Below are 70888 nucleotides of genomic sequence, written 5' to 3'. Positions count from 1 at the left end.
TTGCTCAAGGTTAGCACTCTACCACTTGAGCCACAGCCCTACTCCGGCTTTTTCTGTGTATGTGGTACTCAGGAATCGAACCCAGGGCTTCATGCATGCTAGGCAAGCACTCTACCACCAAGCCACATTCCCAACCCTGAAGTCTATGCTTTTTATTTTTATTTGTTTATTTTTTTTTTTGGTCCGGTCATGGGGCCTGAACTCTGGGCCTGGGCACTGTCCCTCAGCTCTTCAGCTCAAGGCTAGTTCTCTACCACTTGAGCCACAGTGCCACTTCTGGCTTTTTTCTTTTTGCTTATGTGGTGCTGAGGAATCGAACCCAGGGTCTCATGCATGCAAGGCAAGCGCTCTACCACTGAGCCACCTTCCCAGCCCCAAGTCTGTGCTTTTTAAAAGTCTTACTCTGCCTGTGACCTGCCTTAAGCTGTTAAATATGAGTAGACAGATGTCTTAGCTGATCTTCAATATAGCATGAGTAAGAAATAAGCTGTACTTGTTTTATACTATGTAAATTTGGAAGTAGTTTGTTGCCATAGCAAAAAATCACTAAGCTCTTCTGTCTCCATTTACATGCCTGCCAGTTGTGGTTTAGATATGTCCCCAACCCCATATACTGAAGGCTTGTACTATATAGCTGGTGATACTCTTTTTTCTTTTTTTTTTTGGTTGGCCATGGGGCTTGAACTCTGGGCCTGGGTGCTGTCCCTCAGCTCTTCAGCTCAAGGCGAGCGCTCTACTGCTTGAGCCACAGCGCCACTTATGGTTTTCTAGTGGTTTATTGAGATTAGAGTCTCATGGACTTTCCTGCCCAGGCTGGCTTTGAACTGTAATCCTCAGATCTCAGCCTCCTGAGTAGCTAGGATTATAGAGGTGAGCCACTGGCACCCAGCTATTACTCTTGAGAGGGCATGAACCTCATGAGTAGATTCATCCATTGACAGTGTCATAATTTGATGACACTATTCTGTTGGGAAGTGGTGGAAACTAGGAGGTAAGGACCAGTTGGATGAAGTAAGTGGCAAGTAGGGATACATATCTGGGAGGGTAGAAGGGTGTGTTTTGTCCTAAACATCTTTGCTTGTTACCAAGTTGGCCTCAAGATGGGCCCCCTTGCTCTACCACACATGTGCCCAGAAGCAGTGGAACCAAGGGGACTGAAACCAGGGACCAAATAAGCTCTTCCTCTCTTCCATTGTTTCCTCAGCAAAGTACAAGTTATGGTAGTCTCTCCAAGCCTAAAGGAACATGTAATGTGCTTACTTTATGTGATAAAAGTAACAGTTGCACGTTTGGTAAAAGGTGGCATGTCTTTAGTGGACATTATAGAGAAAGGTGAGCCAAGCATCCCCCTGAGCACCTGTGCTAACTATGTATCCAGAGCCTTCACACTTCTCAGAAGTTACCTCTGTGGAACCATGTATCAATGGATACCGATGGTGTACTACATCATAGTCATCTTTACATTTTTAAAGCTGTCATGGGTTTTTCTAAAACAATTCATGGATTACATGTTTTGTAGGAAAGTATCATCTAGAGTAAAGAGCACAGGTTTGGAGTCAGAAACATCAGATTAATTTTTTGGTGGTGGTGGTGGTACCTAGGGTTTAAAGTCAGGGCTTTGCCTTTGCTTAGCTTGTTTTGCTCAGCTGTCGATCACTTAGCCATGCCTCCAGCTCTGCTTTTTTTAACTGATTATTTTGGAAGTAGAATCTCATAATTATTTTCAGCCCAAGCTGGCTTTGAACCTCGGTCCTCTGAGTAGTTAGGATTAGAGGTGTGATCTGCTACCACCTACTTTAGATTTTTCTTTCTTTCTTTCTTTCTTTTTTTGGTCCGGTCATGGGGCCTGAACTCTGGTCCTGGATGCTGTCCTTCAGCTCTTCAGCTCAAGGCTAGTGCCCTACCACATGAGCCACAGCGCCACTTCTGGTTTTTGGGTTTTTTTTCTTATGTGGTTCTAAGGAATGGAACCCAGGGTCTCATGCATGCAAGGCAAGTACTCTCCCACTGAGCCACCTTCCCAGCCCTTTCTTTTTCTTTTGTTTGTTGTAGAGCTTGAACTCAGGACCTGTGCACTGTCTCTGAGCTCTTTATTACTCAAGTCTAGCACTCTACCATTTTGAGCCACAACTCCACTTCCAGTATTCTGGTGGTTAATTAGAGATAAGAGTATCACAGACTTTCTTGTATGAGTTGGCTTGGAACCAGGATCCTCAGATCTCAGCCTCTTGAGTAGCTAGGATTACAAGTGTGAGCCACTGATGCCTGGCCAGATTAAATGTTTTATTTCATTGCTTTTCTGAGATGGATAAGTTTCAGATTCCATCATTTAAAAAAAATTAGAAGCCAGGTACTGGTAGCTCACGCCTATAATCCTAGTGTAATCCTAGCTACTCAGGAGGCTGAGATCTGAGGATCATGGTTCAAAGCCAGCCCAGGCAGGAAAGTCCGTGAGACTCTTACCTCCAGTAAACCACCAGAAAGCCAGAAGTGGTCTGTGGCTCCAGGGGTAGAGTGCTCGCCTTGAGCTGAAAAGCTGAGGGACAGAATCCAGGCCCAAAGTTCAAGCCCCAGGACTGACCCCCACCCACCCCCACCAAAAAAATTAGACAACTTGTAGTATAGGATGTAACTTACATAAAGTTCACAGCAAAAGAGACAAAGAATATTCTTTTTTTTTCATGTTTCTTCACTGAATAGCAAATCTATAAAATCCCTTTCTCCTGACCTCATTCATTTATTTATTTGGTGAGTCACTAGATAGATATTTATTGAACTTCTGTATATCACCAGTTGTCTCAACACTGGAAAGTACTATGCAAGTGTAATTTTTTTTTTTTTTTTGCCAGTCTGAGGCTTGAACTCAGGTCTGGGCACTGTCCTTAAGTTTCTTTTGCTCAAGGAAGGTTAATACTCTACCACTTGAGTCACAGTGCTTTTTCTGACTTTTTCTGTTTATGTGGTACTAAGAATTGAACCCAGGTCTTCATGCATGGTAGGCAAGTACTCTACCACTAAGCCACATTCCCAGCCCCCTTTCGGTTTTTTCTTGTATGTTACAGAGGACTATATTAGTTTTTTTTAATTGTGCCTATGGATATATTTGACTTATGGTTTTTATTTTAGGACTTGGAGAAAGTATTGCAAAATATTTGTCATAAAAATAACTGTCATTCCTCTGTACAGTATGTTCACAAATAAAATTAAATTAAATTTAAAAAAAAAAGAAAAAAAATAACTGTCATTGTATAGGTCCTTAGGATTTAGTGTCTGGCAAGTATAAAATTCTCCTTCAAAATATATATTTTGACTGTATCACACATTAAATTATTCTCTTTTGGAAAAATATATATATCACAGTTGACAATCGGATAAAAAGAAAGCACTAACATTTTTTTTTGTGTTTTTTTTTGTTTTTGTTTTTGGGTCCAGTCGTGGGGCCTGAACTCTGGGCCTGGGCGCTATCCCTCAGCTCTTTAGCTCAAGGCTAGCACTCTACCACCTGAACCACAGCGCCACTTCCGGCTTTTTTTCTTTTTGCTTATGTGGTGCTGAGGAATCGAACCCAAGGCCTCAGGCATGCAAGGCAAGCACTCTACCACTGAGCCACCTTCCCAGCCCAGCACTAACATTTTTTTTACAAACCAGAAAAACATAGCATTAATGAATGTGTAGAGATACAAGTTGCTATTTGTACTTCTAAAATTTCTAATATAGTTTAAACTTTGGTTTATCACTGAGACTCTCCATCTTTTTTTTTTTTTTTGCCGGTCATGGGCCTGAACTCTGGGCCTGGGCACTGTCCCTCAACTCTTCAGTTCAAGGCTAGTGCTCTACCACTTGAGCCACAGCACCACTTCTGGCTTTTTCTGCTTATGTGGTGCTGAGGAATCGAACCCAGGGCCTCATGCATGCAAGGCAAGCACTCTACCACTGAGCCACCTTCCCAGCCCAAGACTCTCCATCTTTTTCTTTATGATAGCAGATCTGGGACCTTATTTTTTTTTTCTAAATTAAACTCTATTCATGTTTTGTGTGTAGGATAAGAGTACTTTCTGTGGGGCTTTAATGATTTTTTAGTTTATGTTTGTAGGGTCTGCGAGGAGTTGTTCTGGTTGGTCTAGCTATTCTAGAAGAGTAGGATAAGATGGGAAGTACAGAACCAGATGGCTTTATTCTGTGTATGATAGATGTTAATTCATAATGCCTTGTTTTCAGCAGTAGGATTATGTTGTATCTTGCCATTGCCTTTTTTAGACTATTTAATAGACAGAACTAGAAATACTAGTTATATAAAGCTCTTCTAGCACAGACTAGAAAGTAGGTCATTGTGATGGGAGTATACTACACTGCCCACAGGTTGCTATAGTGATGACCTACTTTAAGAAACTATTTCTGTCGATTCATGTTGAAATCATCTTTTGGAAGTGGTATAAGGAAGCTTACTTAGTACAATTTTTTTCAATAGCAATAGGTAGTGATTTCTTTTTAAAAAAATCCTTAAAACATTTAAAGTGAAGAAATGTATTTTCTTACCTAATACCTCTTCACTTTGAAGTGGTGCATTCAGTATTGTAATTAAATAGCACAAGAACTATGTTTCTCTATAGACAATACACAATTAGATGCAGGTTTGTATTGTTTTAATGTGGTTCAGCCTATTTAAAAACTAATTTGTTGCATTGTTAACTGAACCTTCAAATGAGTGTAACTCAAGAAAATAGCTTACATTATAAACCAAATTGGTTCACTCACTTAAGTTCTAAGGCACTTGTGTTTGTAACACATAAAGGTTGAAATTGGAAAACAGAGTTTAAACTCCTGACAAACCTCTTTTCCCAGATGAAAGTAAAGGATGAGGGATTCAGTTTTTTAAATACACTTTTCAAGTAATATTTTTCTTTTTTTGGGGGGGGGGGTCGGTCCGGTCATGGGGCCTGAACTCTGGGCCTGGGTGCTGTCCCTCAGCTCAAGGCTAGTGCTCTACCACTTGAGCCACAGTGCCACTTCCGGCTTTTTTCTTTTTTTGCTTATGTGGTGCTGAGGAATCGAATCCAGGGCCTCATGCATGCAAGGCAAGCGCTCTACCACTGAGCCACCTTCCCAGCCCCTCAAGTAATATTTTTCATTTAGCACTAAGAAGAAATTGCACCTATCAAAGAGTTGATACTTTGAACTAGGCTTTAAGAAATGAGTGTGTGTGTGTGTGTGTGTGTGTGTGTGTGTGTGTGTGTGTGTGTGTGTGTGTGTGTTATTTATTTATTTATTTATTGGCCAGTCCTGGGCCTTGAACTCAGGGCCTGGGCACTGTCCCTGAACTTCTTTTTGCTCAAAGCTAGTGTCCTACCACTTGAGCCACAGTGCCACTTCTAGCCTTTTCTGTTTCTGTGATACTGAGGAATGGAACCCAGGGCTTCATGTGTGCTGGACAAGCACTCTACCACTAAGCCACATTCCCAGGCCTGATTCAGTCTTAATTGCACTTTACTTCTTTTTTTTTTTTTTTTTTGGTCAGCCGTGGGGCTTGAACTCTGGGCCTGGGCGCTGTCCCTCAGCTCTTCAGCTCAAGGCGAGCGCTCTACCACTTGAGCTACAGCGCCACTTCCTGCACTTTACTTCTTTATAAAAAAATATATATTCACATTAACATTGGCCTTGTCACTGGGAAAGGTCAAACTTTGATTCAGTTTCCTATTCAGCTGAAATTAGCATTTCAAAGTGATCCTGGGTAGGTGTAGGCATCTAATTCCTTTCCCTTTCCTTTCTGTTTTTCTTTTCTTTTTCCTTTCCTTTTCCTTTTCTCTTGACCCCTTCTCCTTTCCCCCTCCTCCTCCTTCCCCATATAGAAAACAAAATAAGAAATTTTGATTGGTTTTTCTCTCTGTAGATAGACTTAGATGTAGGTATAGGGTGTGTGTGTGTGTGTGTGTGTGTGTGTGTGTGTGTGTGTATGTGTGTGTGTGTGTGTGTGTGTGTGTGTGTGTGTGTGTGTGTGTGTGTGTGTCTATTTTCTCTATGGGGTGCCAGAGGCTGTGGATATCAGCAGAGTTAGAGGGACTGGAGTGGGGAGCTCTGACCTACTGAGCAGTCAATACATGGTGCCAGGGGGCATGCCTTGGAATCTTTCTTAGGAAGCCTTGGGCTCAAGGCTTTCTAGCTCCCAGGCCATGGAATTCACACCTACGGGCTTCCATTCTGCATGTTTCTAAACAGAATCACACGCCCATCATTCTTCTCTGGCAGGTGTCTTGAGTAGCCTCTGGTAAGTAAGTTGCCTTTGAGCTGCTGTTGGTGTCCAAACTACCAGCTCTCTGGTTGCAGGCATTTATGTTGCCCTTGCTGGCATTCTGTTCTGTCCAAGCTGCCAGCATAGCTCCATACCCCTTAAAATTTTCTAGAGGGCTCTGTTGGTCTGTCCTTATCAATCTTCTGTGGCCATCTCATACCCAGACTCTATGAAAAAGTGCTCCAAGACTTCTTACCCTGAAGTCCCCAACAGTAGCCACACTCAAGATGGTGTCTTACTATTGGCCTCTGAGACAAAGGGAAAGACAAAGCGCTTTTCTTCACTGTTAGTTTATATAGGAGTAGTTGCTGTTTTATAAATCCTTGTGCTGGGATTAAAGCTTGTGAGGTAAGTAGGCTTGTCTTGTGGCTAGAATTGGCCATGTTACCAAGACAGCTTCCCTTCCCTTTCCCAGGTTGCTGGAGATGGACTTGGAATTCTTCACTGCTTTTCTTCTGGTAACTTGGTTTCTCTGTGCTTTTCTATCTTCCTACTTCTTCTTTCATGGTTCCAGGATTCTCTTCCACAGTTTCTCTTTTGAAAATTTCTTCTCTTTTTGTGTTACCAAAGATCGTCTCCCTTCACAAAGCCAAAATGATAGATGCCTCTAATCTACCATCCTGCCCACATCTCTTCAACTGCCCACTGAATATAATGATTCTTGGGCTGTAAGAGAATGCATGCGAAGGGCATTCAAGATGTTTATCCCAATGCCTGATCTGCAGTAAGCCCTCGGCACATGTCAGCCACTGTTGTATAGGACATGAGAGCACACACCCAGGAAGCCATCCCTCTCTCCCTTCCTCCTCTGGCTCCTTCCTCCCCTTTCTGCCCTCTTCTTCCCTCCTTTCCTTCCTTTTACAGGGTCGATACATAGCTCAGGTTGGCCTCAAACAAAATCCCCCAGGGTCAATCCCCATAAGTGCTGCTCCATCCTAGCAGGCCTAGAAATGGTTCTTAAGGGAAAATAATGACATCTGTTTAATGTTTATCTGATAATTGCTAGGTATTCTAGTTGATTTTATGCTGTCTCCAACCCTTTTAACAATTATCCAAGAAAACCCTAGTAGTTATTTCATTCTGTTCTTAATTTTTTCAACACATTTTACAAGGCCTATGATGTAATTCATCTGCCAAATGTAGAAACCAAACCATAGGTTAAGAAAACTGATGTAGAATAAAACACAGTTACTTAATTTGAAATAAGTGTATATATTTGTATGACTGATAGCTATAATAAGATGTCCAGTTTGAAAGGTTTCTTTTTTTTTGAGTGAGATGCCCTATGCTCTTGACAGTTTAAGAGAAATTTCCTGTAAGACTTAAGACTTCCTGAGTTATGAACTTGAAGAGATAGGAATTGGCAAAGTTATTCTGAGTGGAGGAAAGAACATGGAATAAATCCAGGAGACTGAATGTGTAAGGAAAAGAGAAATCGTTTGATTTGGTGAGAAGGAAGGTACAATGAGGTAGAAAATGAGCCTGGAGCAAGAAAATAATTTTTTCCTTATTGTATAAAGAATGAGTCTAGAAGAACTTTGTGTGCCAATTGTGTGCTACAGTGGATTACAGTAGACAGTGATTGTTGGTAGGCAGATCTGTTTTTTTAAAGTTTTTTCTTTAAAATTTTTTATTATTATAAAAGTGATTACAGAGAGATTACAGTTATATAAATCAAGTAAAGAGTACATTTCTTTTTGGACAGTGTCTCCCCTTCCCTTGCTCTCTCCCAGTTTTTCCCTTCCATCCCCACCCACAAGTTGCCTAGTTCATTTTCAACATAGTGTCTAGTGAGTACCATTGCTGCATTTGTTCACCCTTTGCCCCTCCATCTCTGTGCCACCCCCTTTTGCCCTCCTAAAGACAGGTAAATGAACAAACTAGACAAAAAGAAAAGATAACTAAAACAACAGAGGGAAAAAAACCCCTTTTCTTTCCATTTCCAGGCAGATCTCTTTTAAAGTATTGCAGTAAATAATACAGTAAGAGCTAAAAACTGGAATTATTGTAGCAAGAACAGAATTTGGTACAAAAGAGGGGACTAAAAATAATATATACATAGTTTCATGTAGGCAAACACTATTCTAAGAGTTCCACATATATTAATATATTCAGTTCTCACAAAAAGATCTATGAGATGGGTTCTATTACTAATTTCAGTTTTACTGATGAGGAAATTAGATGGGACATCTCAGGATTAGAATGAAGGATAATATTTATTTCTAGATTTGTTATATTATAGAAACGAATGCAGGGAATACTGTGAAACCATAAAAATTTGTGCCCTACGATGATGTCTCTTTCTTTGAAAAGACATTCAACATTATTAAACAAGCTTAAAGTCATATCAAGCTTTCTTTGTATTTTTGTTAGCATCAATTAACTGTTCAGGGAATTTCATTTTAATGTGTTATATATGCATACAGTGGACTTGGATGGGACTCACCCATTCCCTTACTATCTCTCATCCCTCTCTTTCCAGACCGCTCTTAACAAGCTTCATTGCCCTATTTTGCACACTTTTAAGCTTTTTAATGAAGTTAAGTAACATACGCATTTCCCATCCTTAACCAAAACTCGAACTCTAAGAGTAGATATTGTTAATAGCTTGATAAGTATCATTCTAGTTATTTTCTTAGGCACATATAAACAAAAGTAGATAGATACAAGATTTAGAAGCCTTATAACAAAGGACAAGTGTTACTCTATTCTTTTTCACCTCTTATAAATACTTTCTACTTAAAATAATTTGAATACAAAGTGCCTAGTTACTTTGTAAAATACCTATATTTGAGTCCACTATATGCCCTGTAAGTTTTATATGAAATCAGAGTTATAAATTAAATACCTATGGAAGAAAGATATCATAAAACAAAAGAAAAAATGCCATCAGCAATGTCTGTGGAAGAAAAACACCATTCTTAAATATAGCCTCGGTTTGCTGTCTTATGAAGTACTAAAACAAAACAATTACTAAGTTGTGGAATGTTTGCCATTGTAACACTTTAGTCACTATCATTCTGTAAATTCTTTGGTTTGTAGACTGTATGTTAGAAAAAATAAAGAATTCTTATTTAGCCTGTGTGGAAAAAGAAAAAGGAAAGAACAGGCTAATTATTAGCCAATCCAAATTCAGTTGTTCATTTTATGAATTGATCATGTCTTTTTCCATCTTACTACCTATAAAACATATAATGGGGCACCAGTTGCTCATTCTATAATTCTGGCTACTAAGGAGGCTTAGATCAGAGGATCACAGTTCAAAGCCAGCCTGACCAGAAAAGTCCATGAGACTCTTATCTCCAATAAACTACTCAGAAAAGGCCGGAAGTGGTGCTGTGGCTCAAGTGATAGTGGGCTAGCTTTGAGCACAAAGAGGCTCAGGACAGTGCCCAGACACTGAATTCAAGCCCCAGGACTGGCAAAAAAAAAAAAAAAAAAAAAAAAAGGTTCAGGGACAACGCCCAGACCCCAATTCAAGCTCCAGGATGGGCAAAACAAACCCACATAGACATACTTCATTTGAAAGGTTTGACATGAAGAACTCTTGCTGCTTATTACTAACCAGCTCTAATAGAGAAGATGAGACTAATGGTGCAGTGGAGCTTTGGGGCCTTTCCAAGGCCTCTCCAAGGCCTTTTAATTTTGTACTGTTTCTATGTAAGGAAACTTGCTCATGCAACTTAATCTTTGATTGGTCTAAAAACTCTTTATTTCAAAAATCTCTTACTAAGCAAATATAAAAGTTGGATGGTTTCCACTAAACATCTTTCACCAAGCATAGTAAGTGGATAATTTTATAAAACTCCATGCTTATATGTCTCACTATGCATCTAAACAGCCCATTTGCTGAGGAACTCTTAAGAGACTTCCTAAGATGAAATGGAATGTCTCACACATAAAGGGGGACCTGTCAGAGCTGACTAAGTACACTTAGGTCACCAGTAACTACAGATGTAAGAACTCAAGACTTGGTAACATGCCGGGATCCGAATGGGCAGAGACCACAGTGACCACTTTCTGTAACAGTGTTGTCCATTGAACTTTATGCAATGATAGAAAATGTTCTACATCTGTGCTGGTAATGTAGCTACTAGCTTACGGTATGGCCATGGAGGATTTGTAAAGTGGCTAGTGTGACTGAGAAACGTGTGTGTGTGTGTGTGTGTGTTGGGGTGGGAGTGGGGGGCTGTTGTGGGACTTGAATTCAGGGCCTGGGTATTGTCCTTGAGCTTTTTACTCAGAGTGCCCTACCACTTTGAGCCACAGTGCCAATTCTGGTCTTCTGGTGGTTAATTGGAGATAAACGTCTCCCAGACTTTCCTGCTTGGGATGGCTTTGAACTATGTCCTCAGATCTCAGCCTCTTGAGTAGCTAGGATTACAGGCGTGAGCCACCCTGTGACTATTGGGGATTATCACATTGGACAGTTCATTTCTTGAACATATCTTTCCTTGCCTCTCAACGATTCCTCCTCACAACGAAGACATAAGCACTTTTCTCAATGAGCATATGTTATGTAGAAAAAAAGACATAGTTAACCTTAAGATTAAGAATATAAAAGAAGCAAAGTAGGGAGGAAATGAGATGTGTCCAGCTGAGAGAAACAGAATGTAGGTGAAAATTAACCTGAGTCAAACAATGAGGTCCAGCCTTCCAGGGTAGATGTCTTTTCTGGATTTATTCTGGGGAAATGCTCTATTTCTTCACAATAGAAGCTTCACAGTAAATAATAGCCTTCCCTTACTGCCCCAGAATGTCCCCATTGTCTGTCATCTGTGAGCCTTGTTAATGCTTCTTCATTGAAAAAGTCTGTAGCCTCACTGCTCCATGAAATCACTTAAAAAATTAATCTAGTGCCCACTACATATGGTCAAGAGTTAATACCACATACTTTACCATCTGTTTATTCCTTTTTCTTGAGCAAATTAGAAACTTGAAAATGGACATTATGATTTCTTACAGAGGATTGCTGTATTTTCTAATAAAATACCCATATTCTGAAATTATTCACTTGCTCAGAGCCATTAAATAGGCCACTTCCATGATTATTATTACTCATGTAATAGCTTTGATATCTCTTTGTATAATTTTTATGTTCACAAGTTAAAATTTGTATTATTTTTAATAAAAATGAGTGATTTACCATAGGATTTCATTAAAATAGTGGGGAACTTTTGGTATAATTCTAAAGAATTATAAGTATGATTGCTGGGGAGTAGGAATGAATATATGAATAAGCAGTAATAAGATGATGAGTTGCTATCTAACTCACAGGATGATCTGATTTTGCTGTGTTTTGTACCTTCTAACATTTATTTTTAAGAATTTTGATACTTTTTTTCCTCATAGGTTTTTGCTTCAGTGTCTTGAGGATCTTGATGCCAATCTACGAAAATTAAATTCTCGTCTATTTGTGATTCGTGGACAACCAGCTGATGTGTTTCCAAGGCTTTTCAAGGTAATTTGAAAAATATTTGCATAAAATAATCTTTGTCTTCTTGTCAGAGAAGATAACATACTTGGTAATAAATAGGAAGGCTCCCCCTTTTTTTTTTGTCTGTTGTGGGGCTTGAATTCAGGGCGTGGGTGTTGCCCCTGAGCTTTTTTGCTACAGGTTATCGCTCTAAAAGTTTAAGTCACAGCACCACTTCCATTTTTCTGGTGGTTAATTGGAGATAAAAGTCTCACGTACTTTTCCTGCCTTGGCTGGCTGTGAACTATGATCCTCAGTTCTCAGCCTCTTGAGCCACTGGTGCCCAGCAAGGCCTTTTTTTTAAACTAATTTATAGGGAATATAAGTATTTTTGAATGAAAATTTGTGGCTTTTTTTCTTTTTTTTTAAATTTATTTATTTATTTTTTTGGTCCAGTCGTGGGGCCTGAACTCTGGGCCTGGGCACTGTCCCTTAGCTCTTCAGCTCAAGGCTAGTGCTCTACCACTTGAGCCACAACGCCACTTCCGGCTTTTTTCTTTTTGCTTATGTGGTGCTGAGGAATCGAACCCAGGGCCTCAGGCATGCAAGGCAAGCACTCTACCACTGAGCCACCTTCCCAGCCCCGTGGCTTTTTTTCTTTAATGAAAAAGTTATACATTATAAAATCAGAAATTGGAAAAAGTTGACTGTGAAAAGTTAAATCTTTTTTCTACCATAAGTTTCTGGTTGCTTTCTTAGAAGTTTCAACTACTTGCCAGTTTCCTATGTATTGAAATGGAAATATTCTTTGTAGTCACAAGAATCATATATGTATTTATATGTATAAATATATATGTAAATATATACATATATAGTGTGTGTATATGTATGTGTTTATTTATGTGTTCCCCTTTTTTAACAAAACAAAAATGGTGTTCACTAGAAAGTTTATAATAGCAAGTTGGGTACCAGTGGCTCATACCTGTAATCATAGCTACTCAGGAGGCTGAGATCACACAATTCTAAGGGCCCAGCCCAGGCAGGAAACTCTATGAGACACTTGTTTCCAATTAACTTGTTTCCAAAAAGACTGAAATAGAGCTGTGGCTCAATTAGTACAGTGCTAGCCTTGAGCTATATATATATTTATATATATATATATATGCACACACACACATACACACACACACACACACACACACACACACACACACATATATGATAGTATTTATTTTCTGGAAGTCGCTGAATATATTTTCATATATATTCAATTACAATTATGTACTTAAATACAAATATGACATGTCATTTTCATATTGATAAATTGTGTATTCTTTCTTCTTTTTTGAAGTCTGAGTATCCTTGGAGATATAAGTTATGATAGAAAAATTACTGTATGACTAGAATGCATTATTGCCAGTTTGTGTCTTTCTCTTGTTTCAGGAATGGAACATTACCAAACTTTCAATTGAGTATGATTCTGAGCCTTTTGGAAAGGAACGAGATGCAGCTATTAAGAAGCTGGCTACTGAAGCTGGTGTAGAAGTCATTGTGCGAATTTCACATACATTATATGACCTAGACAAGTAAGATTTCGGATTTTTATTGTTTTATTTACCATTTTATCCATTTTTCTGTGTGTGTGTGTGTGTGTGTGCGTGCTACACTACTGGGGTTTGGACTCAAGGCCACTCACTTTTGCTTAGTTTTTTTTTTTTGTTTTGTTTTTTGCTGAAGACTGGTGCTTTATAACTTGAGCCACAAGTCCACTTCCTCCAGCTTTTTGGTGGTTAATTGGAGATAGAAGTATTCCACATTTGTCTATCTGGGCTGACTTCAAACAATGATCCTCAGATCTCAGCTTCCTGAGTAGCGAGGATTACAGGCATGAATCTTCAGTGCCTGGCTCCATCTTAACTATTAACACACTGGTATTAAGTACATAGACAGTAAGTCTTAAGTCATGGGACTTAAGTGTGTAAAATAAACATATATCATAGGATTGACATTTTATTTAGCTGGTATTTTTTGTTCACCTAATAACAAGTACCAAAATTATAGCCATGGTACATAAGATAAAAATCCTTAGTATCAGTTTCAAAACCAATACTACCCAGAGGTGGTTGAGCTACCGGCTCAGTTGATTGAATACTTGCTGAGATGCATAGGACCATGGGTTTCATCTGCTCCTACTCAGACTCCTTATCTTTCTAGGGTGTTAGTGTAGTATATAGAAGTTTTTTTCTACAGTTTTCATTTTGTTATTATCATGTAGTAGCAGTATAGAATCACTGTAATCAATAGAAATTTCTTTTTTTTTTTTTTTCTTTTCTTTTTTTGCCAGTCATGGGGCTTGGACTCAGAGCCTGGGCACTGTCCCTAACCTTCTTTTTGCTCAAGGCCACTGCTTTACCTCTGGAGCCACAGTGCCACTTCCAGCCTTTTCTGTTTATGTGGTACTGAGTCATCAAACCCAGGACTTGATGCATGCTAGGCAAACACTCTACCACTGATCCACATTCCCAGCCATCAGTAGAAATTTCTTATCACCCTATGTATTAATCAAAAATATGATTCCATTAAGAATATTAAGCAATTCATATATTAATGAATACATGAACACAATAGAAGATAGCAAGTAGTTGTAGAATTCTACTAAATGAAACTTAGTGGAGATCTGGGTCAAAGGCTAATAAGTTGCAGATATATGGAATAAAATCTAAAGTTAATCAAAGGATTATAGGTGAGAAAATGCCATTGAATTTGGGGTTTTGTTAATTAGATTTTTAACTGCTCTTATCACAAAAAAGTATCTGACATGAAAAACATGTCAGTTTTCTTTTATTATCTATGCAGTAATACTTGTAAACCTCAAATATATACAACAAAAACTTATTTTCTACTGACCACTTCTTAATGTACTTATCAGCCTGCTTTAGAGTTCTGACTGATGATGAGAGATTTCTTGAGTTAGGTCATAATAAATTTGTACATGTCCATGTATATTAATTTCTTGTTATTGTCTTGAGTTTAGCTGCTTAGTCACTTTTTCACTCATAAGATTTTAATATTTGCCTACTATAGTTTTGTCACCAAATGGATGTCTAGAAAATAGAATGATTTTTAGACTCACTAATCATTGTGAACATGTTTTTCTGATGATATGAGAAGCTAACATTCTGGCAATTTGAAATAATAAATTTTCTGATTTTATGCCTTTTCAAAGCTTATCAAAGTATATTGTCATTTTTACTAACTTCATTTTACTAACTCTTGTAATAGGATCATAGAACTCAATGGTGGACAACCACCTCTAACTTATAAAAGATTTCAGACTCTCATCAGCAAAATGGAACCACTAGAGATACCAGTAGAAACAATTACTTCAGAAGTGATAGAAAAGTGCACAACTCCTCTGTCTGATGACCATGATGAGAAGTATGGAGTCCCTTCCCTGGAGGAGCTAGGTGAGTGTAAACTGTAATAAACTGTAATTTCTAGCCTGGTACCAGTGGCTCACACCTGTAATCCTAGCTACTCAGGAGCCTGAGATATGAGGGTCACAGTTTGAAGCCAGCCTGGGAAGAAAAGTCTGTGAGACTTTTTTTGGGGGGGTTGGTCATAGAGCCTGAACTCTGGGCCTGGGTGCTGTCCCTCAGCTCTTCAGTTCAAGGCTAGCGCTCTACCACTTGAGCCACAGCACCACTTCTGGCCTTTTCTGCTGATGTGGTACTGAGAAATCGAGCCCAGGACCTCATGCATGCAAGGCAAGCATTCTACCACTGAGCCACCTTCCCAGCCCTGTGAGACTCTTATCTCCAGTAAACCAGAAAAAGCCAGAAGTGTCATTGTGGCTCAAGTGGTAGAGTGCTAGCCTTGAACACAAAGAGACTAAGGGACAGTGCCCAGGCCCTGAGTTCAAGCCCCAGGATTGGCCAAAAAAAAAAAGTAATTTCTACTTGTGCCACATAAAATATTTTCAGGAAGGAAGAAGGGAGGGTGGGAAGGAAAGAAGGGAGGGAGAGAGAGAAAAAAAGAAAGAGAAGGCAAGTGGGAGAAAGAGGGAGGAGGAAGGAGACTGAAACATTAGGAGATAAATCTGTATATTATTTATGTAGTCTATAAACATGTGATCTGTTATCACATTAAAATATATGTCCTGAATGAACTTGTGACTTTAAATGAGCATCATTATTCCACAATACTGTGAATTTCCGGAAATTAAGTAATCACTTAATCACAATCAAAAAAAAAAAAAAGAACCTTGGGGAAGGGAGGGAGGGAGGGGATGGTAGGGAGAAAACAATGGAGGGGGTAACAATGTTCAAGAGGAAGTGTACTCATTACCCCACTCATGTAACTGTAACCCTCTGTATAGTATCTTTACAATAAAAAATTTTTTAAAAAATGGTACATACATATGGTTACATATACATTTATTTCTATGGAAAATGTCATTGGAATTTTAATAGGAATTAAAGTGACTCTGTAGCATGAAAAAAAATAAATAAATAAAATAAAATATATGTCCTAGCTGGGTGCCAGTGGCTCATACAGATAATCCTAGCTATTCAGAAGCTGAAATCTGAAGATAATTAATTTGAAACTAGCCCTGGGAAGGTTAATTTCCAATTAACCACAAAAAGCCAGAAGTGGAGCTGTGGCTCCAATGAGTAATATGCTAGCTAGCCTTGAACAAATAAGCTCAAGGACAGTTCCCAGGCTCTGAGCTCAAGTCCTAGGACCAGCACCCCCCAAAAAAGGAAAGAAAGAAAAGATGTGTATCCTATAGCTAGGAACTATGTTATAGTCTTTTATAGGCCTTCAATTTTTTTTTCTGCTCTCGCAATTTTTTGGGGGGGGTAGTGGGGTGGGTCATGGTGCTTGAACTCTGGGCCTGGGCGCTGTCCCTACGCTCTTCAGCTCAAGACTAATGCTCTACCACTTGAGCCACAGCACCACTTTCAGTTTTCTAGTGGTTTATTAGAGATAAGAGTCTCACAGACTTTCCTGCCTGCGCTGGCTTTGAACCGTGATCCTCAGAACTCAGCCTCCTGAGTTGCTAGGATTACAGACATGAGCCATGGGTGCCCGGCTCTCACAGTTTTTTTTTACAAAACAATTTGTGCTTCCCTGTTACTGTTGTAAAATGAAAGTTATTTTACTTTTAGCATAATTTTCCTTCTTGTTTTCTTAGGTTTTGATACAGATGGTTTATCCTCTGCAGTTTGGCCAGGAGGAGAAACTGAGGCACTTACACGTTTGGAGAGGCATTTGGAAAGAAAAGTATGATAATATAGATTACATAGCCATATTCATACTTCCAAAGTGGCATTATGGAATTTTAAATACTATTTCCTTCCCTCCCTTTCTCACCTCCCTTCACATGCGCGCGTGCGAGCGCGTGCGCGAGCACACACACACACACACACACACACACACATACACAGTATTAGGGTTTGGACTTAGGACCTTGTGATTGCTACATGTTGTCACAGTATTTTCCCTGGGACCAGTTTGGACTAGGATCTTTCTACCTATACTTTACACATAGCTGAAATTATGTGAACCACCTCAAATTGTTTGTTGAGATGGGATCTCACTCACTTTTTGCTCCAGTTGGCCTCAAACCCCAAATCTCGCAATTTCAACTTTGCAAGCTGGAATTACAATCATGTACCATCACATCTAGTCCCACGTCAGTCTTTTAAATTAAGAAATTGACTGTTGAGAAAGAATGATTGACAGAAATAGCTAAAATAGCACAAACTTATTTGTTTGAAAATTAACAACTAGCTTGTCACTTAAATCTCCTTTTTCCTCCTCTTCTGATTATTTCCCTGTTAGCTACTGTATTACCTTTTCTGTTCTTCTATCAAAACTTATATTAGCTAACCATACCTTTGAAGCTATCCACAAGGAATATGTTATAGGACTTCAGTGGATTCCAGAAACCAGATAATACTGAACCCATATTTAACGTGGTTTTTCCTATATATCCATATATAGGGCAAATTTTATTCTGTTATTATCATTACTGTTAATGCATATTGATAGTACACATTAATTGGTTTACTATTTTGTTCCAAAACATGCACATATCGTACATTAACTGTACATCATCCATAAACCATGTCCATCTGCCTTCTATCCTCACCCTTTCCACCCCCATACTCTACTCATTCCCTTGTAATTATACTTTCAGAGCACCTTTTATAAAGTTTAATTTATAAGTTAGGCACAGTGAGAAAACAATAATGATAACAATATAGGGTAATAAAAGGGTATGTAAAGCTTGCAAATTCCTTGCTTGTGGGATTTTCCATTTAATATTTTCCAACTGTGGGTGACCATGGATGGCTAAAACTGCGGAGGGGGCGGAGTCTGCACCTTTACTGCAGTGTCGAGGAGACAGAGCGAAGGTCCTTCTCATTCTTGTGCTGGTAATTTATTTCACACACTATTGGCTACATGAGTATGGCTGAAGTAATTCTCATTTTCTTTTTTTAAAGGCAGTTGGGGTAATTGTCTGTGTGTGTTTTCAGGCCTGGGTGGCAAACTTTGAAAGACCTCGAATGAATGCAAATTCCCTGCTTGCAAGCCCTACTGGACTCAGCCCTTATCTCCGATTTGGTTGTTTGTCATGTCGGTTATTTTACTTCAAATTGACTGATCTCTACAAAAAGGTATGGTCTAAAATTTGAGCAGATTTTTCAAAATACTTTTTTTTTTGTTGGTCATGGGGCTTGCACTCGGCCTGGGAGCTGTCCCAGAGCTCTTTAGCTCAAGGCAAGCACTCTACCATTTGATCCACAGCGCCACTTCTGGTTTTCTGGTGGCTTATTAGAGATAAGAGTCTCAGAGTTTGTTTTTTCCCTAGGAGGGGTGTGGGTTGGGGAGGGTGGAGAGGGGAAGGGATGGGAAGGGGAAACAAAGGAGGAGGCTACAGTGCTTGATAAGAAATGTACTCACTATCTTGCCCATGTAATTGTGATCCCTCTGTATGATTATTTTCACAATTAAAAAAAAAAGTCTCACAGACTTTCCTCCTGGGGCTGGCTTTGAACTGTGATCCTCAGATCTCAGCTGCCTGAGTAGCTAGGATTACAGGTGTGAGCCACCAGCGCCCAGCTCAAAATACTTAAAAAATTTTTTTGATAATATTTCTTTGCTTCTTAATCACAGGTAAAGAAGAACAGTTCCCCACCACTTTCTCTTTATGGGCAACTATTATGGCGTGAATTTTTCTATACAGCAGCAACAAATAATCCCCGCTTTGATAAAATGGAAGGGAACCCCATCTGTGTTCAGATTCCTTGGGATAAGAATCCCGAGGCTTTGGCTAAATGGGCAGAAGGCCGGACGGGTTTCCCCTGGATTGACGCCATCATGACGCAGCTCCGTCAAGAGGGCTGGATTCACCATTTAGCCAGACACGCAGTGGCTTGCTTCCTGACACGAGGCGACCTGTGGATTAGCTGGGAGGAAGGAATGAAGGTAAATGCTCTAATTGATGTGGTGTGGCCCTACTTTGAACCAATCTAGACCTTATTTTTGAGAAAAATATCCTAGAAGTTGTCTATTGTACAGGTCTATTGTCTCCTTTTTCAGTACCTATTGTTAGGTTTTTAAAAAGAGGTAGCCGAGTAAGAACATGGTATTCAGGTAAAGGGTAGGTTTATTCATCCTTTCAGCTGGCACCAGGCCATCTTGGTCTTCCACGTGGTGGGGAAAGGCCTGGGAAAGAGAACTGGGAGAGCTGGGAAAGAGAGAGAAGAGCTAGAAAAGAGAGAAAAGAGTTAGAAAAGAGAACGTCTGGGAAAGGTGGGAAAGAGAGAGCTAGGAAAGAGAAGGGAGCTGGGAAAGAGAAGAGAAAGAAAGAGCTGAGAAAGAGCTAGAACAGAGCAGAGAGAGAACTAGAAAAGAGCAGAGAGAGGGCGTCTGGGCCTCGGCTAGGCCTTATCTAGGGTACAGGCAGAGAAAGGTGTGGCCACATCAAATTCAGATGTGACCTCAGCGGATGCAGATGTGACCTCTTCCAGGTGTCCCAGTTGCCTAGGTAACGCAGGTGCTGGGTGGAGACTTTGCTTCGAGGAGGGTGGAGTCTGCTCACCATCCAGGAGCGGACCTTACACCTATGGCATATAATCCCGGTACAGACACAGTTTGGAGGTAGCTTGATAAAATCAGACTTGAATGGTTAAACCAACCTAGCCATTAGAACATTAGGACAACTAGTAAGATTTAAAACTCTGGATTTAGTGCATATTTTTATAGATGGTTGTTTCTATACGAAAAGTGTTCACTCAAGAGTTCTTAAAAATAGAGGCTGGGAAGATGGCTCAGTGGTAGAGCTCTTGCCTTGCATGCATGAGGCCCTGGGTTCGATTCCTCAGCACCACATAAGCAAAAAGAAAAAAAGCCGGAAGTGGTTCTGTGGCTCAAGTGGTAGAGGTGCTAGCCTTGAGCTGAAGAGCTGAGGGACAGAGTTCAGGCCCCACGACCGGACCCAAAAAAAAAGAGTTCTTAAAAATAGTGAATTCCTACTATAAACCCTAAAATTGCAGATCTTTTTACCTCACTAAACATCTTCACCTACTAAATATTCACCTTTTCAGTAACACTTTTATCATATAAAGTGAAAAGCAATACTACATTTGTAATTTCATCTTCTAGTTATACACAGCAGGATTTACCTATATATTTTTACCTTTCTGGCTATATTATTATTTATCTATCTACGAACTATGCAAGATTCTGTGGGGATTTTTTTGCCTCCTATATTTCCTAGTATAGAGATGTACATGAGGAAGGAAGATTACATACCTACTTGATAAACATAGAAAATTATTTATTATTTTGTCTTTTGGATCAAGGAATTAGAAGTGTAAACTGGGGAATGTTGGTAAATTGTGTTTGTTTTTTTTTGAGCTGTATTTTTTTAATGGTTATTGTAAAAGTGATTTACAGGGGCTGGGAAGGTGGCTCAGTGGTAGAACGCTTGCCTTACATGCCTGAGGCCCTGGGTTCGATTCCTCAGTACCACATAAGCAAAATGAAAAAAGCCGGAAGTGGCGCTGTAGTTCAAGTGGTAGAGCGCTAGCCTTGAGCTGAAGAGCTGAGAGACAGCGCCCAGGCCCAGAGTTCAGGCCCCACAACCGGACCCCCACCCCCCCCCCCAAAAAAAAAAAGTGATTTACAGAGGCAAGGTTACAGTTACACAAATCAGGTAAAAAATACATTTTTTTGGACATTGTCATCCCCTTCCCTTGCACTCTCCCAGTTTTTCCCTGATTTTTCTGTAATGACCCCAGACCTTATGTGTGTACAAACTAATTGGTTATTGTTAATTCGAAGGTATTTGAAGAATTACTGCTTGATGCGGATTGGAGCATAAATGCTGGCAGTTGGATGTGGCTCTCGTGTAGTTCCTTTTTCCAACAGTTTTTTCATTGCTATTGCCCTGTTGGTTTTGGAAGGAGAACAGATCCCAATGGAGACTATATCAGGTAAGTCATGGTGATGATGGTTTCATGTTGAAGCGGCAGTTTACGTATTCTTCACACAAGACGGATAGCAGATATGAGATGGTTTGATCTGATTACATAGGTTTTACCTTTCTGACCACATCGAAAAATGGCCCAACCTAAATATTCTGATCTTGATTCTTTCAACTCCTATATTCCTAATTGTACATGAAGCGTAATACCTACCTCATCAATTTATTTTAAAAAGTCATTTCTTCCAGCTTTGGTTACTCATAGCTAATAGTTTGTTATAGCTTGTTCATAATGCGTTCTATTAATGAATAACTTTTCTTTCTTCTCCCAAAAGACGTTATTTGCCAGTCTTAAGAGGCTTCCCTGCAAAATACATCTATGATCCCTGGAATGCACCAGAAGGTATCCAGAAGGTAGCCAAATGTTTGATAGGAGTTAATTATCCCAAACCGATGGTAAACCATGCTGAAGCAAGCCGCTTGAATATTGAAAGGATGAAACAGATCTATCAACAGCTTTCCCGCTATCGCGGACTAGGTATGTCAGCCCAAGTTTTGGGTTTGTTTCTTTGACAGCTGTTTATTCATGCATCTATCCTCTTTTTAATTTTTTGGCAGCACTGAGTTTGAACTCAGGGCATTGTAGCCCTATATCTTGTTGTTTTTGTGGAGTTTTTTGACAGTGTTAGGGTTTAAACTCAGAACCTCGAATTTGCTCAGCTTGTTTGCTCAGCTAGTGCTGTACCACTTGAGCCACAGCCTGGTTTTGTGCTGGTTATTGCAGAGATGGAATCTTAACAGGGTTTATTGCACAAGCTGGCCTCAAACCCCCAACCTCTGGATCTTAATCTCGAAAGTAGCTAGGATTACTGGTGTGAGCTGCCAGCACTGCCTTGCACTTTCCTTCCTTCCTTCCTTCCTTCCTTCCTTCCTTCCTTCCTTCCTTCCTTCCTTCCTTCCTTCCTTCCTTCCTTTTCTCTCTCTCTCTCTCTCTCTCTCTCTCTCTCTCTCTCTCTCTCTCTCTCTCTCTCTCTCTCTTTCTCTTTCTCTCTCTCTCTTTCTCTCTTTTTTTTTTTTGTCAGTTATGGGGCCTGAACTCTGGGCCTAGGCACTGTCCCTCAGTTCTCCAGCTCAAGGCTAGTCCTCTACCACTTGAGCCACAGTGCCACTTATGGCTTTTTCTGTTTATGTGGTGCTGAGGAATCGAACCCAGGGTCTCATGCATGCAAGGCAAGCACTCTACCACTGAGCCACCTTCCCAGCCCTGCATTTTCTTTTGAGCATTATTTAATAGATGCCTTTTTCCCTTCAGGTCTTCTTGCATCAGTGCCTTCTAACCCTAATGGGAATGGAGGTCTCATGGGGTATGCGGCTGGAGATAACCTCCCAGGCTGTAGCAGCAGTGGAAGTAAGTGGAACAGAGTTGCTCTACTTCAGATTGTTAAGAATAGTGTCAATGGGATCTTTGCATGTTACATTCATGTGCGCGCACATCCAACCCCTCTGCGCACTGGTGACATTTTATTTATTTATTTATTTTTTTGTCTATCTTTTTTTGCATTTTATTTAATTAATTAATTATTGTGAAAATACAGTACAGAGGGGTTACAATTACATGGGCAAGATAATGAGTATATTTCTTATCAAGCATTGTTGCCTCCTCCTTTGTTTCCCCTTCCCATCCCTTCCTGTCCCCTCCCCCCCGCCCACCTCCCCGGCCAAAATTGTAAAGTTCGTTTTTGGACAGAATGACTTTTACATCTCATTGTTGCAATGGGCCCACCTTTATCCCTATTTAAGCAGTTTGTTTTTGCCCTTCCCCTCCACAAATTATACCAACTTCAAATCCAATGAAAGCAGGGGTTATACCGTGGGGGAGGGACATGCAAAGCAAGACAAGAAGAAAAGGTCAGATACGTTGATGTCTATCTGTCTTTTATCCATCGACTATCTTCTTTCTTTTTTTTTTTTTTTATTTTTTTATTGTAAAGATACCATACAGAGGGTTACAGTTACATGAGTGAGGCAATGAGTACACTTCCTCTTGAACATTGTTACCCCCTCCATTGTTTTCCCCCTACCATATCCTCCCTCCCTCCCTTCCCCAAGGTTCTTTTTTTTTTTTTTTTTTTGATTGTGATTAAGTGATTACTTAATTACTGGTGACATTTTAAAGATGGACAACATCATTACATGTAGTAGGCATTGGGACAAGATAGCAGTCTTGCAAACCAAATGAGGTCCTTTTATTTTTGCCATGCCGAGGGTTAAATTGGACTTCACATATGCTGGGCAAGCACTGACCCCTAGGTGGGTGAAGAATTTTAAGTTGTAAGATGGCACTCAAAATTTTTATTCTCCTGGGGCTGGGAAGGTGGCTCAGTGGCAGAGTGCTTGCCTTGCATGCATGAGGCCCTGGGTTCAATTCCTCAGCACCACATAAATGGAAAAAGCCAGAAGTAGCGTTGTGGCCCAAGTGGTAGAGTGCTAGCCTTGAGCTGAAGAGCGAGTGACAGCTCCCGGACCCAAGCCCAGAGTTCAGGCCCCACGACCAGCAAAAAAAGAGAGAAAATTCTCCTGAGATGTACATCATCTATAAGGCAGTTGTAAAGCTCAAGGTTCACAATATAGTAAAGACTCAGAATATACATGTATAGGACCTCTGTACTTTACTAGAATGTGGTTCACTCAGCAAATAGTTGCCAGTGATGGTAGTATACTTGAGAAATGTTCTCTCTCAGGGTCTTGTACAATCTAGAGCAAATCCCCACAATACATCATCTCCCAGTTCTTTCAGCTCTCTTATTTGGTTCACAAGCCACAGCTGAGAATGAGAGGCCAAAGCTCTGTGAAGCACTGAGGTAGCCGCAGTGAGATGCATGTGCTTCCTGGTCCACTCCCATCATAGCCGTAATTTAGAGAAAACTCCAGAGCTAACTGTGGCAGCAGATTTCTTCGGGATACTTTTGTCTCACAACTTTACAAGCATTAGGAAGAATTAATAGTTTAATCCTTGCTTTGGAGCTATCATGCTTTAAGATGCCTTTTAAAGGCATAGAAGCCAAAAAGCGCTCTGACAGTATAGTCTAGGGGAGTGAAAGTGACAAAGACAAATGGAAACAGTGATATATTTGAAGGTTCTGGCCTCTACTGTAATAGGACAGATTACTGAAAGGAGTTTCAAGGAGTGTTTTCAAAAGATAATGGGTTAGGTAAAATGTGGGTAAGCAGATGGAGGAGAAACACGCTAGACCTGGAAATGGGATAGTTGTGGAAACATCCTTGGAGTTGGGACTGCCCTCAAGCATTCCTCCTCAACTTCCTCCTCAGCCCATCTCGTTATCCGTCCACTTGCCTTTCTGTGGGCTTTTGTTGCACAGTGCTTTACAGAGCACATCACAAGGCAAGATTCTGTATGATGCTTTTCAGATTTTTAAAAGACGACAGAAAATTCTTCACAGCACAAATTGCATTTTGTTTCCTCTTGGTGCTGGGTCCTAGGGCTTGAAATAAGGACCTAGGAGTTGTCCCTGAGCTTTTGTGCTCAGTGCTTTACCATTTTGAGCCACAGTGCCATTTCTGGCTTTTTGGTAGTTAATATGGAGCTGAGACTCTCATGGACTTTCCTGTCTGGGCTGGCTTTGAACTGCAGTTCTCAGATCTTAGCTTCCTGAGAAGCTAGGATTTCAGGCGTGAACTACCAGCACCCAGCCACAAATTGCAGTTTTTACTTCTCACTTTTATACTTTTGTGTGTATATCCTCAGGAAAGTAATAAGCTACCATACAGATACCCTTGTTCTTGTTTTGGGTTTTTTGGGGGGGTTTTGTTTGTTTTTAGTCGGTCGTGGGGCTTGAACTCTGGGCCTGGGCACTGTCCCTCAGCTCTTCAGCTAAAGGTGAGTGCTCTACCACTTGAGCCACAGCGCCACTTCCGGTTTTCTAGTGTTTTATTGGAGATAGGAGTCTCACAGCCTTTCCTGCCCGGGCTGGCTTTGAACTGCGATCATCAGATCTCAGCCTCCTGAGTAGCTAGGATTATAGGCATGAGCCACCAGTGCCTGGCCCCTTGTTTTTATAATAAAGCAACCACAGTCTGTTTCCTAGTAGTAGTATGTGTTCATTTTCACTTTCCGTGTAATTTTCTTCTACTTTAAATTGCTCATCAGTATTATTAGTCACTAAGGAAATACAGATTTCCCACATTGTGAGCTAATGTTTGACAGCCACTCAGGGACCAGCTGTCACTGAAGATTTTAGTGCTCTAGCCTGGAAAGTACCAAGCAAACAAGCAGATTGCTACCTCTGCCCTCTAGAGTGGCTAGGTTAGAAATAAAAGAACCAGATGTGGTAAAAAGGGACAAAAAAGTCACAGGTGTTTTGTTGAGAGGTGGGGAATAAAACAGTTCAACCACTTTGTAAAATCAGTTTGGCAAAGCTATGCATGATTTTACTATACCCCAGAAATGTTATTCCTAAGTGAACAAGAACATATGTTCACATAAAGACTTGCAAATGGCCATTTCACTTATAGGAGCCAAAATGTACTACATGAAACAATTCTCACCAAAAGGAAAAAAATACTCATATTGTACATATTGTACATATGAGTGAACTTGATAAAGACATGACTGACCACGGGCTACACGAATCCATTTACATGAACTACCCAGTAATGGGAAATCACTAAAGTTTAAAAAAAAAGATTAGTGGTTAGCTTAGGATTTAATAAGGAGGAGTGAATGAAGCAGTCATAAGAGATCTTTGGGGACTGAGAAAATGTTCTAACACTGGATTGTGGTGATGGATGCACAATGCCATAGTTAACTTCAAAAAGTTCACAGCAAGCAAGATGCCTGTTCCTCACACCTGTCATACTAGCTACTCAGGAGGCTGAGATCTGAGGATCAGGGTTCAGAACCTGCCCAGGCAGAAGTGGTGGTAGCTAAAGTGGTAGAGCCTTAGCCTTGAGCAAAAATGCTCAGGGACAGCATCCTGGCCCCAAGTTCAAGCCCCATGACCAAAATAATAATAATAATAATAAAGTCACTGAATTATACTTAATGGAGATTGATTTTTGTGGTATGCAACTTATACTTCAAAGCTTCTAAAAAAATCCTTTCACTATAGAGAATTCAGCAGAAGTCAAAGAGATATAAAAATGAAGAACAGATGTCATTCACAATTTCAGCATTAATAGTCTACTCAGCTCTCCCGGAATTACTTTCAATGTCCTTTAATGAAACTTCTGCCTTACATTAATTTTCTCAAGTGTAAAACCCGTTTGATGCTGTTGATGGTACAGGTCAATCGTGATGGACTGTGGTGTTGTCCTCTTTGTTTAGAGCAGGGTGTCTGTACTGAAGGTCAGCTCATACTGGCCTCCAATTTGTGATTATCCTGCCCTAGCCAGCCTCCCAACTCCTGCAAGGAATATCCCAGTGTGCCTGGCTTCAGATTTTGTAGCCCTGATAGACATCTTAGATTTTAAAGAGTTTTCCTATGTTTTAAATGCAGGTTGTTCTCAAGGGAGTGGTATTTTACATTATGCTCATGGAGACAGTCAGCAAATGCATCTGTTAAAGCAAGGTAAGAGAGCAACATTTGAGCACATTGTGCTTTTCGCCTTTCTTATCCTAATGTACACTTCTCAAACATGTAGGGAGAAGCTCAATGGGCACTGGTCTTAGCAGTGGGAAACGCCCTAGTCAGGAAGAGGACTCACAGAGTATTGGTCCCAAAGTCCAGAGACAGAGCACCAACTAATTAGGTAAATACTTTAGAGCTTTATCTCTTGCTTTAGTACAATGTCTAATTAAATAAGATAATTTCCAAACTAGAGCTGATCTCTACTTTGAAGCCAAAGAATCATGAATCATTAGTTCTTAAGCACTTCTATACATCCACTTAGTTATTGAAAAAGAAAGAGACCTCTGTACTGGAGAAGTACTGCGTTCTGTGTACCCTCATCTCAATGATACACGTTTGAAAACCTTATGGCTTTGTATTCAGTTTTTTTCTTTGAAAAAGACAAACTTTTTCCTAGGTGTTGATGAGTCTAGAACAAAGTGTCCTCTTTTTATTTCCCCCCAAATCTTTGCCTTTTCATCACTTATAAATTTATTGTATCTGCTGTGAGGCCACCAATTTTTATTTTTTTATTTTTTATTTTTGTCAATTGTGGGACTTAAACTCTGAGCCTGGGCACTGTCCCTGAGCTTTTCAGCTCAAGGCGAATGCTCTACCACTTGAGCCACACAGCCACTTCTGGTTTTCTGGTGGTTAATTGGAGATAAGAGTCTCACAGACATTCCTGCCTGGGCTGGCTTTGAACCAACCTCCTGGATAGCTAGGATTATAGGCGTGAGCCACCTGCGCCCGGTTTTATTTTATTGTCGGTTGTGGGGCTTGAACTCGGGACCTAAGTGCTGTCCCTGAGCTCTTTGTTCAAGGCTAGCACTCTACCACTTTTAGTCATAGTGCTGCTTCCTGTTCTTGAGTAGTTAATTGACTGTAAGAGTTCCATGGGGACTTTTCTGCCCGGGCTGTCTTTGAACCACGATTCTCAGATCTGAGCCTCCTGAGTAGCTAGGGTTACAGGCCTACCAGTGCCTGGCTCCCAGAATCTTAATACTTCTTCTTCTTTTTTTTTTTTTAAATGCTGACCCTCTTTAGAAATACCAAAAACCAGTTTAATTGGCTTTGGGATATCATTTTACGCTATTTTTGTGATTTAAATTAACATGAAGGATATTTATATTGTGTATTTGCTACAAAGTTTTTGGAGGCTTACTTTCTTCAATTATCATAAACTATGTTTTTAGTGCTTAACTTTTATACTAACCTAATCAGACTATAAATTTCTTGAAGCTAAGTTCAATAAACACTCATCAAATTTATTATTTAATTCATTGTAATCAATCTTTACTCAGTTTTCTTTCCCTTAAATCACAGAAAACATTCAGGAGGAATACTGTTGCAGCTGAAATTGGTGGGAAATTCAATACTTTTCATTGAATTATTTAAAAATGTTCTTCATTGATGGAAAGCAGTTACATTTCAAATGCATTATTTCTAATGCCATTTCTGTGGTTTCAACTTTTTAATGAATTTCATGTAGGACAAATGATAATTTGTATATAAAGAACTTGGCAAAATAATTTGCTTAATGTAAATATAGTCATAATTAGTAGATACCCATCAGTATATTTTTGATAAATTTTCATGTATGGTAAAAGTTAAAGATGAAAACCGGTATTCTGACATAAAATTCAAAGTTGGAAGAGTCAGTTTGGGAAAGAAGGAGGTTTTTAGACTTTCTTAAAAAAAACTTTGTTAAAATCCTAGGACAAAATTTTCTTAACATTGTTGTTTGATCTAATGTCACACTCTTTGATAACCATGTTTTAGAAAATGTGTGTAATCAAAATTAGTAGTGTTGCCTCTTTTAACTTGTCCATTCTATGTTTTAAAGCTTCATGTATGCCTGTGCCTGTCTTGGCCCAAACTTCTGGAAAAATCATGTGTTCTCTTTCCCCTCTTTGTTCATTTATAACTAAAATGACTTTGTTATTAAAGTATATGCAAATATAGAATCTTGTGTACTTTGTGCATTTTCTTTTTTCTTTTTGTTTGTGTTTGGTAAGAGAGCGTTACTACCAGTTGAATGAATGAATGAATAAATGAATGGGTACCATATACATTTAATAAAGTGATATTTTCAAAATCATCTACAAGAAACATTTAAAATGTTTAAAAGCCATTTTTTACATAATGGGTTTTGCTACTCTAAGGCTGTATGGGACAATGTTAGGGGTGTGGTTCCTCGAGATTGCTGATGGTTCATACCTGAGATCCTAGTTTCTAAGGAGAGAAGTGAAGGTCTGCTTTTGAAGCCAGCCCAGGCCAGGGGGAAAAAAGTCAGATACATTCTTTCTCCAGGTAACAGGCAAAATGCCAGATTGGTGGCATGGCTTAAGTGGTATAGAGTATTAGCTATGAGCAGCAAAAAGCAGTTGAGAGTATAAGGTCCTGAGTTAAAGCCCAGGCATCAGTAAGGAAAAAATGAAAGGGTTGGTTCTGAAGTCACTGGTTGGCTCTGCCACTTAGTAGCTTTGTGATCTTGGACCTTAACCTTCTAGCCACCTTTCTGTCACGGTGAAATGAGGGTGAGAGTAGCATCTGTTTCATAGTCCCAGTCCATGTAAAGTGCTCATTAACAGTGTCTAGCCCATGGTACAGAGCTCAGTAAATATTAGCTGTAAGGGATGCATAGCCCCCGGATTGTACAGTACACAGCATATACAGCGGTATTTGATAACTATTTCATGCTGAGCTGCCAGTACTGTTACTACTATTGTTTTCCATTGACTGTTCTCCTGTAGGCAAGTTCTTGTGAATTATAACCAGTGACTGTTTATTTTCCCATCATCAGTAAGATTTTACAATATTTTAAACACTATGATCATCAGTACATTCCATGACTGAGAAAAGAATAAACAAAGCCACTGCCTTACCTTTTTTTTTTTTTTTTTTTTTTTTTTTTGTCGGTTGTGGGGCTTGAACTCTGGGCCTGGGCGCTGTCCCTCAGCTCTTCAGCTCAAGGCGAGCGCTCTACCACTTGAGCTACAGCGCCACTTCCGGTTTTCTGGTGGTTTATTGGAGATAGGAGTCTCGCGGTCTTTCCTGCCCGGGCTGGCTTTGAACCGTGATTCTCAGATCTCAGCCTCCTGAGTAGCTAGGATTACAGGCGTGAGCCCAGCGCCCGGCTGCCTTACCTTTTAATACCAGTTAAAAAGTGGAGTTCTTCACATCCCACTCTGCAGACCACTATGCAAAACCAGGAAAGTGCTAGATTTACCATTCATCATCACCACCCAGATGGAAAAGATTCCATTTAATGCATGTCAGCAAAAGAACAGTGTTTCAGTATAAATACTGTGATACCATGTGGGTGATTTATATCTTTGAAGAGCTTTTTCATAAAGCATTTTCAGTTCTGGTCTAAATTGTGTCTAAAATGAGTCACTGAAGGAGGAGCTGCTGTGCCCTGGTTACACTGAAATACACTGTTCTTCCTCTTGAATTCTTATTACCAAAATACTGTGCTGACAACTTAAACATTTAGTTGAGGACATCCAGCTTCTGAGTGAACCTACAGAGTCCTTATGCTCTTCATGTTTGCTTAAATTAGTAAGTTTGTCCACAAAATGGGAGAAAATCTTTGTCAGCTGTCCAACAGATAAATGGTTAACATTCAGAATGTACAAAGAACGCAAAACATTAAACAGCAAGAGAACAAATAATCCAGTTAATAAATAGGCAAGGAAACTGAATAGTTTTCATAGGAAGAAATCCAAATAGCTAGTAGATACATGAAGACATTTTCAACATCCTTAGCCGAAGGCATTTTCAACATCTGTAGCCAAAAGGAAATGCAAATCAAAACCACACTGAAGAGTCCATCTTGCTCCATTCATGATGGCAGCTATCATGAAAACGGCAAATGCTGGTGAGGATGCTGGAACAAAGAACCCTCATATACTTTTAGCAGTAATACAAACTGATGCAACCATTATGGAAATCAGTATGGAGGTTCCTCGGAACATTAAAAATATACCTTCCCTATACCTCTGCCACACCACTATTGAACATATCTCTGGTTGACAGTAAATCAATAAAGCAGAAAGACACCTGTATATTCATATTTATTTCAGCATTAAGTATAACTAATAGAAAAGTAGTAAATTTGAAATGCACAAAACATTTTAATGAATTTTAATCTCTCATGTAATAGAAATGTCAAGATATTTCTACAACTTGAACATGTCTCATTTTGTTAAAAATGCATATAATAGTAATCTGTCTCATCTCCCTATTTTTCTCTTCTCTTTCTCCTCCCCTCCCCTCCCCTCCCCTCCCCTCCCCTCCCCTCCCCTCCCCTCTCTTCTCTTCTCTTCTCTTTTTTCTTGTTGTTGGTCGTGGGGCCTGAACTCCGGGCCTGGGTGCTGTCCCTCAGCTCTTCAGCTCAAGGCTAGCGCTCTACCACTGGAGCCACAGCACCACTTCCTGCATTTTCCGCATATGTGGTGCTGAGGAATCAAACCCAGGGCCTCATGCATGCAAGGCAAGCACTCTACCACTGAGCCAGCCCTTTCATTTTGTTTTGTTGGTTTGGTTTATTGGTGGCACCAGGGTTTGAATTCAGGGCCTCAAACTCTCAGATTGCCTGCTTCATTGGCACTCTCCCACCTGAGCCACACTTTCAGTCCAATATTAATTGGAGATGGAATTGCATAGTCTTTTCCGTCCAGACTGGCCTTAAACATTACTTCTCCAAATCTTAGCCTCCTGAGTAGCAAGGACTATAGGCCTGAGCCACTAGTGCCCAACTCTGTAAGGGTTGTTGGTTTTTTCCCCCCTCATTATTATATAGCCTTGGAAAGGTGCTGTTATGGTACTTAAAATAAAGTCTGGGTAGCGTTTATTTTATACAGTTTGTGCAGCTGAGTCAGTCAAATTCAAGTACTGATTAGAATAGAGGTTCATAAATATATTTTTATTTCTCATACAATAGTATGGAACTGAGTGCAAGCTTCCAGTACCTTGGTGAACATGTCTGGCCAGTTATTGCAACATGTAGTTTTTAAGCTCTGAGTTCATATTCCTTCTTACTTTAATTCTGAGTTCATATTCCTTCCTACTTTACTATGCCTTCCTACTTTAAGTCTCTCTTTCTAATTGCAAGTTTTAGTTAGGACTCCAAATTCTTTCGTTTCAAGAAAAAGTTTGCAGAAAGTTCACATGTAGTTTAGTAACCTTGAGAGTTAGACCCATTGCTGAACATGCATTCCTGCCCATTTTCTATACTAGCTGTTAAGTTAATCCACAGTATCTGGATATCAAGTTGGTTTGGAGATAAGGAGTCAGAACTCTGGCTCCACTCAGTGAGGCTAAAGTGCAAATGTCAGTTCCTCTAAACAAAGCCTGTTGAACATAACCTGCTTTCTAAGGCTAGGCTCAGATTTTATTGACAATTCCTAAGTAGCTAAGTGTATGCCAAGCATGCTTACAGAAAAGTAATGTTCGCTCCCGGAGGAGAGGGCAATATTTTTTAATTTGCATTTCTTTTTAATATAATTTTTTATTGGAAAGATACTCTGCAGAGGGGTTTACAGTTACATGAGCAAGGTAATGAGTCCATTTCCTATCGAGCATTGTTACGTGAGAGGGCAATATTAAGACTTCAGTAGACTTGGGAACACAAGGCCGAAGAGACCACCAGCTTGGGAAAGAAGTCCATGCACACAGAACACACAGGACTTCGGCAGCACTTAATTGTGATTGCGATCATCTAGCTATCGTCTTTATCTTCAATAAGGACAGGAGGTTATGTTATTTTGCTTACCTTTCCCACCACCACAGTCTCATTGCAGTTTCACGAATTGGCCCTTAACAGGTATGGCATGAATGTAAGTAGTTTAGGTGGCTAAATACAAGAATAAGTGACAGCTCTTGTCTTTAAGGAGAAATGTTTGGTTTGGTTTGTAAGGTTGGTAATCAACACACAATTAGAATGTAAACCATTTGGCAAGTGATGAGAAAAACAAGTATTTGAACATAGAGGGAAATGAATGAATGGATGAATGGCTTTTAGGATGGCTGCTGGGATAGGGGCAGGGTCAGAAGTGGCTGTGGAGAGCTTAGATTAGAAGGAAGCTTTAGGTGTTTAAAGAAAATTATTTTGACAATTGTTTAAAAATAGTTTCTGGGCTGCAAAGATGGCTTAGTGGTGGAGTGCTTGCCTAGCATGCAGGAAGCCCTGGGTTCGATTCCTCAGGACCACATAAACAAAAAGCCAGAAGTGGCGCTGTGGCTCAAGAGGTAGAGGGCTAGCCTTGAGCAAAAGAAGCTCAGGGACAGCGCCCAGGCCCTGAGTCCAGGCCCCAGGCCTAGCAAAAATAATAAAATACAAAGTTTCTGAATTATTCCTTCTTTTTTTAACTTCTGGGTTATGACATTGTGTGGGGGGCAAAGCGCCTGGAATTTAAACTGCCGGGAAGGGAGGGTGGAAGACGTCCGGCGCGGGCACTGCCGGCGCCAGGTCTGCTGAAAACAGATTCCCACGCCCGCCAGCCTCCGCGTTTCAGTTCCGCCCCCGCGTGCGTAAGGGTTACGTAGCTTGTGTGCCGAGGTCTGATTGGCTACTTGGGGCGGTTATGGGGCGTGGCTTTGGGAACTCCAGTTTCCCGAGCTCTGATTGGCTGCGGGCGAATGGCTCCCACCCTGGTCCTTGTCCTACCTCCCTCGGAGGAGACGGGCTGCGGGGCTGCAGAGGGAGGACCGGTGGAGGAGGACGGAGCTGGGATTCGGGCACCTGGCTAAGAGAGGGCGTCCCTCCCCGGGTAAGCTGACCCCCTGTGCGGTCTGCTCGGTGGCCGCTCGCTTGCGGACCGCATGCGGGCCAGAAGCCCTGGCCTGGGCCAACCCGAAGCACCACAGGTGCAAAGTTTTGTGGCTTTCATTTTTCCTTTGCTGGTAAAACCTTGGGATTGTTTTAAACTGTGAGCAGAGTTACAGAGGGGACTGTCTTGGCTACAAAAGTGATGTGTATTATACAAGTGGAATCCACTCTCCAGAAACTCTTACGAAACATGAAACCTCGTGATTTCACGCTGACCAGGAGCATTACTGATTACAGCATGGAGGACGCGGGACTGACCAGGACTCCAGAAAAGGGGGGCGGGGAGGGAGTGGAGGTTGGGGGGGGGGCGGGGGCGTCAAATCCAGGCTCTGTCATTTGTTGCAACCCTGGATAAGCTATTTGCCTGGATATGTTTCCTCATCTTAAAACGGACTATATGGTACTAACCAGTTTGTATATGGGAAAGATTATTATTATAAACAACTTATGGCATTACCCCGTTTAGTCTGCACTGTTGCCAGAAGTAATATTACCTTGTTCCTGTTGGCCAAACTGAGGCAGGGATAAGTAAAGTGACTTCCTCAGCTATTCATTTGCCTTAATTCAAGGAGTGTGGTTCCAGTAACTCGTTTTACACTCTACAGGAAGTTGCTTTGGGGTGTGTGTGTGTGTGTGTGTGTGTGTGTGCACGCGCTGGGACCAGGACTTAACTCAAGGCCTGGGTGCTGTCCCTCAGCATTTTCTCTCAAAGTGAACACTGTAGCACTCGAGCCACAGCTCCACTTCTTGCTTTTTGGTGATTGAGGGTAAGAGTATCTTCGGTTGGTTTTGAACCATCATAGCCAAACCTTAGCCTCCTGAGTAGCTGGCCACTTGGGCCAAGCTTCTAAATTGCTTCTTGAACTTGATTTGTTCATCCAGTTTCACTTGTCAAACACTGATTTTTGCACTTCAATGAACCAGGGTCCTTATTTGTTAAAGCGATAAAGCAGAACGGCACCCAGTCCCTGCCCTCCCAGTGTTTTTAAATCCAATACAGATGCTTCATGGTGGTGGTGGTGAATCCTGCTAAGATCATTTGCAAATATTGTAGGTCTAAGTCCTTTGTTATGGAATCTGTGGCTGTCAAGTTCTCATTTGGGCTGGGCCATTTTAGCAGATGAGATAGTACCTATCATAATAACCCAGGAACAGGTTGAGTTTAAAAACAAACCAAATCCTACTGGTCAAATGAAAAAACAGCTTACAAGAGTATGCCAAATGCCACAGCAGAGTCAAGAGCAGGGTGTTGGAGTTGGAAGCATTATCAAATGAGTGAAAGTATCAGATACCTAGTTCCCGTCTCAGTGTCAGAGAAGAAGAGCAGGGTGTTGTGGGAGGGTCTATGGGGGGTGATCAGCCTGCTGGGAATGCCTCCTAGAGTCCCATGCTGGTGGATGAAAGAAGGGTAGCAGAACAATTCATTGGAGCATCGTGGTGAACGTTCTCTGCCCCTGGACTGCTGAGAGGGCAGGAACACAGCTGCAACTATGATAAACCATGCAGTTGTAATCCATGGCCATGAAAGTGCATGAAGGAGACAGGAGCTTCACCTTTTCAGGAAAGCTGAGAACCTTCCTTAAGAATTACAAAGCCGGTCAGGTGGGGGTGGCTCAAGCCTGTAATCCTAGCTCCTCAGGAGGCAGAGATCTGAGAATCGTGGTTCGAAGCCAGCTCAGGCAAGGAAAGGTCATGAGACTCAGTTCCAAATAACCACCAGAAAGCCAGAAGTGGTGCTGTGGTTCAAGTGGTAGAGTGCTCACCTTGAGCTGAAGAGCTGAGGGACAGCGCCCAGGCCCAGAGTTCAAGCCCTATGACTAACAAAAAATAAAATACATAAAAATAATTACAAAGCTGGATGCCAGGGGCTGATGCCTGTAATCCTAGCTACTCGGGAGATTGAGATCTGAGGATCTGAAGCCAGCTGGGGCAGGAAAAGCCATGAAATAATACATTACTCAGGAAAAGCTGTAAGTGGTGCTGTGGCTCAAGTAGTAGAGTGCTAGGCTTGAGCAAAAAGAAGCTCAGGACAGTTCCCAGGCCCTGAGTTCAAGCCCCAGGACTGGAAAAAAAATAGTGACAGTTATACCTAATGGTTATTAGGCATCTTGAACACAGAGAGCTCACAGACTTCAAAGGCAACATAGGTAGAGCACTGGGGACTGAGAAGGAAGGGGGTACAGTTGGTATAGAAGAGGAAGTGGGGATTAAAGTAGTGGCAGAGCCCAAGAAGCTGTGTAGGTCATGGTAAAGCATTCCTATGAATTATTTTTATGTTTATCTGAAGTATAGGTAAAATCCTTTGCAGAGAGGTTACACGATCCTATCTTGAGAAGCTGGAAGAATCCCATATGGACTAACGGAAGCCCTGGACAAGAACAAGATCTCTTCAGCAACTGTAATACAGGTAACCAGAACCTAACCAGAAGAGGTGAGAAGAGAAAGGGTGGCCAGAGGCATAGGAAAGAGAAGCAGGAGAGATGTATCATGGACCAAGTCAAATGAAAGAATACTTTGAGAAAAGTGGCCATTTAACCCAAAAGTTGTAGAGGTCAAAGAGGAACTGAAACTACGCATTGGTTTTAAATGCCTGGACATTGTCTTTATTGATAGCTAAATAAGTAGGAAGACAGGAAATAGAAAGAGGATCTGCAAGAAATAGCTGAAGTAGGGGAAAGGAAATAGCTGAAGGCAAAGGCTACAGATGGTTGTAGCTGGAGTAGTGAGAGGGAGGTGTGGGAGAAGAAAGGTGGGAAAATGGAGGATCAAATGCAAGCATACTTCATTTTACTGTTTTGCTTTCCTGCTAGTGCTGTGGATTGTTGTTGTTGTTGAGATTTGTGCTAGCTTGTTTGAAGCAAGTCTGTTAGTGCCATTTTTGCAGAGCCTGTGTATCCACTCCATCTCTGTTACATTTTAGAAATTCTCACTTTGAAGCTTTTTCATTCTGCCTGTTTTGTGGTCAGTGATCGTGACATTGTGAGCGTAGATGCTGTAAGCTACGCCCCATGTAAAGTGGTGAGCGAAGTCATTAAGTGCTGAATGTGTTCTCTCCCTCTTTTCTCCTCTCTCCATTCCTTTTTTCTTTCTCTCCTTAAACCTCCTTATTCTCTGAGACACAATATTGAATATGCAAATTAAAAATCTTACAATAGGCGTTGAGAGTTTGGCTCCATTGGTGGAGTGCTAGCCAAAGAGCAAAAGTGTCAGGTACTGAGTTTAAGTCCCAGTCTTATACAAAAACAAACAAACAAAACAGGAAATTTCACTTTATAATAGCTTCTTAAGAGTTCCACCCTCTCACTTTAAATCAAGTGATTTAAAGAAATGACCAAGCTTTGTGAAGAAGGCATCTCAAGAGCTGGGAGGTATACTGCCAGACCTCTTACTCCAAATAGCCGAGTTGTGAATGGATCAATTATTGGAGGAAATATAAACTGGGACTCTACAGAAAGCACACGAGTAAGCAAGTGAGATAGCCTGGAGAAAGTCTGAGTGATCTGCACAGATCCAACTAGCCACAGCCTAATCCAGAACAGACTCTTAACTTCTGTAATGGCCAAGAGAAGTGAGAAAGCTGTGGAAGTGTGATTTGTGAGCTTAAAGGAAAGCCATCTTTATAAATAAGAGTACAAGAAGCCACATGCACAGCTGTAGAACTGTAGCAAGGTATCTAGAAGGTCTAGGGAAGACAATTGATGGTTATCTTCCATACTTCAATGTCAGGTTTTCAGTGAGATGAAATAGCCTTATAGTGAAAGAAGTCAGCATTTAGCACTTGCATAGTGAGAGAAGTCTTTGTCTAGCTTCAAAGCATCTAAGTACAGGCTACCGAATGGACCTGGTAACTCAAAAGAAGCCAGAGCTCATTAACATTTTGAAAATCCAAGGGCCCTTAGGAATTAAAACTGAATCTACTCTGCCTTTGCTCTAGAAATGGCACGGGAAAACCTAGGTGCAGCACACCTGTTTGCAACATCATTTACTGAATAGTTTGAGCTTATTCTTCAAACCTTCTGTTCAGAAATAAAGATCTTAGTGCTCATTTCCAGTGCATGTGCTCACACAGGAGCTCCAATGGCCACATCGCCCCAGGCAAAACCAGCCACCAGCAGAGAGATTACACCTTGTAGCAGGTGCAGATGATGATTAGCAATTCCCTCCCCACCAAGAGGGTTGTTTTGTTTTTGTGCAGGTTATTGTGGGGCTAGAGCCACAGCTCCACTTCCAGCTTTTTCTGAGTAGTTTGTTGAAGAATCTTAGAGACTTTTCTGCCCAGGCTATCTTCAAACCATAATCCTTAGATCTCAGCTTCCTGAGTAGCTAGGATTACAGGTGTGAGCCACAAACACTTAACTGCAATGAAGTATCTTCTTCTTTTTGTTGGTTGTGGGGCTTGAACCCAGGGCCTGAGTACTTTCTGAGCCTCTTTGTGCTCAGGGCTAGCACTCTACTACTTGAGCCACAGCATCACTTTTCCAATTTTTGAGTGGTTAATTGGAGATAAGAGTCTCACTGGGACTTTTCGGCCCAGGCTGGCTTCAAACTGTGATCCTCAGACTAGCTAGGATTACAGGCCTGAGCCACCAGCACCTGGCTCAATGAAGTATTTTTTTTAAGTTAAGGTATATCCATTTTTAGGTATAATGGTGCACAGTTAATGTGCAATAGTATAGTGAAAGCACACACTTTTATCTGTACTGGCTCACCAAAAAGTCCATGTAATTCACTTTATTGGGGTGCTTGCTTCATGGTAAGTGGCCTACAACCAAAGCTGCAGTATCTTTGAGAAAGAAAGGCTCTAAGTTTTCAGACCAGAAAGGGCAGACATCAGCACAGGAGCATGGATGGGCCTACAAATAATAGGTAGAACAGAAGGGAAGGGGAAAGAATGGTAGGCTTATGCTTGATGAGATCAATTCCTCTTTGTTCAGATAAGAGGCAAGCTTGAACATGAAGGAGAGAATGGGGCAGTGGAGGAGGCTACAGGTGTGATGAGGTAATTGTCCAGGGTAGATGTAGAATCGACCAGACATGGTTTTACCATACTCTGGCAGAGAGAGCCAAGTATGCAGTGGAGGCTGGAACTCAGAACCTCCTGACCCATTCAGGAAACTGAAAAGTAGGAGGGTAGGGATGAGATACTTCCTGAGGACAAAGGGTATGAAATAAAGGAGGCATCAGAAATCATGGAGTGAGGAAAGGGTGTGCAGAAATGGTGGAAGGAGGTAACTCAACTATGGATAGAATTGATTCCAGTTCTTAGCTAACACCAGGAAATGTTAAATGAATCTAAGAGGCTAACTTTTAAAGGAAGTAGGATTCATAAAGGACCATTTAGGGGCTGGGAAGGTGGCTCAGTGGTAGAGCGCTTGCCTTGCATGCATGAGGCCCTGGGTTCGATTCCTCAGCACCACATAAGCAAAAAAAAAAGAAAAAAGCTGGAAGTGGTGCTGTGGCTCAAGTGGTAGAGCGCTAGCCTTGAGCTGAAGAGCTGAGGGACAGCTCCCAGGCCCAGAGTTCAGGCCCCACGACCGGACCCACCCCCACCCCCAAATAAAAGGACCATTTAACAGTGCCTTGTTCATTTATTAGCATTTTCCATAATTAGAGTACTTAAGCAGTAGCTTACTTCATTCATCTATAATAGTTTCTGTAAAGTATTGGAAGGATTATAAAACTCGGCGATCTCTTTCTTTCTTTGAGCTATTGATTGGAAAGGAGATGGGAGAGACAGGTGAGAGGCCATGCTGAGTCAGTGTTGTTCACTTGGCTGGAAAATGGAGGCTCAGGCTTTTAGGTTACTTGGGGTTTGAACTCAGGGTCCTGTGCTCACTAGGTACATGCTCTACTTCTTGAGCCATATCCTTAGCCCCAGAGGCTCGTATTTTTGAGAAATACTATTTTACTTGATCTCTTAGCCAGATTCTTTTAGAGTAGCAGCTTTATATAGAGTATAGAAGAATGAATTTTTAAAAAGGCATTGTCAAATTGGACACTGGTGGCTCATACCTATAATACTAGCCACTCAGTAGGCTGAGATTTGAGGATCATGGTTCAAAGCCAGCCCCAGCAGGAAAGTCCTTGAGACGCTTCGTCTCCAGTTAACCACCAGAAAAGGCATTGTCAAGTGTCCTGAGCCTAGAGGTCATTGATGGCTACCGGAAGGCAATACTTGTGGTTGCCACCACAGAGTGGCTGAAGAAGTTAAGAGTGGTACGTACATTCCTTCATGGAGGGAAATCCTTAAGAACAGAATGGTTCTTTTAAAGTTACAAGTCTTGTTTGTACCATAAACATAATATTAAGAAATAGTTTAGCTGGGCACTGGTGGCTCACACCTGTAATTCTGGCTTCTCAGGAGGCTGAGATCTGAGATTGCAGTTCAAAGCCAGCCTGGGGAATGAAAGTCCATGAAAGTCTTATCTCCAATCAACCACCAGAAAACTGGAAGTGGTGCTGTGGCTTAAAGTGGTAGAACACTGGCCTTGGGCAAAAAAGCTCAGGGACAGCACCCAGGCCCCAAATTCCAGCCCCATAACTGACAAAAGTATTTTGTCCTATTTATAAGTAATGTAAGTAAGACGGAGGAGTCAGATTCTTCTACAACAAAATGAAATCACCACAGTTACTCTGTGGCTGCAGAAACTGCTGGAATAGGCCAATAGGAAGTACTATAAGCTTAGTCTTACATTTCTAGTATGAGATATCTATGTCATGAGCAAGTGTATTATAATAGGTTAATATAAAAGTTATTTAACAGAGTATGTCAAATATTCCACATGAATATGTTTTTCTTTTATGCTTGCTGAACCTAGGGGCTGTACTAGGGATTGAACCCATGGCCTTGAGTATGCTAGGCAGGTACTCTACCACTGAGCCACATCCCCGTCAAATAAGCTTTCCTTTCGAATCCCTTTCCATTCTTACTACTGACTCAGACTGGTAAGGAACTGTTCTCTGAAAGTCAGTGCTCTTATATCTTCTTTCTGACAGGGGTGATGAGTACATCCTTATCCAGGAAACTGCAGGCATGTTATGGAAGTTGCTGATGAGATCCCAGCCTTGCAGGCTGTGTTCTTTCAGAAAGCTACAACCAACTCCAAAATACAAGCCTTGTTATTCTTGTTTCACCTATACCACTGATACACAGTCCAACAGAGAAAACAAAAGAACAGTGGAAAAGCTCTTTAAACTCTCAGTCGACGTCAGGAAAATTCGTAGATTAAAAGGATGGGTACTTTTGGAGGATAAAACTTACGTTGAAGAAATTGCAAATCTTTTACAACAACTAGGTGCCAAGGAGACCTCAATAGCCAGTATTTTGGAACGCTGTCCTGAAGCGATTGTCTGTAGTCCAGCTGCTGTTGACACTGAAAGAAAACTCTGGCAGTTGGTGTGCAGAAGTGAGGAAGAGTTAATCAAGTTAATAGAGCAGTTTCCAGAATCATTCTTTGCTGTTAAGGACCAAGAGAACCGGAAACTGAATGTTCAGTTCTTTCAAGAGCTGGGACTCAAGAATGTGGTCATTAGCAGATTTTTGACAACTGCATCTAATATTTTTCATCATCCTGTTGAGAAAAATAAGCAAATGATAATGACTCTTCAAGAGAGCTATCTAAGTCTGGGTGGCTCTGAGGCCAACATGAAAGTTTGGCTACTAAAATTATTAAGCCAGAATCCATTCATTTTGTTAAACTCTCCTGAAGTTATAAAGGAAACACTGCGATTTCTCCAGGAGCAAGATTTCACAGAACTTGAAATCCTTCAACTTCTGTCCAAACTCAAAGGATTTCTTTTTCAACTCTGCCCAAAAAGTGTAGAGAATAGTATTTCCTTTGCTAAAAATGCTTTTGGATGCACAGATCATGACCTGAGGCAGTTAGTTGTGAAATGTCCTGCTCTTTTATATTACCCTGTTCCAGTTTTAGAAGAGAGACTTCAGGGACTATTGAAAGAAGGAATTTCCATAACTCAGATAAGAGAGACACCGATGGTTCTTGAATTAACACCACAGATAGTTCAGTACAGAATAAGGAAGCTGAATTCTTTGGGCTATAGAATAAAAGATGGACATCTGACAAATCTAAATGGAACAAAAAAGGAGTTTGAAGCTAATTTTGGCAAAATTCAAGCCAAAAACAGAAGGCCAATTTTTAACCCTGTGGCACCATTAAATGTTGAAGAGTAAATGTAACACACTGTGTGTCTATCAAAGTGAGACTGACAAAGAGAAGCAATTGAATTTATAAGAACCAGTCATTTGAAATGCCTATAGTAGCTTCAGAATTATTTGTTTGCCTCTAATAGTGGATTTCTGGCTGTATTTGTGAAATAGAAATTGTCTTTATTTAGAATAAAGTTACTTTGGCCTTGAACATTTATTCCTTGGGTACTTTTATTTATTTATTTTGTTGGTCATGGGGCTTGAACTCTGGGCTTATGCACTATCCCGCAGCTCTTCAGCTCAAGGCAAGCACTCTACCACTTGAGCCACAGCGCCACTCCCATTTTTCTGGTGGTTTAGTGGAGATAAGAGTGTCTCAGACTTTCCTGCCCGGCTGGCTTTGAACAGAGATCATCAGATCTCAGCCTCTTGAGTAGCTAGGATTATAGGCGTTAGCCACTGGCGCCTGGCTCCTTGGGTACTTTTGAATGACACATCAATCAGTGTGGTATTTTGTATGAAGCATTGTGAAAGGACTGGGAAGCACACACCCTAGTTCAAACTGTGGGGACATTTTTACCCACCTAACTCTCCTGTGGTCTGAATACTGTGGCGCAGTGGTAGTGAAAAGGGAGAGAGCTTGACACGCGTTTAGAGAAAATTCACTTTGTCTTGTGTCTGTGAACCAAGAATCAACCCATCCAAAAAGAATAGTGAACAGCTTATTTCTGTGGTCCATCTGTTGCAAATTGACTATATGAAACACTGAGATGCATTCACTGGTTTCCTCATTTTTGAGACGGGGAAACAAGCTTAGACAGGCCATCTAGCTGCCAAGTAATCAGAGCCCAGATTTATTGAGATCTGACCTCTGATCTAGAAATAGAATTACTTATAAGCAACCCCCTCCTGAAGTGTCAAAATGAATGAATGAAAACAAATTTTAGAGTTTCAGGAAATCTCTGTACAATCTAATTTGAAATAATCTAAAATTTCTACCACTTGAAATAGCTTTCTAGAAAGCTTTGGGGAAATCCTGTTCAGCCGATGAGAAAAAGGGTATGGTCTTAATTTTAATGGTAACATTTTTCAGTTTTCATTTCTAACTCGTGTTTCAAGATAAAGCTTACCCAGATAAAACCTGGCTTGCTTTCAACTGTACAGTCTGAACTTTGTGCCACTGTGCAATCAAACTGTTTATATTGAACATTTATGTGCTATATCTATATATGGCCTTTTTTGCATAGTGAAATAAACGAACACTCAGATTCTTTTCCATTCTTCCACAAATCCAGGTCACCCTCTCTGTCCAAACCAGGTCCTTGGGATGCCATGCAGCACCACTGGTAGGTGCAGTAGAAGCATTAGGGTCCTGAGTTCCTTTTCTATATAGATAAGGAAACTTGAGGTAGATATTCCATCCTCAGGAATGTCTGTGAAACATGTTAAGGAAAAGGAGAAAGCTAGAAGCTTTGTAATAGAGCACATGCTTAGCATGCATGAAACCTTGGATTCAAACCCCAACATCCCATTTAAAAAAACATAGATAAATGGAGCAGGGTTGAGTGATGGGAAGAGTTAACAAGATGGGCTATTCAAGTTTCTTGTGTCCTCTCCATGATGCAAGGAGCAGGATTTCATTCTAAGGGTAAGAGAAGCTGTGGGGAATTTAATAATTCTTTTTTTGGTGGAGGGGGGTCCGGTTGTGGGGCCTGAACTCTAGGCCTGGGCGCTGTCCCTCAGCTCTTCAGCTCAAGGCTAGCGCTCTACCACTTGAGCCACAGCACCACTTCCGGCTTTTTTTCTTTTTGCTTATGTGGTGCTGAGGAATCAAACCCAGGGCCTCATGCATGCAAGGCAAGCGCTCTACCACTGAGCCACCTTCCCAGCCCAGCCATGGGGAATTTAATTCTGACAAATGACCAGTGATACTCTTATAAACTGCCCTGATGCCTTATATTACAGGAGGATTACCTTGGTAGTTAGATGTCAGTGGTGAAATAGGAGCCAACCCAGCGGGAACTGCAGTTGTGGGAAGTCAGCACTGAGGTATATATCCAGGCATCATTTGCAAATTGATAGTATGTAAAGCCATGGCAGTGAATGATATTGAGACTTGGAACAGGATAGGATAACTGAGGCAAGGAAGATCACTAGAAAAAAGTTTTCAAAGATACATCTCTCTTGCTGTTGCCGGTGGCTCACACCTGTCATCCTAGCTACTCAGGAGGCTGAGATCTGAGGATCGCAGTTCAAAGCCAGCCTGGGCAGGAAAGTCCATGAGACTCTTTCTCCAATAAACCACTCAGAAAACTGGAGTGGTGCTGTGGCTCAAGTGGTAGAATGCTGGCCTTGAGCTGAAGAGCTCAGGGGCAGTACCCAGGCCCAGAGTTCAAGCCCCACGACCGACAAAAAAAAAAAGATACATCTCTCAAAATCAATGTTATAGGAGAGGACCCAGCAAGTCAGGTCCATACTGGGAGATTTAAAGTTGGCTCCCTAGTTACAGAGGACAGAGAAGAGAGCTCCCTGCTGGCCACTTATTCCTCTGGTTTTCAAACTTTAGTGTACACAAGAACAACCCACAGAAGATGATAAAATGGGGTCCTTAGCTGGGTGCTGGGCGGCCAGCCTCATGCCTGTAATTCTAGCTAATTAGGCTGAGATCTGAAGATTGCAGTTCAAAGTCAGCTTGGGCAGGAAAATTTGTGATATTCCACTTAACTGCCAAAAGCCAGAAGTGGTGCAATGGCTCAAGTAGTAGAATGCTATCCTTGAGCAAAAGTAGATTAGGGACAGCACTCAGGCCCTGAGCTCAAGCCCCAGGACTGTCATAATAAAAACAAACAAACATATATGGTCCTGACCCCACCCTGCAAAGATTCAGCAAGTTGATAAAACCTAGAAATCTGCATTTTAATCTTTATTAAGTTGATATAAATATATTTGTATTTTACTGTTGTGTTGGCATCAAAATACATATTATTCCAGGATGTCATGTATGTACATTATCACAAAAATTGAGAACTGGCTATGGCACTGTCTGAACTATATAACTAAAAGTTCTAAGATTACCCTGTTTTAAAATTTCTTTTATTTCTTTAGATCTTCATGAAGCATTCCAACTTTACAGATCATAGTGCTCTATTAACAGATTTATGTGTTCTTTTCCCATCCCTTTTAATACAAAAAAGAACATTATTCAATTATTTTCATCTGACATTTCACTAAGTACAGGATTCATAATGTTGATATTATTAGATCAGTCACTTAAGTGGGTGACACAAATTTATCTTTGTTGTGCCAAATACCCACTCAAAAAACAAGCTGAATAACAGATGCCTCCAGGTGTATACAACAACCATAGTTTCTTCAAGTGAACTAGTCCTGTTTAACAGGTCAAATTGCTAGTGTATGTAAATAAACTGGAAAAGACTCACGTATACAGCTGTACATGTCATCAGATGGCAAGTTCATTCCACTAAAAAGTTTATCTGACTGTACTTTTGGACAGTCGTCTGCTATTATTGCAGAAGTCCCTCCGAACAAAGTTGTAGTTTAGAATTTAAAATAATCGTGATGAGATAAAATATACCAGGGTAGCTTTTCTGTAGCAGAAAACTATAATTTAGCCTTTTTTTCCTCAAGCAATATTAAAGACAAGCAAAGTTGAAAATAAATATGCAAGCATATAGTAAGTTAGAAAAAAAATAGAAAAAAATTCAAGTACAAAGCACAGCAGAGCCTATGACTACAGAAGATAAATTAGAAATACAAACGAGCACCAAAGCAGTATTCCTTCTAAACAGCAGGAAACAAATTTTCCAATACCATTATTTAGATCATTTACTATTTGTCTGTTAACTTTGGAATTTAAAAAACAGTCCCATTTGTTAATTAAGAAATCTGACCGAACAGACCAACAAATGTCCTAACCATACTACCATGAAATAAATGACTAATTCCTTGTGAACTGAAGTCCTTAATGACTTTTAAGTTTTAAATAAGCAGGAAAAAGTTCAAGAACCTTTTGTACATTTGTTCAAATCTCTGCTGACACTTCTGGAAGTTTTTAAAAGTGACATTCTTATCCAATCGCCTATGTATTATTAATAATACCATTTAGTGGCTACAAGCAAACACTGAAGGCTCAGGTGTTAGGTTGATTTGTTCAGGTTCTCTACATTTTGGCTTGATTTCAAGACATCACCCCTTTCTTCCTCCATAAAATTTATGAGGGGCAGAGGAGATAAATCTCCAGACATAAAGAAAAAATATGAAGATTTTTCTGACTTGGACCAGAACCCTCAGTTAAAAGGAATGCCAAATATACCTGCCAGTTGTTAAATTTTCACCAAACAAAAAAAATTCTAGCTAAGTCATCTTTGAGAATGATGGATGTGATGGCACATTTTAAGACATGTCACACTGATCACCCATACTGAAAAATGTAAGTTCCCTGCTTGAAACTGACCTGAAAAATGGTACCATGTCCACAGCAGCTTTGAAGGACTATCACGTATTTTAAAGCCTTTTGAAAGCATTTACATTTTACATTCAAAACTAATACATGGGGCCAATTTTGCTCAATTTAAGTCAGTCCTCACATATTTGTAGTTGTTTCTGTATTTTTAAGAGACAGCTGCTGATAATTTAAGACATTCTAAAGACAGAAGTGGGCAAAGGGTTTTTTTCTATCTCAGATATTCTGAGTAATTTCTAAGAACTTAAAATCATATCTGTTCTTTAATATGAAACTCATAGCTTCTAACCAGCTTAGCAATGTTCCTTAGGGACTGTAAAATGTACTAACAATGGAGTATGAACTCAAGCTGAAGTGTACAACTTGATTTTAACCACTGACACAACAGTTAGCAAGCACTATCTTATCCACTGACAGCAAGAAATACCTTTAACTCATGACGGGATCCCAAGGGATAGCAGGGAACAACCTTTTAAAGAACTGGTCAGTAATCCTAAGAACTACATATACTGAAGGTATTAGAAAAGATGTTTTCTTTTGTAAGGCATTAATGAGTAAATGAACAGAATACATGTCCAACAAAAGATGACTAACAGTATCATAGAACCGTTTATCTTTTCTTTTAAACATTTTGAATTCCTGCTACTTTTTGCCAGCTAAAACAAGGAAAGAATGCCTCTTCACCTACACAACTATGGTATAAAAAACTAAGACATCTGAAGCTATTAGGCACGTCAAAGGTACAGTTTATGGAGTTCAAGGTCCCTTGTATAAGGGGTGTATGAATTACCTGGCACATGTACATATGGAACTGTAAAGATCATCTACTGAATTCAACTTTCACATTTTTAGTCAAACTGAAAGACTTATAGTAAATATTGAAACATACCATATCTTCAGTTACAACTGAGTAAGTGTAACATTTTACCAGATAAAAAGCTGGAACTTAAGTATGAGAAACCTTCATATACTGTGCTAGTATTGGTCTCTTCTTTATAGATGAAAGCCATCAATACTTTCAACACAGCAGTTTAGAAGATACACGTCCAAAACAGGTGACTTGGTTGAGGTCTATAATTTAGCAATTCAATGCCACTGGCATCATAGTGCTGTGAGGAGCAAGCGTCTCTCCGTGTTTTAGTCTGATTTGTCTTTCTTCTTTCCTGTTAAGGGCACTTTGTTGACAACAGCAGACCCAACAGCTGTCACTCCTCCAGCCACAGCAGACACGCCCCCTTTCACCAGCCCTATTCCCATGGAAGGCACAGTTGTCACTGCTGTTTTGGTCACCTCCAGACTCTTCCCACCAATCCAAGCCACGCCTCCAATGGTGGCACCCACGGCCCCCTTTGTAACACTGAAGATACCCCCGGTTACCCGGGACAACATGCCTGGCTGCTGCTGTGGATGGTCTTTCATTGAACCTAAGGAGAGAAAACAGCATGGCATGGTCAGATCTAACATCTTTAAAATGATCAAATGATCTCCTAGTCAGGAGGTTAGAGATGAGGAGGCCAGCTGCACTGCCGACACAAGTCTCTCCTGTCTTAAGGGCACAGTGGTATACATTTTTATGGCATCTTTGTCCAGTTCTAAGTCTATTTTTTGTCAGTCCTGGGGCTTGACCTCAGGCCCTGGATGCTGTCCTGGAGCTCTTTTGCTCAAGGCTAGTGCTCTACCACTTTGTGCCAGGGCACCACTTCTGGTTTTCTGGTAGTTAATTGGAGCATCTTTCCTGCCTGAGCTGGCTTTGAATTGCAATTCTCAGATCTCAGCTTTCTGAGTAGCTAGGATTACAGGCCTGAGCCACTAACATCCAGCTCGTCTTATTTTTTGAGACAGGGTCTCACTATGTAGCCCAGGCTAGTTTTAAACTTGTATTCCTCCTGTTCCAGCCTCCAGAAGTGCTAAGTTTATAGGCATACACCAGTGTATGTCACCGTACTCAGTCCAATGTGGTGAACTGAGCTTGGAAGTGGGGGGAGGATGGGGAAAAACACAAAAAACAAACAACAGAGTAATGTCAGGCACTGGTGGCTCACACCTGTAATCCTAGCTACTCAGGAGGCTGATGAGGCTCATGGTTCAAAGCCAGCCTGGGCAAAAAAGCCCTTGAAATTCTTACTCTCCAATTAACTCCCCCCAACATAAAGGCTGGAATTGGAGCTGCTGCTCAAGTGTTAGAATACTAGCCTTGAACAGAAAAGCTCAGAGACAGGGCCCAGGCCTTGAGTTCAGTCTACAGGACCACTCACTCACACATACACACACAAAAGAGTAGCACAAATCTACATGTAACTTCAAACTCATAGAAATGACCAGCAAGAAGACTTCATAAAGCTTGAATACACCAGATTTTAACAGACACAGGCCTTTCCTCCGTAGCCCAGTAACTTAGGGAGTAATTTAGGTAAGCAATGATATTTTCTAAATTTTATGGAATAATATCACATAAATATACAATTTAGACTTCACCCCCCCAAAAAGCACAATCCCACACAAAGCCAGGTAATGTCTTTCTTTCTTTTCTTTTTTTGGCAGGTCATGGAGCTTGAACTCAGCCTGGGTGCTGTTCCTCAGCTCTTCATCTCAAAGCTAGCGCTCTACCACTTGAGCCACAGCACCCACTTCCGGCCTTTTCTGCTTATGTGGTGCTGAGGAATCGAACCCAGAGCCTCACACATACAAGGCAAGCACTCTACCTGCCCAAATCTAGGTAATTTCTGTATACACAGTCCAATAAGACCACCAAGGCAGAACATTACTTCTACCAAAGGTGACATAGGGAAACCGACAAGATTTAAGGAGAAAAAATAATGCTGACAAAATGAGTTTGTTTGTTTGTTTGTTTTTAACAAACCAGGTACACATTTTCCTTAAAATAGTTTTTCTTGGAGGCTTTACATTCTGTCATAACTAGGAAAATGTTACCGATTAGTAAAAATCATGCACAAGGATGGCTATTTATTTACTTGTATTGGGGGATTGAATTCATCCATGTGCTTGCTAGGCAAGTATTCTACCACTCAAGCCACCTCCTAAGTTCTTTGTTTCTATTTTTGTGACAGGTCTCACCCTTGCTTCTGGGCCAACTATGATCCCACTATACTTTGTGGATAACTGAAATGGCAGGTATACAGCATGCTATACAGCTATTAGTTGACATGGAGGTCTCGACACATACTTTTTGTCCCAGATGACCTTGAACCACAATCTTCCCCAAACTCTACCTCCTGAGTAACTGCGATTACAGGTATGAATGAACCACTGTACCAGTCTGCAGTAGCTTTTTTTTTTTCTTTTGGTCATGGGGCCTGAACTCTGGGCCTGGGCGCTGTCCCTCAGCTCTTCAGCTCAAGGCTAGCTCTCTACCACTTGAGCCACAGAGCCACTTCCAGTTTTCTGGTGGTTTATCGGAGGTAAGATCTCACGGACTTTCCTACCCAGGCTGGTTTTGAACCATGATCCTTAGATCTCAGCCTCCTGAGTAGGTAGGATTACAGGTGTGAGCCACCAGCGCTTGGCTATAGCTAATTTTTTAAGCCAATGTTTTTATTAGAACTAATAACATATAATGCAAATTTTTTTTTTTTGGGTCCGGTCGTGGGGCCTGAACTCTGGGCCTGGGCGCTGTCCCTCAGCTCTTCAGCTCAAGGCTAGCGCTCTATCACTTGAGCCATAGCGCCACTTCCGGCTTTTTTTTCTTTTTGCTTATATGGTGCTGAGGAATCAAACCCAGGGCCTCAGGCATGCAAGGCAAGCGCTCTACCAGTGAGCCACCTTCCCAGCCCCTATAACGCAGCAAATTTTTAACTAACTGAAATGGCTTAAGAATTATAAAAATACGATGGAAGGGGCTGCGAAGGTGGCTCAGTGGTAGAACGCTTGCCTTGCATGCATGAGGCCCTGGGTTTGATTACTCAGCACCACATAAGCAAAAAGAAAAAAGCCGGGAGTGGCGCTGTGGCTCAAGCAGTAGAGCACTAGCCTGGAGCTGAAGAGCTGAGGGACAGTTTGTTCCCAGGCCCAGAGTTCAGGCCCCATGACCAAACAAAAAAAACAAAAAACAAAAAACGGAAAAGACTGCTTAATTGGTAACTCTTTTATAATCAAGGTAAAAAACATTAGGAAAAGAGTAAAAATCCTGATTGGAGGGTAAAAGCCAAATGCTTCAATAATACTCCAGTAAAATGTTGTTGCTTTGCCTGATTTGGTTCATTTGCATTTCATCGAGACAATTTTCTTGGTTAAGATAAATATTATTATAGTTATCTCTTCCCTCTGTAAGTTGTCTGCTTTTCACTTTATCCATATTGGCTTACAAAGACATTCCTGAGGCTCTGTTTCCTTCTGGGACAATCATGTTCCTCAGTGGCCTTTGTCCCTTACCTAACTTCTTCCCACAAAGTACTTGTTAATTTTTTCATTGAGACTTAGCCTTTCTAGCCCTAAAAAAAATAAAGCAAGGAAATGCAGCCATGATGTTCGCTTCGGCAACACATATACTAAAATTGGAAATGCAGCCATGGTACTCAGTAGACATTATGTTGAAAATGAACTAATCAACTTATGGGCAGGGACAGGAGGAGAAACTGAGGGGAAGGGATGACAGTGTTAAAAAAAAAAAAGTACTGGGCTGGGAAGGTGGCTCAGTGGTAGAGCGCTTGCCTTGCATGCATGAGGCCCTGGGTTCGATTCCTCAGCACCACATAAGCAAAAAGAAAAAAAGCCGGAAGTGGCGCTGTGGGTCAAATGGTAGAGTGCTAGCCTTGAGCTGAAGAGCTGAGGGACAGTGCCCAGGCCCAGAGTTCAGGCCCCACAACTGACAAAAAAAAAAAAAAAGTACTCATTACCTGATTTATAAAACTGTATCTCCTCTATACTATACCTTAATAAAAAAGAAAGCAAAAAACCTATTGTGGTAGTATGTTCCTATAATCCCAGCACTCAGGAGAGGTTGAGGCAAATGCATTAGAAGTTCAAGGCCAGTTGGGCAATGGTGGCTTACACCTGTAATCCTAGCTGCTCAGGAGGCTGAGATCTGAAGATCTTAGTTCAAAGCTGGCCTGTGCAGTAAAGTCCTTTAGACTATCTCTAATAACCACTCTCCCTACAAAAAAAAAGTGGACCTGTGGCTCAGACAATATAACACTAGCAATGAGCGAAAGAACCCAGGAACAGTGCCTGGGCCATGGGTTCAAGCTCCAGGACACATGGACGGACACAGACACACAGACAAGACAAGACAGACAGACAGACACACACACACACACACACACACACACACACACACACACACACACACACACACACACACACACACACACACACACACACACACACACACACACACACACACACACACACACGGGCGAAAAAAGAAAAAAGAAAAAAAAAAGTTCAGGGCTAGCCTGGGCTACATAGAAGAGCCCTGTCTCAAAAGAAATTTTTTGTTGTTAATTTGATAGTAATATAAAATCTTCCCATAAAGAGACAACTTTGAAAGTAAAAGACAAGTCACAGAAAAAGAAAGCAGGAAAAAAAAATACATATGTTTGTGCAGAGCAAAGCAGTGCACACCTTTAAATCAAAGCCTAGGATGATGGCAGTAGGATGGAGAGTTCACAGACAGCCTGGGCTGTACATACATCAAGACCCTCTCTCAGAAACACAAAATAATATTTGTAAAGAATGTACAATTTATGACAAGCTTCTAAAATTAATCTTTTTCTTTAAAAAAAAGGAGTTAAGGTAGTAATTTTTAAGCTATTTGTCCACTAAACAAATTTGTACCATCATGCTGGGCAAATCCTCCACTTTCTCTTAAGGTCAGTTTTTATTATGCTATTTTCCTAATGATTTAATTTGTGCCTACCAACATATGAAGCCACTTTTGGACAGTGCATAACAAAACTGGTTTAAAAAAAAAACCAAAACAAGCAAACAAAACACAATACCTATCATCAAGACTTCTATCTCTACAATCAACATGCAATTTTCCATGAAAGTCATTTCTTGCATAACATTTCAAAAGTAGGCAAGAAGTGCCCATAGTCACTTCTGTTAGGGGATTTGGGGAGTAGTTAGTATTTCCAAGGCTTTTGGAAGGAAGCACAACAGTAAAATGATTCATGGTGTCATAATTTTCAAACTAAAAGAGACTTATGATTTAGAAAGACAAATTAAGCAGGCCCCAAGATCATGTATTAAGATAGAAAGAAAGAACTAGGCACTGGTGGCTCAGGTCTGTAATACTAGCTACTCACGAGGATCATGGTTCAAAGCCAGCCTGGGCAGGAAAGTCTGTGAGACTCGTATCTCCAATTACCCACCAGAAAACTGGAAATGGTGGTGTGGTTCAAGTGGCAGAGCACTTGCCTTGAGCTGAAAGACCTAAGGAACAGCACCCAGGCCCAGAGTTCAAGCCCTATTACCGTCCCCCCCCACCAAAGAAAGATAGGAAGAAAGCATGAAAGGACTCCAAACTGATAGTGAATAATAGGAATTTAATAACAAAACCCTGCTTCTTGAATTAGGTTGATGTATTTTATGCAGGGCATCAAAATTAAACATCTCCTTTCTCTGCCTTACACTCTTTATAGATGAAAAGACATTCTTTTTTTTTTTTTTTTTGGCCAGTCCTGGGGCCTGAACTCTGGGCCTGGGCGCTATCCCTCAGCTATTCAGCTCAAGGCTAGGGCTCTACCACTTGAGCCACAGCGCCACTTCTGGCTTTTTCTGCTTATGTGGTGCTGAGGAATCGAACGCAGGGCCTCATGAATGCAAGGCAAGCACTCTACCACTGAGCCACCTTCCCAGCCCGAAAAAACATTCTTGCTTGTGAAATTGTCTTAAAATATAACAGGACATAAACCTTACATAATTAAATTGTTCTTCCAGTCTTCAAGTCTCATGCCTCTCATCAGAAGCTTAAAATGTTTATATTCAAGTGTGTGTGTGTGTGATAGGGCTTGAACCCAGGGCCTGGGAGCTTTTGGGTACTCTACGACTCTGATCCACAGCTCCACTTGCAGTTTTCCAGTGGTTAATTGAAGTTAAGAGTCTTGGACTTTCCTGCTGGCTTCAAACCATGGTCCTTAGATCTCAGCCCCCTGAGTAGGTAGGATTACAGGCAGTAATCCTGCCTGACTCTTCAATAATTTTTGCAACATGTTTACTGACCAGGTAAATAGGTTAGAATTCTTTAATTTTAAAAGAATCAGGGCTTTAAATCACTACAATATATTTTCTTTCTTAGTGTTATATATATATTTATATATACACTTACCTTCTGGTGGTTCATCACTAAGGTAGGATGGGATTTCTTGTTGATTTTTATCTGCCTGATTCATGATTTCCTAAAAAAAAAAAAAAAAAGCAATCCATACAAACATATTTCATGTTGAGCCTACTACCTTGCACACATTAAGACTTAATTAACTTTTCTCAGATAAATAACATTTTAAAACATCTACCACAGGACTATTTCATCTGAAGTGGCTGAGAGTAGCTCTAGGTTTGTCCTCCAGCACCACAAATAGAAAAAAGAAAAGCAACTTCACATTTTAGGGCTAGGGATGTAGCACAGTGTAAGGTGTTTGCTTACCATGCAAAGCCCTTGGGTTAGTTTTTTGGTTTTTTTTTCTGTGCTGGTACTAGTGCTTGAATTCAGGGTCTGGGCGCTTTTCCCTTAGCTTTTTCAGTTAAGACTGGCATTCTACCATTTGAGCCATAATTCTACTTCTGGTTTTCTGGTGGTTCATCAGAGATAGGAGTCTCATGGACTTTCCTGCCTGGGTTGGCTTTGAACTGGTATGTTCAGATCTCAGCTAAGAATAGCTAAAATTATAGGCGTAAGTCCCAGCACCCAGCTCCAAAGTGTCTTTTATGATAAACTGTCTTGACAAAACAAAACAAAAAAACAAAAAAAAACTAGAGCTAACAGTCAACTAAACATTTCTTGGTAATACATTCTTAAAGCCTAAATTATTGTAACAGTATGCAGACAAGAGATATGAAGGAGCCGGGCGCTGGTGGCTCACGCCTGTAATCCTAGCTACTCAGGAGGCTGAGATCTGAGGATCACGGTTCAAAGCCAGCCCGGGCAGGAGAGACCGTGAGACTCCTATCTCCAATAAAACCACCAGAAAACCGGAAGTGGCGCTGTAGCTCAAGTGGTAGAGCACTCGCCTTGAGCTGAAGAGCTAAGGGACAACGCCCAGGCCCAGAGTTCAAGCCCCACTACCGACAAAAAAAAAAAAAAAAAAAGAGATATGAAGGATATTGTACTAACAATGTAACACTAATTAACAAGTCATAATTAGGCTAATCATTGTTTTAGGTACAAAAGGTGGAAAATGCCTGCCATGCTAGGGTATTTCTAAATACATACAGACAGACATTTACAAATGCATATGAAGTAATTATAATTTTCTGCTATAAACATGTACTACTTTTATAAATAAAAAATAGGCCTTGGAAACCAAGGATTTCAAAAATACTTTCTTTTTTGTGATACTGAGAGTTTGAACTCAACACCTTATGCTTGCTAGCCCTTTTTAGTTTTTTCAGATAGGACCCTCATGTTTACGTGCAGCTGGTGCTGGACATTAATCCTCCGACCGCCTCTACAGCTAGAATTACAGGCTCGCTTAGTTGCTGAGATGAAGTCTTGCTAACTGCCTACACTGATCTCTACCATACAAGTAATGAATTACACACATGACCTACCATCAATTGTATTCTTTCAAATTCACCTGGTCTCAGTTATGACAAGGACTATTATTGCCTATGGCAAGAAACACTGGACAAATAGCTTTATGGGGACTATTACTACATTAGCTGTGCAATATTGTTAAGGACACTACTCGCCATATCACTGCATAGATCTAATGTGGAACGCTATATATCTAGGTCATTTCTTTTTTTTTTTTGGTTGTGGGGCCTGAACTCTGGGCCTGGGCGCTGTCTCTCAGCTCTTCAGCTCAAAGCTAGCGCTCTACCACTTGAGCCACAGCACCACTTCCGGCTTTTTTCTTTTTGTTTATGTGGTGCTGAGGAATTGAACCCAGGGCTTCATGCATGCAAGGCAAGCGCTCTACCACTGAGCCACCTTCCCAGCCCTCTAGGTCATTTCTTTAAAGGCATTTAAATATTCATAAAATGTCATTTCCTTCAAAAATTAGTAAGTTTTCTTTGGGATTTGTACCTTTTTCAACTTAAAAGATAGAAGTATATGGTGTGTCTCTTCTCTTTTTGGCTTTGAGAAGGCTTGTATTTAAACTGCCAGCCTAACTAGATAGGGTGGGGCTGGGAAGGTGGCTCAGGGATAGAGTGCTTGCCTTGCATGCATGAGGCCCTGGGTTTGATTCCTCAACAACACATTAGCAGAAAAAGCTGGAAGTGGTGCCGTGGCTCAAGTGGTAGAGCGCTAGCCTTGAGCTGAAGAGCTGAGGGACAGAGCCCAGGCCTGGAGTTCAGGCCCCATGACCAACAAAAAAAAGAAAAAGAAAAAGAAAACTAGGTAGGGTTTCTTTGGCTGCATAGTTGTACCTATTCTCCCCCCTATACTCCTCTATATTCCCTTAAGATTTCTCCTCTGATTACTACTTTTGTAATTTCAATATCTTATTCATACTTTGAGTATTTTTGTGAAAACACATAGGACAAAAATATTTGTAACCACGCTAACATTAAGCATCTCTAGAAAATAGGTATAGCAAGCTGGGCACCAGTGGCTCATACCTATAATCCTAGCTACTTGGGAGACTGAGATGTGAGGATTGTGGTTTGAAGCCAGCCTGTGCAGAAAAGTCCATCACACTCTTACCTCTAATAAACTGCTCAGAAAAAGGCAGAAGTAGTGGTGTGGCTCAAGTGGTAGAGTGCTAGTCTTGAGCACATATTGGCTCAAGTACCCAGGGCCCCAGGACAAGTTAAAAAAAAAAGAAAGAAAAGAAAATACATGTATCAACATTTGGTTGGAGTCTTTAGTTAGAAAGGGAGGAAAAAATAGGGAAGGGAAGGAAGAAAACAAATCCCAAGCTAGTTTTGTGCTTAATGAGTAGGCAGTGGTATCTAGTGGCTTCCAGAAGCCACAAAATAGACATGATGTGTATATTTTAATCCACAGTTATTTAAAACACTTTATTTTTAAGTCTACACAGAGCAAAAAGCAAAATGAAAACATGGGAATTTTTTTTTTAAAGATATTTCACTGCTAGGCTGGGAAGGTGGCTCAGTGGTAGAGTGCCTTGCCTTGCATTCATGAGGCCCTGGTTTCAATTCCTTAGCACCACATAAGCAGAAAAAGCCAGAAGTGGCGCTGTGGCTCAAGTGGTAGAGTGCTCGCCTTGAGCTGAAGAGCTGAGGAAGAGCGCCCAGGCCCAGAGTTCAGGCCCCACAATTGACAAAAAAAAAAAAAAAAAAAAGAAGTTTCACTGCTTCAAAGTACATTCTCAAAGACTAGAGATATGGCCCATGATTGCCCATGGTAAGTAAACCTGGGAAAGCAAAATCTGGGAAAGAGTGTTACTACTATGCTGACATTGGTGGGTGGTTCATACCTATAATCCTAGCTGAGATCTGAAGATCAAGGTTCAAAGCCAACCTGTACAGGACAGTCCATGAAATTCTTTTTTTTTTCCCCCCCTGGCTGTGGGCCTTGTACTCTGGGCTTGGGCGCTATCCCTCAGCAATTCAGCTCAAGGTGAGCACTCTACCGCTTGAGCCACAGCACCAGTTGAGGTTTTTCTAGTGGTTTCCTGGAGATAAGAGTCTCACAGACTTTCCTGCCTGGGCTGGCTTTGAACCTCGATCCTCAGATCTCAGCCTCCTGAGTAGCTAATATTACAGGCGTGAATCACTGGTGCCTGGCCATGAAACTCTTATTGCCAAATTAAACTACCAAAAAGCTGAAAGTGAAGCTGTGGCTCAAGTGGTAGAGCAAAAAATCTCAGGGACAGTGCCCAGAGCTCAGGCCCTTGGTTTAAGCCTTAGGATTGGCACACTCATACACAAGTGTACCCTCCTCACCACCACCACTGCAGTACAGCTGTTTGTCTTAAACTGAGACTTGTGAAAATAAACATACTCCTAATCACCTGAAAAATACTCTGCGGATAAAATTTTAAAAGCATACACATGGGAACTAGTACTAATGAACAGTCAAAATGACATTTTGAAAAATGTTATTATTTTGTATGTTGTAGGGCTATCCTGTTTAGCACTTAAGGTTTTACACAAAACTAAAGTTCACAATTAGCAACAATACCTTATCTCAATATGTACAACTTTAATCAATTATTCATTTAAGAACATGCAGGAACTGTTCTCTGCATATCACATTTTTTGGTCGGTTGTGGGGCTTGAACTCAGGGTCTTTTGCTCAAGGCTAACACTCTACCACTTGAGCCACAGCTCCACTTCCCAGGAACTGTTCTTTAGGAACTCCTAAGGCACTGGAAATGATGGACAAGAGCCTTTAGACCAAAGCAAAGTATGTTTTTTATGTTTTGTCTTTACGTCCTGATATGTGGACAAACTATTACAATGCAAACTAAAACTTCTTGCATGTGTGTTTATAAAAATCTGTGCAATGTGAAAGACTTATTTACTGTAACTGTATATATAGCATGACAGCAAATTCATCAGCAGTTAGTTTCAGGGGGAAGGGCCAGGGAATAATTTATCCAGTACAATAGCATCAAAGATAGCAGCTGGCAGATGTATTCAGCAAATATTAATAACAACACTATTCCCTAGAGGGTAATTTATTCCAATAATAGAAATAAGTAAACAAACGCCTCATGGAAACCTCTGTTTTTTTTTTCAAGAGAAGCCTAAAATTACTGATGAATCAATGTTGTTTGTGGGTTTCAGTAACATCTAATATATAAATTGAAGCTTTTTGTGTGTGATGAAAACAGTCTAAAGACAGCATACAAATCTGCCTATGGTTACCACCCTTCTAAAGTACCAAGGAAATATAATCACACTAACACTTGGTATGAACTCAAGCACAAAACACAGTACACTAGAGTTTACTGTCAAAGATGCTTCAAAATGTTATTCATCAACAAGTTAATTTTCCTATTTACAAAAAAAGACTGAATTAAGAAGCTAAACCCTCCTAGATGTGCTATACACATCTCACATCCTCACTCTTTCAGGTTGTTGTTTTTTTATACTTGTCCCGGGGCTTAACTCAGGGCCGGGTGTGCAGTCCCTGAGCCTCTTTGTGCTCAAGGCTAGCATTCTACTGCTTCAGCCACAGCCCCACTTCCCATTTTTTTCTGAGTAGTTTATTGGAGATAAGAGTCTCAGGGACATTCCTGCCCCAGCTGGCTTTGAACTGCAATCCTCTATCTCAGCATCCTGAGTAGCATTTGGACATTTGGACAACAGAGCTCTAAACACATATAGCAAGAATCAGTGTATACTAAGACACTACCTTACTGTTTTTAGAATCATCTAGTTGTACTGAATTTGCTGCTTGTAAAGGTGACCCTCCCATAAAATGAACAACAAACTACAAACAAGGCATGAGGCTGGCAAGGGAGAAAAAGTAATCTATTAGTAAAACTTGTAAGGGCACATGGATGACATGACAATATCAAAGGAAACATTAAATCAAATTAAAATAGCATTGACACCAAAACCAGTACCTGAGTCATCTTCACTAAATCATGCAATCTGCATTCCTCTTACACTGTTGGGTTCAGAACAAGCATACAAAGACCCCCCTTTTTTTGTTTTTTGTTTTTTTGCAATACTTGGTTTAAACTCGGGACTTTTTTGCTTGCAATGAGGAATGTCCTCTATCACTTGAACCCCCATCCCTTTCCAGTCCTTTTGGATTTAGTTTTTTCTCATACTCTGCCACTTTTTGTCTAGGACAATCTGGGACCCCAATCCTTCTACCTACATTATAGCCCCTGCTTAGTTGGGATCAGGAGGCTGGGACTTGCCACATCTGGCTAGTTTGTTAAGAGGAGAGGAATCCCTGTAACTTTTTGCCAGGGCTGGCCTTCAACTGAAATCCTTCAAGTAGCTGAGACCCACAGAGGTGAAAGGCCAGGCCCCACCCAAAGACCCTCTTCTTCAGATGTTTATCTATTACCCAGTGAGAGCTCATCAGGAAGTAGGAAAGGAGCAAACACACCCAGTTACTGAAACAAAGAAAGGTAAAGATTTTCCTAGAATTTAAACTATTAAAAAAAAGATCGCATTCATAGAAAGCATTTAAACTTTTCCAACAAAGCTTCCTATATGTGGAGAGTTTTTTTGTTTTTTTTAATCGAACTTGGTCTCTGACACAAAGACCGAAGAGGATGCCTGTGTGTGTCTGTGACATGGAAACACACACCTGGGTGTCGTTACCACCATTTCTGGGCTAGTCCTTGTGCACCTCCACACCAGTGGGAGTTAATCTCAAGGCTTCCACGACCGCGGAGAATCCCCACCGTGTTTCCCCTGGGCACCGAGCAGTGTGCACCGAGGTGCGACACATCCTCCAGGTGTTTGCGGCTCCGCAGCTGCCCCTCGCCCTCCGCCGCTTCCCTCCAGGCGTCGGCGCGGCTCTTTCTTTCCTTTGGCCGCGGGAGTGACGTGGCAGGAGAGACAGAAAATGACCCCGCGGGCGCCGCGGCCGGGCACCTCCTTCTTCCCTCCCGCTCCCACGCGGGGCACCCCACACCCACCCCGGGGTTCCGGAAATCCGACTGCAAGCGGAGGGGGTCTCGGGGGGGGGGCGTGCGTGTGCCCGGCGGCCTCGGTTCCCCTCTCCCCTCCACCCTCCGGAGGGGGGAGGCGACGCGGGGCTCGGCGCCCCCCTCCATCCGCGCACTCGCAGGTTCCGGGCGGGCGTGGGAGCGCAGCCTCCCCCACGGGGGAAGGGCGCTGGGAGCCGCCACGGGGGAGGCGCGGGGGGTGGGAGGGCGAGCCTCGTGTTCGTGAACCCGGAGGGGGCCGTCGATCACCGGGCCGGGTCCGGAGCGGCCGGGCACCCGCCGCCGCCGCCCTCCCCCTCCCACGCACGGCTCTCTCCCGGAACCCCCTCCCCGGCCCGGCCTGACAGCCGAGTCAGGCGGCTGGGTGCGGGGCGTCCGGCCCGGGAGGAGGGGTGGCCCCGCCGCCGGGGCTCCATCCGCCCCAACTTCATCCCGCACCCCCTTTTTTCCCGCTCAGTTCCTTCCCCCCCACACACACACCCACGGAAAAGGCCCAGGCCGGGGCCGCGGAGGGAGCAGGTGAGGTGCAGGGCGCTGACCCGAGGCTTCGAGGGCGACAAGGGCAGGAAGCCAGGCCGGCGCCCTCGCCCCCCCCCCCCCCCGGCCCCCCACTCACCGCGGGGTCGGGGCCGGCGCCGGGGTGCCGAGGCCGGGCTGGGGCGGCCTGGGAGGGAGGCAGCGGCGGTGGCACAGCCCCAGGACTCCTCTCGGATTGTGAGGCCAGAAGACTCGGGCGGCGGTGGCAGCGAAGGCGGCGGGGACGGCGGCGAAGGCGGCCTCTGGCTGCGGACGTGGCGCCCGGCGAGACCCGCCCCCTCCGCAGCCTCCTCTGCCCCCGCCTCCTCCCGCGGCTCCAGCGCCGACGCGCTCGAGCGCGCGCGCACGCGCACCGGAGCCCACCTCCCCCCCCTCGCGCGCCCACCCGTTTCTCCAGAGGCCCAGCCCCTCCCAGCAGCCCCCAGCCCGCCTGCGCGCGCGCCTCTCTCTTTCTCTCTCTCTCTCTCTCTCTCTCTCTCTCTCTCTCCTCTCTTCCCGCCCCTTTTTTTCCCACTGCCCAATCAGAACTGAGCGAGGGGCGCAGCCTGGGAGACGCGCCAGCGGCCCCCCTTAAAGACCCGGATCTCGTTTTGCGACTCCTGTCAGAGGTGGTTTGTGTTTTGTTTTGGGTTCCTCCGTCGAGTAACGGTATTTGGTATTTGGAGCCCTCTCCCGGGGCGTCGGCCGTTTCTCGGTGCTCGGTCTTCACCCCGGGAGCCGTAGCTGCGTTCCCTCGGGGAGTGGGGAGCCGGGCCTGCTCGCCGCCGCGCACGTCGGGGCGTCCGCGCCGGGGGACCCGGCGATGGGGGTGAGGACGCGGTCTTGCCTGCAGAGCTGCGTGGTTGGTTTGGTGCGGGTCCCGGAGGCTGGTCTCCGGGCCTGGGAGCTAGCTGCCTGCGCCTGAGCTTTCTCTACGGCCAGCGCTCGGCCGCTCGAGCCGCAGGTGAACGGGGGAGACGAGTCCCCCGAACTTTTCTACCCGGGCTGGTTTCGCACCGTGATCCTCGGCCCCTCCGCCGCCTCCCGTGTAGCTGGGGTGACGGGCGTGAGCCCCCGCGCCTGGTTTTCCTTGTGCACGTGGGATTCGTGCAAAGGGAAGGAGTGGCTTGGAACTTGCGGGCGCCCTCTCCCACCCAGAGGGCCTCGGGTGGTCCCAGGGGGGTGGAGGGGGATGGAGGGGGCGGGGGTGGAGGGGGGCTGCCCCGGCCAGGCAGCGGGAAGAGGGAGTTGTCTGTGGACGTGACTTGTCCAGCGCAGCTCCGGCCTGAGGTTCCAGCAGTGTTACCTAGCGCTTCCATGACAGGGGTTGGGGGGGGGGGTCCCAAAAGATACATTGCACAAAGCCTGCCAGACCAGACAAATGCTACTCACTTTTCTCTGATCGTTTTCTATATCCATAAAATGATGAGGCTAAATCCACCCTGGTTTTTGTTGTTGTTGTTTGTTTGTTTGTTTTGATCCAAAACTGGTGGGTGTGAATGGCTTTATATAAACTGTGGGGTTGGACACTGATGTGGTATCCTCCCTTTCACAAGCAGCAAGTCAAAATAATACACAGGCAGCAAAACAAAACCAAAAAAAAAATCAAAACATATGCACGAAGTAAAAAAAATCCTTATTAAAAAATCTTTTCTAAGGGCTGGGAAGGTGGCTCAGTGGTAGAGCCCTTGCCTTGCATGCCTGAGGCCCTGGGTTCGATTCCTCAGCACCACATAAGCAGAAAAAACCGGAAGTGGTGCTGTGGCTCAAGTGGTAGAACGCTAGCCTTGAGCTGAAGAGTTGAGAGACTGTCTAGGCCCAGAGTTCAGGCCCCACAACCAAAACAAACAAAAAAAAAACAACTTTTCCAAGTCAAGCGCTAGTGACTCGTGAAGGTAAAACATTATCTTGGCTTGTTTTTGTTTTTGGATTTTTGAGAGTACTTTGTAACCTTACAAGGCCTTGACTCAATGCATCTTCCTCCACCAAGTACATATAATAAAGTGCCTCCAGGCCTAGCTCTCCTAGCCTTTTAACATTAGCTAGACAGCAGCTTACTAGAGTTTGTCATCCAATGTAAAAGTGTATTTTTGTCCTCAATTTTTTTTGTTAAGTCTTGACAATTACCTGGAATTTTTTTAAATTTTCCTTTCTTTACTTCAGTATTCTTGATTTTTCTGTTACTACTACTACTAATAGCTATAGTTTATTTAATGCAAGCTGTTAGCCTGTGTCATCTCATTTCTTTTAACAATAAGACAAATATGTCCTATATTCATACAAAATATTGAGGCATGGAAAAATTAGGTAATTTATCCCCTGCTCATTTGTTGAAGATGAGGTTCTTGATTTAGTCTAATTCCAAAACCCAGTTGTTATTTGGTTTGCCAGTCCTGCGGCTTTGAACTCAGGGCCTGGGCACTGTCTTTGAACTTCTTTTGCTTAAGGCTAGCACTCTACCACTTGACCCACAGTGCCACTTCTGGCTTTTTCTGTTTACATAGTACTGAGGAATTGAACCTAGGCTTCGTGCATGCTAGGCAAACACTCTACCACTAAGCCACATTCCCAAGACAAACCCAGTTTTTTTTTTAACCACTGTGTTCTGAGAGAAAGAAAATTAGTCCCATATGTTTGTAAATGGCCCAGTACTCTACGAGGTCTTAGTGTTGCTAGCAGCTTACGTGGCAGAGCTAGACTTGGTGTTTTGTTGAACAGAAGTAATTTCAGAGAACATCAACAATCCACAATCATGATGGTCAGAACAAAAATAAGACTACTTTGCAATCATGTATGAACATTGACAAAATTTTGAGTGTTTTCCAAGCTACCAAATGGGATATACAAAATGAAAACACCAAACTAATACAATAGTTGTTACTTCTTCACTGCTCATTCTAACCTTCCTTCTTTGCAAATAAGATTTATCAAAATAACCAATCACAGAATTTCTCCTGCTTCCAGACAGTATCTGAACTATAGTATAGATCAAAGTTCTACTTCTCTTTTTTTTGTTTGTTTTTTTTTTGGGGGGGGGGTGTGCGGTCGTTGGGCCTGAACTCTGGGCCTGGGCACTGTCCCTCAGCTCTTCAGCTCAAGGCTAGTGCTCTACCACTTGAGCCACAGCGCCACTTCCAGCTTTTTTCTTTTTGCTTATGTGGTGCTGAGGAATTGAACCCAGGGCCTCAGGCATGCAAGGCAAGCGCTCTACCACTGAGCCACCTTCCCAGCCCAAAGTTCTACTTCTCTTAAGCCTTCTATCAAACATCTAACACGCCAGGCACCAGTGGCTCACACCTGCAATTCCAGTGACTTAGGAGGCCAAAATTTTAGGATCATGGTTCAAGCCCAGGCAGGAAAGACCAGTGAGACTCTTAACCACCTCAAAAAGCCAGAAGTGGAGGTATGGCTCAAATGGTAGAGTGCTAGCCTTGAACAAAAAAAAAATCTCAAGGGACAGCACCCACGCCCTGTGTTCAAACTCCAGGACTAGCACAAAAACAATAAAACAAACCAACAACTAACATATCTGGCATCTGGGTGCAGTGGCCTAAGTCTATAATCCTAGCTACTTGGGTGGTAGAGATTGGCTTATTGCTGTTCAAGGCCTGCCTACCCAGTCAAAATAGTTTGTGAGACTATCTCAACCAATGACTGGGCATAGGAGCCTATGCCTGTCATCCCAGCAACATGAGGAAACACAGTGGGAGGAGACTGCAGTCTAGGTAAGCCTGGGCATAAATAAAGACGCTTTGTCAAAAATAAACACAAAAGAGGGTAACAGAGTGGCTTGACACAGTCCACCACCTTCTTGACAAGCACAAGGTCCTGAGTTCAACTGCCCAATATAATTTTAAAAAAGAAAACTTAACACCCAGGTAGAAACTACCTTATTACTGAGATACTCTATGATTCCCTGTGATGTGTCTTCTCTCTTGCTCAACTTGATCAGCCAAAGTTAGTCCTGGTTGTCTTTGCCTAGAGAACAGAGACAGTTCTTTCTGAGTATCTACCCATTCTATGCAATGGAAAGCCTAAAGCTTCCACCTCCATCTATAGGATTGTCACACCCAAACTAGAAGGTTTCTTTTTGTGGATTCTACATAGTTTCTTCAATGCAAAGCTATAAAAGATAATGAAAAAGAGCCAGTGTGGTGATACATGTATGCAATCTTAGCAAATGGAAGGCTGAGGAAGTAGGATTGTGAATTCAAGGCTAGCCTGTGCTACATATCAAGTGTGAGGTCAGACTCGGATATCTAGCAAGCCCTGTCTTTAAAACTACAAATATTAGAAGCACAGGATGCTGGAATAACTGAACATCTTTGTTTTTTCTTCATAGTGATGGGGATCAAACCCAAGTCCTTGAGCATGTTAGTCAAGAGCTCTACCACTAAACTATATCTTCATAGCCCAGGACATTTTGGTGAAGAAAACAAAAAGACCTTTAACCTGTCAACTCACACCTTGTACCATGGGAGAATAATTCAAAACAGATCATAGATCTAAATATGAAGCTATTAAAAACAGAAGAAATGTAAAACTTGTAAAGAAAACAGAAGAAAAATCTTGGTTATCTAGGGTAGGAAAGTATTTCTTGAATATAACGTGAAGCATAAAACAAAGTTTTAAACCTATAAAAAGTAAAATAAATTTTAAAAATGCTGTTTGAATGACACTGCTATGAAAAAGCAAACACGGCCAGGTTCAGTGGCTCATGTCTGTAATCCTAGCTACTTAGGAGCCCAAGATCTGAGCATTGTGGTTCAAAGCCTGCCTGGGGAGGAGAGTGTGTATGAGACCTATCTCCAATTAACCAGCACACAAAAAAAAACCAGAAAGGGGAAGGAGAGATAGAGAGAGAGAGAGGGAATGAGAGGGGGGGAAGGAGGGAGAGAAGGAGGGAGAGAGGGAGGGAAGGAGAGGAAAAGAGAGAGAAAATGAAAACAGCTGGATGGCAGTGGCTCCTGCCTATAATCCTAGCTTCATTGATGGCCTGAACAACTGAGTGAAGCCTCCAGGTTGTGCACAGTGACTTCATGTGTAATCCTAGCAACTCTGGGAGGCAGAGATAAAGAGAATTGAAGTTTGAGGTCACACCCTGCAACGTTAGATAAAATTTCAACAAATATGCAGGGTAGGGTGGTATATACAGCTAGGTAGTAAATAAGGTAGGAGTATTGAGGTCTAATCCTGACCTGGGCAAGAACACAGGGCCAAAATAAAAAGGCTGAGGGCATGGCTCAGGTGACAAAATGGCTGTCTAGAAAGTGGGAGACCTTGAGTTCAAACTCTAGTACTAAAAAACAAAACCTTCCAAATGATTATATTCTTCAATTGTTTCAGTCACTCCTATCCATAGAAGTTGTAGTCTTCCAGTGTGGGCCCCAGACATTTGGAATAGAGACAACTCTGCTGCAGATCAAGCAAATTGTGACCCACAGAATCTGTGAGCACGTTAGTGTTGTTTAGAGTGGTTTGTTAAGCCACCAGAGATAACTAGAGCAGCAGGGGTGTGGCAGAAGTGGTGCCATATTCTTTTCACTTAAAGTTATCATTTAGTGATTTCAGTCATTCATGGTATTCATCTTGATAACTCATTTAATCTGCCATCTACTCTGCTACAATGCCGCTTTTATTCCTTCACAACTGTTCCTTCCTTGGGTATAGACATGAGGAAACTTTGTAAATATTTTCATTTTTATTCACCCAGCTTTCAATTAACTGAGCTACTCAGTGAGATGAATATAGAACTGTGGATTTCTGTTTTATTTAGTAGAATATTCATTACTATTGTAAGGCCCAAATGAACTCAAAAGTGGCTCTGCTTTGGCTAGCAAGGGCCCATTCAAGTTGGCTTCTGGATCCTTTGAATATGACCCATGTAAGAAAGAGTGGTCTTTTGCTTGCTGGCTTTAGTCTGTGTGTTCGCTGCCCCACCCTGGAATCATCCATTTCATCAAAACCTTTTAATGGCAGAAAGTTGTCCACATGGGGTTGAAGATAGTGTGGAATTTCAAAATGGCTAAGGAAGCTATTTTGGTAATTCACGTGACTCAAAATGAGGATTTCCCAAAAGAAGGAAAGAGAAGAATAGGGAGAAGGGAATTAATACCCCAAAGCAAACAACTTTGTTTTAAAATGTTAGGTGTGGCATCCACAATCTTTTTACAATTATAATCTTATAGCCACATTTGTCTTTGTTTACAAATATAGCAGAATGTGATAAAAATCTAGCATCTCAGATTGCTTACTGCTTAATATCAAATATATGTCTCTAGTCACATCATAGGCAGTTTAACTAAAATGCATAGATTTTGTCATTAAAAATTGACTAAAAATTGCAATTATAACTGAGCATGGCAGCATATCCCTGTAATTGTTGGGATGCCAATGCAGAAGGATAGTAAGTTGGAGGCCAGCCTTTAGTTAGGCAAGGCTTCATCTAAAAAAAATAAAAAAGACCATTTAAAGAAAAAATGAATACAAACAGCATGCATTAGAAATCAAATTTACCTGTGAGAATTTTTTTTCTAAAATGTACTTATCACTAAAACTTAACATTAAGTATGTGATAGGTCCCATGGTTTCCCTTATTTGCAATATCTAGTATATGTATGAGTCAAGCGGAAAAGGTCAGATAATGTAATGTCAGGAAAATGAACCCTTAGATATGTATTTTAATGTTTTTTTCTTTCATGCATGTGTTTCTAACGCATTTATAAGATTATCTCTTTGTTGCTTTGTATGTCCCTCCCCCACAGTATAACCCCTGCTTTCACTATATTTGATGTCAGTATAACTTGTGGAGGAGATGGGGAAAAACCAGTTGTTTAAGGATACAGGCGGACCTGTTGCAACAATGAGAAGTACAAGTTGTCATGTCCAAAATGAGCTTTACAACGTCGGTGTGGGGGGGGGGGGAAGGGGGGAAGGAGAAGGATTGGGATTGGGGGGGAGGGGGGAGGCTGGGAAGGGATGTGAAGGGTAAACCAAAGGAGGAGGCTGCAATGCTTGGTAAGAAATGTACGCATTATCCTGCCCATGTAATTGTAACTCCTCTGTACAGTATGTTCACAAATAAAATAAAATTAAATTAAAAAAAACATTAAGTATGTGAAGTACTGAAAAGTTTTCCTCTAGCTGTTTCCCTGGGTAAAGGCACTGTCACTGTAGGTCACTGAAGAGCAGAGCCATTATGTGAACTTGACTGTTCTACTAGATATTGCACCTAAAGGCAGAGTTGGCAACTTATCTCAATGTAGGACAATGAGGATTTATACTGGTATTGGCCTGGATTTTTTATTTTAACAATAGTTTCTATAAATAGTAGCTTTTAGAGCTGTGTGACCCATATGGCTAAGAATAAGATGAATTAGGTGGTACTATTCCAGAAGTTTTATATAATATATGACTGCTGGTGTCTGACTTCATTTAGCATACTCTTCAAAGTTCATTTATGATGTGTATTATTAAAGTAATTACAAAGTTATTTATTTGCATAAAATACATCCTATATAAAAGTCTTCAAACAATTCAGAAAGGTTGTAAACTACAAGTTGAAAAAATGAAAATAAAAGGATGGGCTTCTGAACAACAGGAACCAATATACAAGGACACGTGCACCTCCATGTTTATTGCAGCACTGTTCACAATAGCTAGGATATGGAAACAACCTAGATGCCCCACCACAGATGAATGGATCCAAAAATTGTGGTATCTATACACAGTGGAATATTATGCAGCCATTAGAAATGACAAAATAATGGCATTTGCAGGGAAATGGATGGAGCTAGAAGGAATCATGTTGAGCGAGGTAAGCCAAGAACGAAGAGACAAACAGTACATGGTCTCCCTGATAAGTGGATGATAAATCCAAAATGTTAGGTGATATGACAAAACTAACAGGACTTAAGAAACAAAGAACTCCCACTCATCTGGTTGAACCACTACCAAATATCCCCATGCTGCTGATCACATATATGGTATATAACATGTGAGCACCGTTATATATTACAGACTGTGATAGACAATTTGCTCCAGGAAAGTTAGAATGAACTTGTGACTTTAAATGAGCATCATTTTTTTATTCCACAATACTGTGAATTTCCGGAAATTAAGTAATCACTTAATCACAATCAAAAAAAAAAAAAAAAAAAAAAAAAAAAGAACCTCGGGGAAGGGAGGGAGGGAGGGGATGGTAGGGGGAAAACAATGGAGGGGGTAACAATGTTCAAGAGGAAGTGTACTCATTACCTCACTCATGTAACTGTAACCCTCTGTATAGTATCTTTACAATAAAAATAAAATAAAAAAATAAAAAAAAGGATGGGCTGGCAAATGTATACTAGGTAAATACAAACAAAAGAACTTACATTATCCAACTAAGTAGAATTCAGACCAGAGAGCATTAAACAGAAGAAGTCAGTACAGCTTATAACATTGGGCTCTCCCAGGTAAAATGCTACAGGGTTAATTCAGCTCCCTGGGGATCACTCCTTGTTCTGCAGTGGTAAATGCAAACACAGGTTAGGGACACTTAGGTTGGAATAAGAAATCACAGTGTGATTTTCAACTCAACTTTTTGTTCTTTTGCTTTTAGTCTTTCTGTGACAGTCCTGGGGTGTGAACTCAGGGACCATACCTATGCTTTTTTGTTCAAGGCTAGGACTCTACTACTTCTGGCTTTTTGGTGGTTAATTGGAAATAAGAGTCTGTGCTGGCCTTCAAACCATGACCTTCAGATCTCAGCCTCCTGAGTAGCTAGGATTACAGGTGTGAGCCTCAATTCAATTTTTTGTGTTTTTGAGACAAGGTCTTGATGCAAACTCATAACAATAGAACAATTTACTCTATATAATCATCATGAATATACATTAAATAACTGCAACTTTCATTAAATAGTAATTATAAAAGATACAAGAAAGAGAAATGAAGAGATACTTCAACACTGAGATTAAGATGCCTAAATATGTTAAAGCACCTTTACAACAGAGAAGAATGTATCTTTTTTTCTAAAACTTGTAAAGCTTCACATACTTGCCCATACTTGGACTACAAAAAAATTTTCCATAAAATCCAAAAGCAGAATTAGTACAATATTCCCTAATCATAATACAGTAACACTAGAAATTAATAAAATGATCAAAGTAAGGTCCTTCTGCCTGAAAGTGTTACAATGCTTAACAGAGTTCTATCAAAAGGCAAAATAAAGTTGGACATACGTGGCTCATACCTGTAATGTTAGCTACTCAGGAGGCTGATATTTGGATGATAGTGATTTACTTTATAGCAATTCATCAATGTTGGTTTCTTCATGTTCACAAATGTACTATGGCAGTATAAAATGTTCAAAGGTTGGCTGGGCTATAATCCTAACTCCTCAGGAGCCTGACTTAGGAGGACTGTGTTCAAAAACAGCCTGGGCAGGAAATTCCATGAGATTCCACCCCCAAAATTGCCAGCAAAAAGCAGATCTGGAGGCATGACTGGAGAGTTACAGCATATCTTTACTTTCTGCCACTAAGAGGTATTTCCAACCTATCTTGTATATTTTCTACCACAAGCCTAGAATCAGCCACCCCTCCAAGCCCCTGGGAGAATAGTAATAGAAATGGACACTGTGTTGCCATTTTTTACATTTAGATTTTGATCCATTTGGAAACTCTTCTGATATGTAGTGTGAAGAATGGATCTACTTTTGTGTTTATTCAGATGGCCAAGCAAGCTGAGAGGGTATAAGGCACCCAAAAATTAAAATAAAAAATTGTAAAGTGTTTACAGGTGGGTAAAGTGGTGAAGTATACAAGAAAACTCCTACTATCTTTGCAACTTTTCTTTAAAATTTAAGTATGCTCTTAAGTCCTAAAATTAAAATTTACAGATGAAGATGAAAAAATTACTAGAAAGGTGACATTTATCAACTGTACTTCAAAGCCTAGCGGTATTAAAAGACTGCTAAATCTGAGAAGATTTTTTTTTTTTTTGTCTTTTCTTTTTTGGTACTGGGGATCAAACCCAGGACGTTGCACTTGCTAGGCAAGTGCTTTGCCACTGAGCTACATCCCAGCCCCTGAGATTTTTTAAGCATATATTATTTTACCCGGGCTTCATAAGAAAGTACCATAGATTGATTAGCTTAACCAACTAAAATTGTTTTCTCATGACTTTTGAGACTAGAAGTCTTGCATCAGTACCCACCAGGATTAGGTTTCTGCTGAGCCTATGTTCTGGATTTTTATTTATTTATTTTTTATTTTTTTATTTTTTTGGGTCCGGTCGTGGGGCCTGAACTCTGGGCCTGGGCGCTGTCCCTCAGCTCTTCAGCTC

The 70888-nt window shown here is 41.5% G+C and overlaps 3 protein-coding genes across 9 annotated transcripts in view; 2 read left to right on the top strand and 1 right to left on the bottom strand.

The window, feature by feature from the left end:
* Window positions 1-28813, top strand: part of Cry1 (cryptochrome circadian regulator 1) — a 46098-nt gene extending 17285 nt beyond the window's left edge. Inside the window, exons 2-13 of one of the 3 annotated variants that reach the window (XM_070014376.1) lie at window positions 11639-11747; window positions 13146-13288; window positions 14985-15169; window positions 16900-16988; window positions 18248-18388; window positions 18888-19199; window positions 21060-21211; window positions 21537-21739; window positions 22514-22609; window positions 26718-26789; window positions 26867-26963; window positions 28152-28813. In XM_070014376.1, the coding sequence (XP_069870477.1) occupies window positions 11639-11747; window positions 13146-13288; window positions 14985-15169; window positions 16900-16988; window positions 18248-18388; window positions 18888-19199; window positions 21060-21211; window positions 21537-21739; window positions 22514-22609; window positions 26718-26789; window positions 26867-26963; window positions 28152-28242 (1690 nt within the window). In that variant the 3' untranslated portion in view covers window positions 28243-28813. Of the gene's footprint in view, window positions 1-11638; window positions 11748-13145; window positions 13289-14984; window positions 15170-16899; window positions 16989-18247; window positions 18389-18887; window positions 19200-21059; window positions 21212-21536; window positions 21740-22513; window positions 22610-26717; window positions 26790-26862; window positions 26971-28151 lie in introns of all 3 variants that reach the window. The other 2 variants (XM_070014374.1, XM_070014373.1) reach the window with 2 other exon arrangements.
* A 4665-nt stretch (window positions 28814-33478) lies between these two features.
* Mterf2 (mitochondrial transcription termination factor 2) lies at window positions 33479-42041 on the top strand. 4 transcript variants are annotated; one of them, XM_070014385.1, is made up of 3 exons: window positions 33479-33604; window positions 35972-36070; window positions 40660-42041. In XM_070014385.1, the coding sequence occupies exon 3, from the start codon at window positions 40697-40699 to the stop codon at window positions 41852-41854; it is 1158 nt and encodes a 385-aa protein (XP_069870486.1). In that variant the 5' UTR covers window positions 33479-33604; window positions 35972-36070; window positions 40660-40696; the 3' UTR covers window positions 41855-42041. The 4 variants fall into 4 exon arrangements, with proteins under 4 accessions (XP_069870486.1, XP_069870484.1, XP_069870483.1 ...); XM_070014383.1 differs by having other exon boundaries at window positions 35956-36070; XM_070014382.1 differs by having other exon boundaries at window positions 35951-36070.
* Window positions 42042-44740: 2699 nt separating this feature from the next.
* Window positions 44741-60897, bottom strand: Tmem263 (transmembrane protein 263). 2 transcript variants are annotated; one of them, XM_070014484.1, is made up of 3 exons: window positions 60660-60897; window positions 53602-53671; window positions 44741-47737 (listed from the first exon to the last, which is right to left on the bottom strand). In XM_070014484.1, the coding sequence occupies exons 2-3, from the start codon at window positions 53663-53665 to the stop codon at window positions 47451-47453; spliced, it is 351 nt and encodes a 116-aa protein (XP_069870585.1). In that variant the 5' UTR covers window positions 53666-53671; window positions 60660-60897; the 3' UTR covers window positions 44741-47450. The 2 variants fall into 2 exon arrangements, with proteins under 2 accessions (XP_069870585.1, XP_069870586.1); XM_070014485.1 differs by lacking the exon at window positions 60660-60897 and adding an exon at window positions 59680-59885.
* Window positions 60898-70888: the final 9991 nt, after the last annotated feature.

Source organism: Dipodomys merriami, unplaced genomic scaffold (assembly GCF_024711535.1).
Source record: "Dipodomys merriami isolate MVZ:Mamm:240054 unplaced genomic scaffold, mDipMer1.0.p SCAF_97, whole genome shotgun sequence".
NCBI lineage: Eukaryota > Metazoa > Chordata > Mammalia > Rodentia > Heteromyidae > Dipodomys > Dipodomys merriami.
The sequence above is the reverse complement of the archived record's forward strand: the minus strand, read 5'-3'. Positions and strand labels throughout refer to the sequence as shown.

Excerpts from the sequence above, each read along its gene's own strand:
- Mterf2 (XM_070014385.1), top strand. The coding sequence starts at position 40,697 with ATGTTATGGAAGTTGCTGATGAGATCCCAGCCTTGCAGGCTGTGTTCT.
- Tmem263 (XM_070014484.1), bottom strand. The coding sequence starts at position 53,665 with ATGAATCAGGCAGATAAAAATCAACAAGAAATCCCATCCTACCTTAGT. Across the intron at positions 47,738-53,601 it reads TAGTGATGAACCACCAGAAG|GTTCAATGAAAGACCATCCA; the intron begins GTAAGTGTATAT and ends TTCTCTCCTTAG.